Source organism: Myxocyprinus asiaticus, chromosome 35, assembly GCF_019703515.2.
Source record: "Myxocyprinus asiaticus isolate MX2 ecotype Aquarium Trade chromosome 35, UBuf_Myxa_2, whole genome shotgun sequence".
Taxonomy (NCBI): Eukaryota; Metazoa; Chordata; class Actinopteri; order Cypriniformes; family Catostomidae; genus Myxocyprinus; species Myxocyprinus asiaticus.
In genome coordinates, this window is record NC_059378.1 from 15,025,915 (window position 1) to 15,098,003 (window position 72,089).

Genomic DNA, 72,089 nt, shown 5'->3' on the forward strand with positions numbered 1-72,089 from the left:
GGTCGCTGATGCTTTCACTATATCCATTTTAGTGCTTAATAACGCAGTTATTGTTATGTTAGTTATGTGAACTTGAACGTGTTGACGCGAAACAAAAATGGAGCCTATCAGATTACGTGACTGAAGGAAGGGGCTTCTGATTAACCTACTCATTTTAGTAAGCACGCTTACCTTGGCCATTTGTATTAGCGGGAGTGATTCAGTTTGAATGAATGTACAGTGTTGAATGAAAGAGCGGTAAACAATGCTTTGAATCACCTAAGGGTGGCGCCAAAGAGAATAAATAAATAATTGTCTGCGCTACTCAACCAAGATGAAAGATGAGGAATTTGAACAAAAACAGTAGTTTATATTAACAATTATATTTAAATATTTCATAGTGTCATTTTTCTTTTCACTCTACTGTTAGGTAAGCACCACTTACCTTGCTTATATGGACAGCACGTACCTGCCACACGCTACATCTGAGGCAAGTAAACCTGCAAAAAAAAAAAAAAAAAAAAACTCAACTCCAACACTTAGGAACACTATCTGCACATTCAAAACTAGTCAATCCCAACTGAAATTTCTTTTTATAATCACTTGATCAACAAAGTTCAGGAAGTGTGTTTCAGTGCATTTTCCAGAGCATGCTCTAAATTTACAATAATGCATAAGGAAAATTGTGTATTTTAGGTTATGTGACTGTCATCATTTCTTTCAAGTTTATCACAACTTTAATTATTCTTTTTGACTTAAGTGTTCTTATTTCTTCTTTTTGACAAATTATTATTATTATTATTATTATTATTATTATTATTATTATTATTTTTTTACATTTAAAAATGGTCCCTCTTTTGACATACAATTTATAAAAGTACAACTATTCCATGTGGTCTATTAATATGAGGTCAAAGAACAACATTTAACACTGTTTAAAATAGTTTTAGATGGGTATAGCATATTCCACACGGCAGGACATGTCAACTTTCCCAAAGTATTTCATGTCAACTACACACATACAGATTACACTACAGATGAGCCCTTGCTCCGCAGTCCATGGTCTGTTTGCAGTTCCAGGGGTTTATCGTTGACCGATAGGGACTACGGTAAAGCAAGTGAGTGTGAGGCACATGGAGACTTCATTATGCCTCCAGCTACTTAGCCTCGGAAAACGTTCCGTAATTTGTCTATAGAGTCAAATCCTCATGCGGGCGTGCACCGCAACTCAGAGTGGGGCAACTTGATTCACAGCAGTAAGTAACCGTGACCGTGACCAATTACTGCCTTTCTCTCCCTTCCCAAGCTTACCAAGCAGCACCTTAAAATCTCACTTGCCCACCATAATCCAATTCTGCTCAAATTTCTAACAATAATGACACCCTGGAAAGCACTACAGTTATACCTCTGTGTACTCGCATTAGGCAAGTAGATTACAGAGACAGAATAACACTGTTTGGCTTTGATTTTGTTTGTTTTTCCTTGTTTCAACTACTTTGTAAACCTCAAGTGTGACCTTTTCCTTTGAGTAAAAAGTGAGAAAAAGAGAAGAACTCTAAAGCCATGTCAAATTTCATTGTCCCGGTATCCCCAACACAAGCATTTAATACCGAGACAGAGGGATATTTTGGTTGACTCAGATGAAGAAAGCTTTCTGGGATAAAAAAAAAAAAAGTGGAAAAACAAAGGCTTATACAACTTTAACATTGACTCCCTTTACTACCCATGGTAGTCCGTCAATCATGTTTCTAAACAGTACAGAATAAGATTTAGTAACACAACAATTCATTCCATAAATCTAATCTGATTAGACAAGCGGTATTCTACACTGGACGAGAAGCATCATGCCACGGGTGGGACAAGGCACAGGTATCAAACACAGTCACACCGATGCGGTTCAGGTGGCAGACAGTGCATGCAAAAGTTTGCAAGGTTTTTCCTTTCTTCAGGACAAAGTGACGTTGATGAGTTTGCAGGTTAGTGTATGAAACGGGCGTAACTGCGCAAACTAAACAATTAGAAATTACTATGTTAATTAGGCAATTTCTCTAACTGTAGCATCAAATGGGCTTCATTCAAGCTGTCAAACCACAAAAGACATACTTGTAACTAAAAACACATTGAGTAGGCTATATGAAAGAAACAGATACACAATATATCTTCCAGTGATGGCTAGAGTAAATAATCTATGTCCCTTGATAAAGATTTGGGTCGAATTTAATGGAAAACTGTGCGAGTTGCACTCCGTGGCGTGGCAGAAATTTGAGCAGCCTCCAAAGTCGTATCTGGGGGCTGGCGACAGACAGCGGTGTGCATACATACATATAAATTAATATGCCATGTTGTCCGCCAGATGTTTCCAGTTGTCGACCCCCTTAAAGAGTATAAAAGCACTGGGATGCTTCACTGTTTGTATCACTCTGCTTGTCTGTGTTCATGGTGTTTCAGGTATCAACATGATCACACGGGAAATCGACATGCTGCTTCCGAATGTTCATGTACCCTGAAATCTATCCATTCTGCCGAATGACAGACAAGTGTCTTCCCCATCAGAAGTGTTTGCATCAATTCAAGTACGTTCACCTTTCCCTTCACCGTTCCATCTCCAAGATACAGGTTCTGGTCCCATGGAAATCAGGAAATAGTTATATTCACATAAACAATGGTGAGCATGCTCAAGGCATGTTGGTTTTCAAATCAGGATCCATTTGGTGCTGACCAATCCACCAGTTCCAGGCCTGGCAAACATGTTCACCTTGGGAACAATAGCTAGATGGATACTGGAGTTTACATTGATTTAAAAGTGTTTGGTTTATGGATCACAGTGGATGCTGAGCACATGTCCAATTACCTGAATTAGGAAAAAACCCTATGTTTGCAAGCCTGCACCTTCTAAAACTGCACCTGTCCTTCTCAAAATTGTTCCTTTGTGCTCTGTCTTGATTGTCATATTCTTTTTGGAGTGCCTGCACTAAGCTGTTTGGACTCCTCTGAAATCTAAAACTGAACTTAAAAGAAAGTCATATGACATTGATAACGCAATCTGAAAAGCCATATTCAATGAATTTATTTTTACTTTTGTGTGTCGTAATGTGCAAACAGTCTGTCTTTTCGAAAGGAAAAATGCAATTTTAGTTCTTCAAACTTAAGGATTGTTGTATTCAGTTAAAAAAAGATTCCACTATGTTTATCTATTTGTTGTGATAAAAATGAATCCTGAACCAAAAATGAACCATTACTCTACGTACCTTACTCAGCCATTATACTTACGGAAACCTCCAAAATGCATTTTGAAGTAACTGTGTTGTCAGGGTTGGGAGGGTTACCACTACAGATTACAGAATACATGCTGTAAAATGTAATTTGTAACATATTCCATTAGATTACTCAAGGTCAGTGACGTATTCTAAATACTTTGGATTACTTCTTCAGCACTGGTACATTTGTTCACTTGTTTTCACTATTAAAAACTCTGCCAGTACAGTAAGACAAAATACACATGTTAAAAATACATTCTCTGAAAAACATAAATATCTTATGCAGTGTTGTTTCTAAAAGATAAATCAAATTGATCTTGTTTTAAGGATTTTTAGATATTTTTACAGGAAAACAATAAAAAACATTATTATCAAGAATATGATTTTTGCCCTAATATCAAAGGTCTTACTAGAAAAAAGAAATTATGATCCAACATGAATTTTCCTGATAAAAAATATGATCATGCCTGGTAACGTGCATGTAAAATGGCTAGAAATAGCATTTTAGCTTAGCGTAAAGCTGACAATTTACACAAGGTTTATTTCTATTTCTTCTGCTCCAAACTTACTTCAAACGTATTTCTCTGTCTGCTTGTATGAATGTAACACATCATAAGAAAGTGTTTCACCGCTGTTCAAATGCACTTTGGATCGCATCATTTATATGTCTACATTTTTCCATCTGAATGGACTAAATATTAAATGAAAAAAATGACAATAAAATGCAAAGTAATCTGTTCAGTAATCTAAATACTTTTTGAATGTAACTGTATTCTAAATACCAATGATTTAAATTGTAACTGTAGTGGAATACAGTTACTTATATTTTGTATTTTAAATACGTAATCCTGTTACATGTATTTCGTTACTCCCCAGCCCTGTGTGTTGTTGACCCAAGATAAAGAAAATCCCCTTGAGACAAACTGGTTAAACAGGAACTGGTTTAGAGGAGCCAACGAACATGGAAGATTGGAATTTCTGCCATGGACAGACCATGTGCTAGGGTCCTCCCAGCTTGGAAATACTTCCCAATTATAGTCAGGGAACTGTGAAGGTCAAAGGAGATCCCAAAGCCTGTGAAAAATAAAGATTGAAGTAAAATGAGTTCAATTTACAAAGCTAGTTGGCCATTCCTACGTGTGGTGTGGTCTGATTAAATTAAGACCAATTCGGCTCTGTGCACATTACTCTGTGTACGTTCCATCCCATTTCACATTGGCAACAAAAACTCATTAATGGAAGCTGAAGTAATTTCAGAAATGATTCCTGCATTTAAATGGTAATAAATGAGAGACTCTGGACAATTCATTGAGTGGTGCCTCCTTCACTAAAAAAATCCAATTTAATGCTGCCTTACCTTCCAAATAAGCATCATATTCATCATCATCATCAAATATACATTGTGATCAGTGGAATGCCACTTTGGTGAATTAAAGTACAAATTTTCATCCGAAACAGCAAAATCAGTACATTATTCCAAATTTTCAGCCACCAGTATATATATATATATATATATATATATATATATATATATATATATATATATACTGTATATAGATTATATATATGTAGATATATATATATAGATCAGGACACATACTGACACCCAGGGACAGACTGGCCATCGGGAGAACCGGGACTTTTCCCAAAGGGCTGGCCGTCACCGATGTGTATGCAGGATCATTCAAAAGCAATAGTTTTCGGTTGCTGTTGTAAACATGTAATATTGATTAATCTTAATTAATTTAAAAAGCACCTATTATGGTTTTTAAACGTGCCTAATTTTGTTTTAAAAGTCTCATACAATAGATTTACATGCATCCAAGGTCAAAAAACACTTTAATTTGCTCATAATTTAAATTGCAGCATTACCTTTTTTTCCCAGTGTCAAAAATGACTCGTTCAATGATACGTTCTAAAGGATTCATTCTAAATGCCTCCTTTCAGACAGCCTACTCTGTTCTGACTGGTCAGATGTCCCAGTCTGTTGTGATTGGTCTACCGCTTAGTGTAGTGTTTGAGGGCAGGTCAAAGCTGCTCGTGAGCAGCCAATGAAGACCAGAGGCGGTTTTTTGTTACCAAATTACATAGGTTAGTACAGGAAGTAAGTCTGGAATTACTAACGACTCGTTTCAGGTGTTCTTTCTTTTGGGAGTCAATAACTCCATTTGTCATGCACTTTGATTTTTGAAACTTTGCAGACTTTTTTACATTCACAAACAGATATATAACACACTACATGAAAGGTAATATTTGAAAACCCATAATAGGTGCTCTTTAATCAGCTGGTCATGTGATCTCAACATGGCGGCCCTGATAAAGCATCTTTGCTCCATGTAAAATTAATCAACTTTTATTAGGCAACTAATAAGACTGGAGTCTTCGTCTCATGTGAATATACATGATTTAAAAAAAAAAAAAAAAAAAAAAAAATCTGTTACTATTCATTTAATTAGAGGTAAAACCTGTTTAACTAAAAAAATTACTGAGTGCATCTTTAAAATGTTAAATTTGCCTTTGAATTTATACGTTTTGCGTAGTCGGTAGTTTAGGAATTCAGGGATAATTGAACACACATAACATCACATCCCATGCTGTTAAAGTTGGTGATGGTGCAAGGATTTAGGGCATTACCAACATCTAAAGACATCTGAGGCAGACTATCTTTTACTGGTGTCAGCAGGTCGATATAGGTGTAAAAATGTTGAGAATTTTAGGAAGTCACAACTTTCCTGTCAAATGGTGGCAGTCAGCATTTCTCCAGTTCTATGGCTTAGCTCCTTAAGATGTTAAAGAAAATGGGTGACACTTTTGGTAGAAATCATTCTTTGGAATATAATATTTACAAGTCTAGTTTGGATTTTAAATTTGATAATAACCCTCCTATTCTCTTAAGAAACTGTACCCTCCTTTTGTCCTTCGGGTCATTTTTGACACAAATTGAAATCCATTCGAAATGCATAAATTCTTGATTACTGTACAATGTCAGTAAAGACACCCCTTTACGTAGTTTTGTTGTAGTTCCAAGGTGTATAATGATTGGGAAAAAAGGACTACATTATAAATATTAATGAATAAACATAATTTTTAAAGAATTTAAAAATAAAAATGAAAAAACTTGGCATACATTGGCAAAGGATGTCTCAATTTATGTTTATTTATTTTAGATTATCTCAACTATATTACAACAATTTCTGAATTATTCTGCTTGTAGAAAATCATCATGTACATTTTAGAGTCACAATTTTAGTACATTAAAAAATCATGTTAGTAATCGTATTTACTACGTATTACCTGTTCAAAACTGTTAAAATATTCTCACTGTGTGCGTTTGTGTGTGTGGACATGTGCATGTGTGCACATACTCCATTTTAGAAAAAGAATGCAATTTATGGCAAAGATGCAGTACCTAGTGAAACAGGTGGGGAAGCTAAAGAACATTATGGGGCAAGGGGCTAAATTTGAAAAAATGTGAAATATTTCTGGGTCAAATTTGATTGATATATGGACAAAAAACTATTTAAAGCGGGATAATATCCAGAAAGTCAGAAGGTGAAAGGTCACAACTGGTTTTTCCCATACGGGTCAAAATTGGCCCGTTAAGACAATGGAAGAAACAATTGGTTTTAAATAGTTTTTTCACTTAAACAATTATGAACAAACAAAATAAAAAATATTTTATTTTGTATTTTTGTTTGTTTTGATGGTCTTGACAAAGCCGCAACATTTGGTTCCAGTTCCAACAACTATGTATAAGTATTTATAACGTATTCTTTACCTGTGCCAGTTCAAAAATGATCCTAAGACAATAGAAGGGTTAAACAGGAGACACACTAAATGAGTTTATTATGTAATGATGTAATGCTAGGGTATTTTGGGTGGTTTCCAGGGGTTTGCTAACCTGCTGTGTGGGTGTTCTAGGTAGGTGGTTGATAGGTTGTCACTAGCATGCCCAAGTTAATACTTGTACACCCTGTCTACACCAGAAGTGGTGCAATGTGTCGTGTCAAAAGCAAATCACTCCCATTGTGATCAGTGATACTGTTTACACTGGACGGAACCGCCACGTCGGGCCGACTGTTTACAGACACCCTGTTCTATTTCTGACATGCTATATGTGGCGCTACTGCTGACAGCTGACTGTCCACATGTCATCTTTTTTGAACGTTCGTTTAAGCCGTTGCCATGTGACGCAACACACCGGGATTTGTTACATTGCTCTTCAACAAGGTACTAATTCATGAGTGTTTGTAAGTGACATTTCACCCTTTACCTGTGTGTCATTTCATGTTTGGACTGAAACTTCGAAAATTACAGAACTTATGGAAAACGTTTACTGCTATCACTGATGTAAATGACCTGGCACAAAAACAGAAGACCAGCACTCTTTGGGAACAACGTGTGGCCACAGAGACCATTAATACCTTCTTTATCTATACATGTGTCCTCTGAGCCAGGATGGGTTCGTGTAATGAGGCTCACTGGGCAGTCTTTCAGGGCTTGAACATGCACCACACTCCCCTCCCGAGGCAATGGGACGGGACAGACGTAATTACACTTAGTTATAGAGAGTGAAATTGCGAACAGGACAGTGGCCCTCAGGCAATGATCCTTTCCCAAAGCATGTATACTCAGGGCTCCGGGGAGAGAGGATGGGAGCATTGAACCTGTGGAGAGATGGTTTAGCTGTTCACAAAAACCCAAAGGTCTGACTAATGAGAAAAAAAAAACTGGAGATGTAGCTTTCTCTAAATAAAGTGCAATGACAGATACTCCAGAGTGCTCACAAACTGCATGTGTCTTACCCTCTGGCAATATCAACCAAAACATGTTTGGCAGTAAGCTACATATACTAAGAGGGTTTTTATTTTTTTATTTTTTTACATTAAGAGTTCTGTAATTTAGCATAAATTATTGGATTATAAACTAACATGAACAAACCATGAACAATAGTATTTTGTGAAATTAAAATTAACCAAGATTAATAAATGCAATAAAAAATAGTTGTTCTTTGTTAATAATATCTAATAGCCTACATTAACTATTTAACAAATAGAACCTTATTATGAAGTGTTACCAATATTAATATGAATATTAACAAACAAACAAAAAATTATAAAATGAAGTATTTATCTTTTTTATTTATTTTTTCCAAGTAAACTCAGTAAAGCCACTAAAACCAGTGACCATTTTGGTAGGATTTTTTTCTTTTTGCTTAATATTTTTGAAAGTAATTGTTCATTTAATGTCAGCAATTTTATTTACTTATTTATTTATTGCACACACACACACACACACACACACAAAACACTATTGCACCATTTATTTTTTTTACATCGTATTTTCTTTTTTTTTTTGCACACAATATTTTTTTAATGCACACAGTATTTTATTATTGCACAGGTGCATCTGAGATACAGCAAATTTACTATGCACAAAATACATTTTTCTAATGCACTACTGCAGAGGATACAGCCAATTTTTTTTTTTTTTTACCATCACATCTTCAGAGTTGTCAGGTCCCAGAGACTGAGGATGGATCAGGTTATGGGGCTCCTCACTACAGATCTCACTGTGTCTCTGAGCCTGGGTGCCCACATTGATGACTGGAGTCATCTAACCGCTGAGGGGCTTCATCCACACAAGCTGACTGATTGCCGTAACTGTCATAGACGAGCAGGCTCTGAGATGCTTGGTGCAACGATGTGCCCTACACTTGTTCTGCTGGCAGGCACTCAACTAATTCCTCAATGAGACTCTGACAGTGAAGAGGAACAACAGCCTAATGATGGTTGGGACGTACCTGAGTTGCTATGAGTTGTGTCGTAGTGTTGTCAATGGCTTAATGGGACTCAAGCATCATCACAGCTGCATCTATCTGACCAAGAACCACAGGAGACAAGAGCATCTGTGCAATTGCAGTCTTCAGAGTGTCCAGCAAGGATAACAAGTGGAAACTGTCACCCTGCTGAAAAACACTCACTGCATCCCAACAAGTGCTGCGTGCATAATCACAAAACACAATTAGGGTGATTCACATGATACTAAAACAAAACCATAAACATCAAATCAGCAACACCAATTTTGATTCCTATAAAAAATAATTTGCTATTGAACACACTTTATTTTATTTTAAAAGTTAAATATAATTACAAAAAAAGTTAAACAATTACATATATAATTTATGTAACAACAGTCATTGGTAAAATGAAGAACAAAGAAAGAAATAATAATTGTCAGTATTGTTGAGCATGATTTAGTAACGACATAACTATAGGTTTATTGTCCATTAAACTGCCTTCACACTGTAAAGCTTATTAAGGATTCAGTAAATTATCTTTTTGCACTGGAGTGGAGTTCTGGAACATAAAGTATGTTTTTATAGTACCATGAGTCATTGTGTTTAACAGCATGGTGTTTCACAATAAGTTGCAAAAATAAATTATTGGATATTGGATGAAACTAGAGACTCTAATCTTTTTGACTCACAGGTTTCAATATAAAAACTTAATTAAGTTTCCAAATGTAGTTTTGTTGGCGTTTCTCCCAAAGACAAATTCTGCTGTGATCGACAGCATGTTGTTTTGTCACATGACTCAGTTCGTCGAAAGTTTAACCCTTTACTGACAGCACAGAGTCTCCTGAACTGAGATCTGTCGGTTTAAATTACATTAAATTATGAGTTGCGTATAGCGAAGCCAAAATACTACGTCCACACATGTGGACGAGAGGTCACACGAGGTTAAAGGAATAGTTCACCCAAAAATTAAAATTCAGCATTGTCCTGAGAACAAGTTTGACCCTTGCCTGAATGTATGCCATAGTGGTTTTATTGTGTTGTTTACTACACCAGTAAACCACTGCTCAAGAAAACACGCATTTGTTTAATTGGACTTTTGACTCCAAATTTTATAGTCACGGAGATATAGCCCTTGTGACAACTTCCCAGTGTGACAACTAGCCCCGGTCTCCCTATATCAAAATAATGTCACTCTAATAAATATATTCTTATCTTTAACAAAAATAATAAAAATCTTTCACATGTGGAACTGGCAACCAAAAATCAATGGATAAAGCACACTTATTAAGCCTCATTGGGGTAGAGGAACTGGGAAAGGCAAAACATGGAGAAAAAAAAGGAGAAACAAATTAATAATGACATTATAGCAGGGGTTTAAAACTCCTTTTAAATCGTGGTTTAAATTGGACTAAACATCACCACAAACCCATGAAGAGAGAGTGAACAGAACAAGTTCCTCTAGATATATTAATATATATCTAATATATTCCTGAATCAACTGTATACTGCTGTATAATATACACTCATTGAGCACTTTATAAGGAACACTATGGTCCCGACGTGGTCTTCTGCTGTTGTAGCCCATACACCTCCAGATTCGACATGTTGTGCATTCTGAGATGCTATTCTGCTCACTACAATTGTACAGAGGGGTTTTCTGAGTTACTGTAGCCTTGATGTCAGCTCGAACCAGTCTGGCCATTCTCCGTTGACCCCTCTCATTAACAAGCCATTTCCATACGCAGAACTGCCGCTCACTGGATGTTTCTGGCACCATTCTGACTCTGAGTAAACTCTAGAGACTGTAGTGGATGAAAATCCCAGGAGATCAGCAGTTACAGAAATACTCAAACCAGCCTGGCACCAACAATCGTGCCACAATCGAAATCACTGAGATCAAATTTTTTTCTCCATTCTGATGGTTGATTTGAACATTACCTGAAGCTCCTGACCCGTATCTGCATTATTTTATGCACTGCACTGCTGCCACATGATTGGCTGATTAGATAATCACATGAATAATTAGGTGTACAGGTGAACCTAATAAAGTGCTTAGTGAGTATATCAGAGTTTCCGCTAAGAAATTTTGGTACCGGCCAACATATCTGGGAAAGATAAAGTTTGCCAGACAAATTGGAAAGAAATCTGGTCATCTCGTTTCGGAGTTTATTTTGCACTGTAAACACGATGGAATGTACATAATAATGTGATATAGGCTAATAATGGCACAATCAAGTCAAATGAACGATAAACATTTGTTTATTATAGGTGCTCTTTCATTAAAAAAAAAACAAAAAAAAACTATTATTTATATATATATATATATATATATATAAATGGCCGTCATGAATTAGCGTCTAATTAAAAAAAAGAAATTCAGCAATGGGGCAAAACAAAACAACTAAACTGCAATTTGCCACATATATTTTCATTTATAAATAAATAAGTACCAAATCGTTAAGTTGTCATATAATTTCTCACCTTGGCTCTTTATTTTTCATAGCACAAAATTGTTTTGCTGCCAAAGTCAAATAAGTCCAGTGTTTCTCTACAACTTGTCTGGTGTCCTTTTCTCCTGAAGACGGCAACTCAAGGCTGTTTTAACGTGATTCTGAAGTGAGAAGCTTCTCACTGCGGGCACGCAAAACGGAAATAACGCAGGCTGCTTTTGCCAGTGTGGGGGATACAATGCACTGTATTCGCGGATTAGGACCCCGCAAGCTTCGGGAAAGTTTAAACCTCAGTGGCAGCGAAGCACTGTTATCATTGGCATCAGACAGCGTCAGACCTTACACTTGGGGCATCAACTAAGGGGTTGCTAACACATCATGTTCATATTTTCAAATTAGAACATTTTAATGGTCAAATACCAATAATTACTAGCTAATGGAAACCCTGGAGTGTATACTGCTGTCCACTGGCCGTGACTGTGTGCAAATATGCATATGTCCCTACTATATAGTAAGCCAAAAACAATATGCAAATGGGGTAGGATATCCAGGGAAGGGAGGGAGGGAGCATGCACCAGCCAAGCAACTGCCATTGAGATAAAGGTGAATGCTAACTTATAGCTCTCTCCAAATTTTATAGACCTCTTTAATGAGCACCTGCTTGCACACACAGCAACAATTCACCAAAATACTGTTCACATGACCTGAGGGAAAGAGATCCGTGAGAGAGAAAGAAAAGCATTCTGATGAGAAATACTCGTTCAGTAATATATTGCCTATAAACTCTCAGAAATGAGTCACCTACAAGATTACTTGTATTCATCTCATCTCCTCTCCAACTGTAATAAAAACCCACTTCTGATGACACCTATTAAATCACAGTCACATTTCATATTGAGGAAAACAACCTCAAGCAAGGAGGAAAACAGCTAAATGATGCGCATTCATCAGCGTTTTGTTCTTTTATCCTTTTCTGTCTCCGGGATAACTGTCAGCTTCTAGTTTATATTACAAAAGGTACTTTTGTAAAGGTAAGTTTGAATGCTGATTTAGGTGATTAATTAATTAATGTTAATTTTTTTTTTAGGCTAGGGCATTTTTAATATAAAGATGAGCTTTTTTTCTTTTCCTATGTAATGTAAGTGTTTTGTGGACAGTGTTGGTAATGAATTGAAAAACAAACAATTTAATGCAGATTTTATCAAATGTAATTGATTTTAGTAATCAAAATATTTTGAATTCCTATTTCAAAACTTGGACAGTAGATCAATCATATTTCATATACACCTACAATGTCGCATTGAAGGAACAATAGAAAGCATCAATCAAAGATGCTTCAATGCAACAGTGATTACTGCCTTCGCTTCTTTCCAGGCTTAGAAAATCAGGCAATATACAACCTCTCATAATTCAACATCCCTCATAAACATAAAGCAGATTACATGTTTAGTAGACATGTATCATTTTCAAAGATTACGGTTATCAAATGACGACAGTGCAGTTATCCTTCTTTCCAGATGCTTACAACCTTGAAAAGCTTTTGTGATTGTGTTTATGTTACAAATTATGTAAGGCATTGCATGTCCTCATGAATAAGCACTAGACATGAATACTTAAAGGAATGGCCTAAAAAATCACAACATGAAAACAAAAGCACACAAAAAAAGATGTTAGCATTTCACATGAGTCTGATTTTCCCTATCATAAAGGGATATTTTACCCAAAAATAGGAACTATCCCTTTAATAGATTTCTTTTGTGTGTGTGTGTGTGTGTGTGTGTGTTTGCTTTCTAAATAAAAGAACTACGAGTTTTGAACTTGTCTTGTTTCGGTGGGGTGGGCTCTCTGGTGGTATAAAAGGTCTCTGGTCCATTACACTTTCAACAGCCTGACTGCTAAAGTCAAAGCTGCTCAGGTCAGGTTAGCTTATGATGGAGCTCCAGCTGGGAGCATTTGTTTTTGTGTGTGTGGCAGAGAAGCAATGGAACCGTGTCTGATGTATTCCTGCTGTCTTTCTTCCACTACATATAGGGTGACATTGGGGAAAGTGAAGCCAAGGGCAATATGATGAAGCCCTCTGCCTTCACTATTACACATGGGACTGCTGGGTCTCACACTCATTTTCTCTCTTCCTTTCTATCTTTCACTTGCAGTCTCTTTACTTTATATATATATATATATATATATATATATATATATATATATATATATATATATATACACTGTATATATAAAATAAAGAGACCACTGTTAATGCCACTGTAAAATGCAAAAACCAAGGACTGTAAAGAATAACTCTTGTAGATGTACCTATTTTTAAACCACAAATGTGAGACCAACGGTCTGTTAGAGAAGTTTTCTCAATTGTCTTAGTTTGTGGAGCAAATGCATATTCAGTATTCAGTTATCTTCCTAATTTCATTATAAATAGCTTTCCGTTGAATAATTAAATAGCACATAACCCAGGTAGTATGAGGAAGGATTGCCAAGCTATTTCTCTGCAGGAGGCAATCTGAAACTCTTTAAAGAAGATAATAAAAGGATTTTGGAAATGCATAAGTGAAGCTGTGACTTAAAAGCAGCTGCAGCCAAATTAGTTTTTTCCTTGCCACTTTTGCCTTTGGCTTGCTCACTGGGGTTTGTAAGGCGCTATTTTTCTATTTTCTGTAAATCTGCTTTGCAACGATATGTATTGTAAAAAGCGCTATACACTGAATTGAATTCAACTCATGGTGAGGATTGGAATGCAGTACCTGTACACCATGATTGATGAAGCAGTACAGAAACATCTTTGAAAGCCATTCTTTAAAAATTTGGTCAGGGATTTTAGGAATTTGGGATTTTAGTTTAACCTCATTTGCCTTCATATTTTAAATCACTATGAACTTTAGGGGTGTAGGAACCATTATAACTGAGGGTGACATGTCCCCCTGACTTTTAGAAATAACTAAATTCGAAATAGCTAATTCCTTTAAGACCCAGCAGAAGCCTCTGCCAGTTGGTTGCTTCAGCAGTGGGCGGAACTACCTCAAAAGCGCTAACCCCACTGGTTATCACTCACACGTTACAGTCCAGACGACGTGATTAATATTAATGAGCCCAGCCTGCCAGGCAATCTACCTGAGACAAGACACGAGCAAACAGAGAAATCATCTTTGACTTTTGTAAGTTAATATTTATAAACAGATGAAACCATTTAACATTTTGGTAACTTTTAGCAAGTTTCAAATCTCTGACCTGTTTTTTTTTTTAGTCTTTTTCACTGAAACACTGAACGACCAGTAATGTCTCATGTACAACCCCCAGCCAATAAACTGAAGGGGTCAGACATTGGGGATTTCTTTCATAGAGTCATGTGTGTGACAACATTACTCTCATGTTGTGTCATAGTATTCATCTAAACAATGATGTTGTTCTTTGACTTTTCCATGTTTTTTGTTTGGCTATTATATTGAATTTAGATGAATGGTAAAAAAATAGAAAAAAAGATTAATGACCAGGGCTGTGTTTCCCAAAAGCATTGTAAGCCTAAGTAGATTTTAGAAACCACTGGCTCCAATGGCCTCTACGATCAACTTAGGCTTACGATACTTTTGGGAAATGCAGCCCAGGTCAACATTGCAGGCAGAGAGGTGACACAAACTTTTTAAACTGTTCAGGTAAGATCATATTTGACACAGACATTATTTATTATTTAAATTTTTTTGTGCTTTAATTCTTTGGTTCTGGCTGAGTGGACCAATGGTTGAAATGTTTGACGGTCATTAAATTATTTGTTCATTTTTTGTTTAATATGAAAATTTTCATTCATACATTGTTTTTTAAATTGTAATTATTAAAGTTCCACATAAAAAAAAAATCTGATGTTTCTTAAAAGTTCAGTTGATATGCTTTTTTTCAAATGTTCTCACATATTAAAATCTTTAAAACTGCCATATTGTGAAGAGAGGCTGATTCAGATCGTTCCTACACCCCTGGTGAATTCAGAAAGTAAATTTCCCCTCATCTATACATTTTCCAAAACAATACGATGACTTTGCTAGTGGTAACTTGGACAAAAAAGGGAATCTCCCCTAAAGGATGTTTTAGCCAGGACATGTAAACAGGGCCATAAATAAAATAAAAAGAACGAAAGCTTACATTGTTATAATTACCTGCATTCAAGAATATCATTTATATCATCCTTAACTTGTAAATATGAACAATTATGCCAGAAAGGGGCAACTTTTTTACATTACCGTAAAACTGTCGCAAAAAGTTGGAGATGAGAAATACATTTCTGTGGATTCCACCATATTTACTGCATCCATCTCATGAATTCAATTATATCTTCTAAATTTGCTGGATTATATGATAACATTCTTCCCTAATAGTAAAATTACAACACAAGTCTTCTAACTTTTTGTTTAATTTTCAAATTATGTGCAAGGTGAATTTCACAGTAGAGATCAATGAATATTTACTAAACTCTCACACCATACATACAAGCAAACCAAAGAAACAATGAAAACAATAATGCAAAGAAAATTAAAACACTGTTTTGTCTAACTTTTGTAGATAAATTAACTGCAAGCTGGAAGATTAAAGAAGTGGCTGTATAGCGTTCACACTTGCAGCATCAAACGACACAAAATGTATAATTTATAAATTCTATCAACGCTTTTTTTTCTTTTTCCTTTTTTTTTTTTACATCTAGACAGACTGGTGTTTTGGAAAGTAGCACTGTGTTAACTCATTTTCAGTAATGCTTTGTGTTCTTTAATACTGATGCAATCACAAAGAAACCAAAGAACACAATGAAAAAAAATATTCTTGTGTTGATGTCCATATTTGTGATGAACAATTTGTTTAACAGAGCAAAATTATAAATCCTAACAAACCTAAGAGTACATATTAAAAATAGAGAAAAAAAAAAACAAAAAAAAACACCCATCTCAAAGAAAGAAAACAAACATACCAAAAAAATCTATTATTCAAGTTGGGAAAAAGGACAAAGAAATCCTTAAAAAAACTGTGCAAGTACAGCAAACATATAGTACAGTATATTACACGTAACAAACCATTTAAATACAGTACTGTGTATCAATATTAATCCTGAGAAGAGTCCGTTTCTGGTTCCCGTGCTACTGAGCATTTGAGTGTGAACGAACATGCAGGCAACTGCACTAAAGCCAATCCAATTTCTCATCCCTTCACCAAAGCCACAGATGAGGCTCCGTTTGCAGGTGCCAAAGAGTACAACCCAAAACGCGAGTGCATCAGCAGTCCCATTTAAAGGTGGCGTTTACTATGTCCTCAGTCGCCATGTCTGAAAACAGAATGCTGTATTCTGAGATTTACAATGGAAAATTATTCATGGGAGGAGATAATGTAGTGCAAAATCGGTGTGCCAGATGGAACCTCCATATAACAAAATACACGAGTCCAGAAATATAACAAAACAGATCTTGTTAGACAATAACTTATAAGACTGACTTTTGGAGGTAAAGAGCAATGACAAATCCTTTAACAAATGGCTGTAAAATCGATGTATATTCTGTACAAGATTGTCAAAAAAGCAGCACCAAAAACAATTCTCTATAGTATGAGACTGAAAGATGGGGGTGGATAGAAAAAGTCTGTTCTTTTACAGGGATTGTTGAGTACTCCATGGAAACTTATTTAACAGGACTGGATTAGTTTGTAAAATAGGCCTTTTCTAAAGTCAAAAGCACCTTAGTGCAAAACCATTTGTAACTTAAGACATATGCTTTACTCTCTCCATCACTAAGCCAAGGACTGATGTCTGATGCCTGGATTTTTCTTAACAGGCAGTCAGGCACTGTGACATCTCTGCAAACTTCTCTAGCAAAACTTCAAAACAGCTTATTGACTCCCAACTTTAACTCTAACCACAAAAGCAAAACAAAGGCCATGTTTCTGGAATTATTACTGAAAACTTAATTGCAGGTACACTTAAGTTTCTAATGCACTTTATCTAAGGAACATCGACAGACACACCCATTATTGCTGCCATGGGATTCAGGTTAGAACACCTTGAACATATTTTGGCATTTTGTAGGCATTTTAATCAAACTGCACCCGCAATGAGGAGTCTTTCAATAAATGGTAGTGGAACATTTAGAATCCACATTTTGGCCAACTATCACCATCTCCACCTAATCTATGTTCTCTCCTGTCCTTATCTAATTTCTTTTGTTGTGTTTTGGCTGTCAACAAATTGCCTGCTTTTGATTTCAGCTACACAAAGCTTGTATCCTTTCTCTTCTCCAATATGGAGACTGAGTATTATTTTGTAACCTCACTAAAGATCTGGCTGGTGATGCGAGATTGCAAAGATATAGATTTCAACAAGGGAGCTGGACTCATCTAAGCACCATAAAAATAGAATCCAAATGAAAATTAAAAACTGCTGTAATGTCATATAGCACAATAGTTGACTCTTAAAAGGGGGGGGGGGGGGGGGTGAATAATTTAAAATAACAGCCACCTACATGTAGATCTTGGCAACCAAATTAATTTGCTAAGCAAAATCCTCTACTCACTAAATTCTCAAGCAAACCACACAGTCTCTTAGTAGGCCGCATGGAGGACCTATTTATAATCCAGGAAACCTGACATTTCTGAAAATAAAAATTCAGTATTCACACTAACAGTGAGCAAAATAGCTCATCATACCCGTATGAATATTTATAGCTTTATATATTTATTCTCACCTATTTTAATTTTTTATCTATCTGCTGTTGACATACTGCTTGTCCTTAACTGTTCCTGTCCCTCAACACTGCATGCCAAAACAACAAAAACCTTACTCAACTTACAATTTAAAGATATGAGCAGAAATTACTCAACATCAGCAAAAAATATTATAATTGCACTTATGACATTTTATCTAACTGTAAAGCAAGCAACAGTGTGGGTGCTTTGTTCACAAGTGTCGAATGTAATGTTTTTTTTGTTTTTTTTTACTTTTTCGAACAGCACCCTCAAGTTTATTGACTGAAACCATTAACGCTTTTAAGACTTCCCCTCCAGTTCTTGAGTTGGGGACACAGACAGCACCATGTATGGAACAGCATCACCATTCCCTTCTTCAAAAATATTTTTCAGCCATTTCAAACAGCACGTCGTGTCACAATCTTCTTTTCGCCGCTCACAGCACTTTCTGAAGACACTGAGGGTATAGTTTGGCCACCACACATTCAAAATGGCGGCCAAGGTCCCAGAGGCGATCCGGCGTCTCGTAGACTTTTGTCCAATGGTCTGCTTCATCGTCATACTGGTAAAGAGAGTTCTTGCGGCTGGTGCGAAACACGTGCTCTTCTACCATGACTTGTGTAGCTCGAACAAACAGATGCAAACGACCCTGGAGGAGGAGGATCTTGATGTAGGGGCTGGTTGCTTGGTCAAAGGGGAGGTCTCTCTTTCGGCACCAGGTGTTCTGCTCGATGTCGTACACCTCCACAGTGAACGTACGCTGGTGATTCCTGCAGATGCCTGCTATGTAGTAGATGCAGTGTTTATGCAAGGCAGCCAGACCTTGAGTACGGGGGACATTCATGGCCGGCAAATGCCCCCAGTAGTCTTTGCGAGGGTCAAAACAGAAGAAGTACTCTCCTAAGAAATAGTCATAATAAAAAAAATTGTATTCAGATATGCATGTGCTAAAATCAAGGACTACAAACAAACTAGTTGACAAAATTTCTAAAATCTTAGCTTGAACAAATACGTATTGGGCACCCAAATTAAATGTGATGCAGGTCATTTTTGGTAATTTTATGTTCCTATTAGAGGTCGACTGACAGTGGATTTTGCCGGTACCGATAACTAAGGTGGTGGGAAAGGAAGATAACTGATTAATCGACCGATAGTTTTTAAAAACGATTCATAGAATGTCAAAAATAAGTCTTATTCTTTCAGATATTTTAAGTATTCTGAAATATTTTGATATTTAAAATATTAATTTTAATATTTTTATTTTTTATTAAGTTTTTAAAGCATTAAAGGAAATAATGTAAAAGTTAAATATGAATAAATTACTTCTTAAGATTTATGAAGCACACATAAACCAATGAGAAAAGCATAATTAATCGCCATAATCATGAAAGCTCTAAAACGGACAATTGATCATCATAATTGTCAATTGTGAGAGCCCTTAGACAATTAATCATCATAATCGCAATTATTTGTTTGAAAATTAATCGTCAGCCAAATTTAATAATCGTGACAGCCCTCGTTGTATTCTATTCATGAACGTTAATGACTGTTGATCAAGAATATTTCTGAACTTTGCAGACCTATTTGCTAGCACTAAATGTCTGGTTCACTGACTGAGTATTTTTATGAGGGGTGCAGCAAAATGTCATTTTGTGGGGATGTAAGGAGTTACGTGTGATGGCGGTCTTAGAGTATTTATGGTGGGCAGAATATTTAAACTGGTTACATAAAATACTTTGTATTGGCAAAATACTCTAAATAAGCTACTTAAAAACGCTACTACCGGTTCTGTGACTGATGTTTTAATCTGTTTGCATGCAAACGTGTTTTCATGTGCAATGTGTTTGACTGGCCGACATCAATTACGTATAACAATTATAGGCTATAAAAAGTCACGGGACCTTTTGGAAGACAAAAAAAAGTGACATACTCCAGAAAATAGTAATACAGTATAAGCCATTCATAGGTTGACATCTGTAAAAACTCTAAACACTAAAGCACTATAAAAATATATTACAGGGCATGAAATTCAGCGAGGGATTGTGCGCACAATTTTAATTATTCCTACATGTTCCACTTTCATAACACTGGGAATCCCTGCACACAATTATTCAGGTTAGCATGTACAGTAGAATTTTTAAATGAAACCACACAGATATACAAATCAAATAAATAATTTGTCTATCATAATATTAAAATCAGCTCGAGTAAACAGTGGTACTGAGTCTCTCTCTCCATCTCTCTTGTTCACAGCATTCTGCAGCTCATTGGACACGTGTTGAGTTTAGTGTCCTGAACTTATGTATAACTTGTTAATCTGACATGCACACGATGTTATACAAGCGATGCAATTATACTATCGCTTCTGTTAATTAACAATGAAGCTGACTATATGGGGCAAGCGCTGGACATTAGAGCAGTCTAGTTTTGCTTTATCACATCGTGCAGCTCATATTACAGCATCTTTGACAAGAATAGGCAGAATAGCATAAATGCTTTGTGTAAAATGCTACCAGAACTACTGCTGGGTGAAGAGAAATGCTTAAAACAGACAGCTTTATTATCCTTATAAACACCTGTTACATCTCTCATCTCCATCTCTCTGTCGCTCCATCTGATGTATACAGGTATTTTCTTTGCCTTGTAAATTAGTCAATTTTAATAATTTAAGTGGGCCTATGTACTGTTTCAGTGTCCTGACCAGCTTGACAGAGCAACAATGGCTCAACTAATGAGTTAGAGGCAGTTTGGGAAACCTGTTTGAAAACATTATTTTCAAATGTTATAATTCATTATTTTTGCAATTCCGTTTGGTGGTGCTAGTGGTGCAGACATTACACTTTAATATAGCATACTTTTTTATGATGTATTACTCTAGCTCTTTTGTCCTCTCAGTTGTGCTGATTTTGCTGAGTGAGGTTAACCCACCTGACCTTATCTAAGCGGAGCTAGAAAACAGGACAGGGCATAAATTACATGGATGTACAGTTGTGCTCAAAAGTTTGCATACCCTGGCAGAAATTGTGAAATTTTGGTATTGATTTTGAAAATATGACTGATCATGCAAAAAAAAAACAAAAAAAAAAAACTGTCTTTTATTTAAGGATAGTGATCATATGAAGCCATTAATCATCACATAGTTGTTTGGCTCCTTTTTAAATCATAATGGTAACAGAAATCACCCAAATGGCCCTGATCAAAAGTTTACATACCCTTGAATGTTTGGCCTTGTTACAGACACACACAGGTTTAAATGGCAATCCAGTGTTTATTTCCCACACCTGTGGCTTTTTACATTGCAATTAGTGCCTGTGTATAAATAGTCAATGAGTTTGTTAGCTCTCATGTGGATGCACTGAGCAGGCTAGATACTGAGCCATGGGGAGCAGAAAAGAACTGTCAAAAGACCTGCGTATCAAGGTAATGGAACTTTATAAAGATGGAAAAGGATATAAAAAGATATCCAAAGCCTTGAAAATACCAGTCAATACTGTTCAATCACTTATTAAGATGTGGAAAATTCGGGGATCTCTTGATACCAAGCCAAGGTGAGGTAGACCAAGAAAGATTTCAGCCACAACTGCCAGAAGAATTGTTCGGGATACAAAGAAAAACCCACAAGCACAGGCTGCTCTGGAAAAAGACGGTGTGGTTGTTTCAAGGAGCACAATATGACGATACTTTAACAAAAATGAGCTGCATGGTCAAGTTGCCAGAAAGAAGCTTTTACTGCGCCAATGCCACAAAAAAGCCCAGTTACAATATGCCCGACAACACCTTGACACGTCTCACAGCTTCTGGCACACTGTAATTTGGAGTGACAAGACCAAAATAGAGCTTTATGGTCACAACCATAAGTGCTATGTTTGGAGAGGCCTATAGTGAAAAGAATACCATCCCCACTGTGAAGCATGTGGTGGCTCACTGATGTTTTGGGGGTCTGTGAGCTCTAAAGGCACGGGGAATCTTGTGAAAATTGATGGCAAGATGAATGCAGCATGTTATCAGAAAATACTGGCAGACAATTTGCATTCTTCTGCACGAAAGCTGCGCATGGGACGCTCTTGAACTTTCCAGCACGACAATAACCCTAAGCACAAGGCCAAGTTGACCCTCCAGTGGTTAAAGCAGAAAAAGGTGAAGGTTCTGAAGTGGGCATCACAGTCTCCTGACCTTAATATCATCAAGCCAATCAAGAGTGCGGTTCATGCAAGACGACCAAAGACTTTGCATGACCTGGAGGCATTTGCCAAGACGAATGGGCAGCTATACCACCATCAAGAATTTGGGGCCTCATAAACAACTATTACAAAAGACTGCACACTGTCATTGATGCTAAAGAGGGCAATACACAGTATTAAGCACTAAGAGTACGCAGACTTTTGAACAGGGGTCATTTCATTTTCTTCATTGTTGCCATGTTTTGTTTTATGATTGTGCCATTCTGTTAAAACCTACAGCTGAATATGAATCCCATAAGAAATAAAAGAAATGTGTTTTGCCTGCTCACTCATGTTTTCTTTAAAAATGGTACATATATTACCAATTCTCCAAGGGTATGCAAACTTTTGCACACTTTGACATCTTGTCATATTAGGTAACTTTACAATAATAAACCTTCTCACCTTGCAGTACATAGATGCGGTCCTTATATTCTACTGCACTGTGGAACTCCATGGCCACAGGCATGGGACTCACTGCTGTCCAGCAGTTGTCTCTAGCATCATAGCACTCCACAGATTTTAAAGCATTTCGTCCGTCCCCTTCATAAACTCGACCACCAAGAGCAAAGAGTTTCCCACAGCAGTGCACTAGCCTGCAGCCGATGCGTGCCCGCAGCATGGGTGAACGTGGGAGCCACCTGTTCCCAGCATGTTCGTACTGCCAAAAGTCGCTCTCTGCACGGTGGTCAATGCACACCTCGCTACTGCTTGGCCGATAGCCTCCAGCGATGAAGATATCGTTCTCGGATGAGACCAAGATGCCGACCTCTCTGAGGTCATTGGGTGGCTTGCAGAGCTTGAACACCTTCCCAGCAGCAATGTCCAGGCAAGGCACGGTCTGCTTCTTCCCTGAGTGCTTGTGAGCTGCGTCGAAGCATATCACCATTTCGGATGCAGTCATACCCAGACGCTGTGAGCAGCCATTGGTGCCATTGAGTCGGCTCTTATCAGAGGAATCCTTGGACAACGCCAGGGCAAAGGCTGGGGGTATACGGCTCAGAAAGGCTTCATCCAAGAGGGGCAAGCGGATGCATTTAGCAAAAACCTCAGATAAATCTGCCTCCCGGCGCGGGCAGTCATATTCCAACCAATGTACTATGCTTTCGTACACGTGCTCTTCTTTTTCCACGTTCAAATCATCACTGTTTAGAATGCTGACCAGCTGCTCTTTGGTCAGATGAAGGAACTCCTGCTCTCCCATCACACATAGGAACTTTTTGCGGATGTAGTCCTGCGAGCGCTCCCGCAACTCCTGGTGGCCATAGGCATCTGCAAACATAAAGACCCCAATGCAGTTCTGAGGGTCCAAACGGCTGATCATGAACTGGGCACATTGGTCTTGGAGTGCTGGGATCTGGAAGATACTGGCGGCAGTGAACAGGGCCTGCACGTTAGACTCAGTGAGGGTGACCCGTGAGGTGTAAGCATAGTCCAGAACAAGATGCATTGACTCCGACTCCACTCCAACAATTCGCACCTCCCGCTGACTGCTCTCTGTAAGGCCACTTGTGAACATGGATCTGACAAAAGACGAAACACATCATTCGAAAGGCTGTTTGAAAACAATGTATATTTTTGCAATTAGGTTTGGTGGTATAGAAATTACTAGGGATGCACAATATATCGGCAGCCGATATATTATTGGGCAATAACCGTGAAAATCAAAATATTATTATCGCGCCGCTAATGGAATTGCTGCCGATATTTTAGCAGATAATTTGTTACGATCTATTTGCTTACGGGCTGAACATCTCTGCCTGCCTGCGGCTTCTTTCTTTCAGGCAGGGACTCGGGCAGTCTCAAGCGACAGTGCACATGCACACACACAACATGTCTGTGTGAATGTATGACAAACTCATGTCGCTCCGTGAGGATTATTTCAACATCTCTGCACCTTGTTGCGTTGTTTTGGGGCTGATTTTAGTAATCTGCTGTAAGTAACGATATGCCATATTCTGTTTGTTTCATAAGGCAATAAACAAGAAAACGTGACAAAAACATGTATGCATGTTAATTGGGGCAATCTTTTTCGCTTATTACTTATGAAACAAACAAAATGTGGGAAATAGCATATTGTTACTTACAGAACAGCACTGCAATTAAAACAAGACCAAATACAATCTAACATAGTGCATAGGTACAGAAATAATTCTCACAGAGTGACGTGAGATGGCTAAACACATTAGTTTGAGAGTGAAATGAATGTGCTTGTTGTATTTTGCAAGTTGAGACTTTCTAACGTTGTGACTCATGACTCTTAGATCTTTATGTTTCCTATTCCCATTATGATTGTTGTGTTCACATTTCATAAGTTATACAATGGAACTGTCACATATGAGCGCTGCAACACGCGTCTGTGAATGAGATGCGCATATGCACAATGCAAACACACACACATAATCACACAAACCACCGCTACACTCGCAGTTTAGCTGCTGAAATAAATATTACACCACGTATAGAGATTACGGCTTGTATTGTGTGTTGTTGTTGTTTAATGTCCGTTACATGTAGTTTATGCCTGATTTTGGCTTAATGCATTATTACAGCTGTTTAAAGTTAATTATTCTCTCTCTATTAGCTAGTCATCAGGAATACCATAAACACTCATATAAATGGGTACCATACATTTTATGCAAGCTTACTGTCATTTATTTGTCTTTCAAATTGTAATGAATTATTTAGCAGTTTCAGGTTAAAAATTATAACTATTTTTTTAAATCTCAGTTATTGTATCGGCCACATTGAGCTGTGAATTATCGATATAGGCCCAGAAATTCCCTAGAATTTACACACTTTAGCTTTAAATTGACTAAATTCCAGCTTGGTCATTTTTTTAGGACATGTATACTTATACACTTATAGTCAATTGTAATATTATGTAAACTTGATCAAATACAGGCAGACTGAGACTTTCGTCAAGTATGCTGATTCTAATTATCGGTACTTCAATGCTTTTTAATTCAGTATGAAGCACTTACAGGGTGGCCAAAAAAATAAATAAAAAAAATAGTGCCCCCGTGTTAACAGGCCTGGCCCCCCCAGTGGCCCCCCTAAACTGGAGTGGTAAAATGGTAAGAGTGGTATTCTCATTTTCCATCCCACTGAGTTCAGTGACTCCACATCATAGTAAATAGACCAAACAAATTATATTTAAACAAAACATCAATGCATTATGACTGCATAATAATATTTAGCAGGGTAGAGTTTAATTTAATTTCAAAATGTATTTATTAATCGCTTATGGTGCAAAAGAGACCCTCTGAAAAGTCCACACAGTGCTAAAACGTCACTGTTATCCAAGTGTTCAATACAACTGCCTTGCATGTTCTGTAATTATTATATATATAAAAAAACTAAAAAACTTTAACACATTCTAAAGATTGTAAATTGTATGTATAACTTACATTTAAATTGAATGAATTAATAAATGAATACTTGGGCAACTCTGATGTTTTAGTGCTCTGGGTGGAATTTTCAGACGGTCCCTTACAAGCACTAGTCCGTCAAAGCCCATATGAGCATTTTTAGGCATAATTCTCCAGCTTCAACAAGTGTTGACCGTTTGAGTTCAATGTTTTATGCCTGTATGATATAGTCATATATTATTTAACCTAATAGTGCTAATGATATCGTTGCAAAATTGTCTGCTCCAGAGAGCACGGGTAGGAGAAACCGAATGTCAAACGAATAACCATAACTTCTGGAGATACGGTAAAAGTTCAGCGTTAATTTCGCATCTTTGGACGTGCCAGCTGCAGTTTCAGTTCTATTTAATGTGGATTATACGTGCTGGTGTAAATGTAAGTTAATTTTACAGTGCAACTTTCCACTTTATTATCCCGAAACACGACCTGGATCTGATTTTCTGCCTTATTGAACGCACCTGAGCCCAACTCGTTAGAGTTTTTTTTTTGCTCTTATTTTGCTCATATTTTGCAAGCATTCATTAGAAACTATTTTTTTTATGTATACATCTATCTGGTTTTTATTTCTTGAACAACAGACAGTACACCCTTATGTTATTTATAATGAGGTAATTTTTTTCCACTGTCTTTAAATGTTTTGCTCTGCACAATGCAGAAACAAGACAAATGTAGTGCAACAAGTTAGGCAAAACAAACAAACAACTATGATGAAACAGCATGCTGGAACAGATGTGAAGAGGTATGAAGAAACAGCAGCTAGCATTATACAGGGCCACACTACACCTGCAATGGCAAATTTATTATGAATACACTTAAAACATAAAATTGGAACCCTTTATAAACCACCCCAATAAAGCCCAAATAAATAACTTGCCTTCAGTGATAAAGGCTCTTACCATACAGTAAGATCACTACATCAATGCACTTCAACCTAATAATCTATACACAGATTAATATTGGTACTGTGGGGGTATAGGTGCAGGAATAAAAAGCAAACGTGCAAATCACCAGGAGAGAGAGAACAAAGCTGCAGAATTGATCCTGCTGCCTCTCTTGCAAACGAAATGCAAGAGAAGCACTACAAAGTTTACAGGAAAGATAACAAATGCAACATCCTCTTTATGAACACCATTTATCAATCAAACACTTAACACGAGGTGCACCAATCACAAGGAAGAGGCACACACGTGCTCAATAATAGAGAATTGAGCTTCATATTAGCAACCGCAATCCAACCGCAATGAGGCGCACACCAAGAGTGCTCAATAAGGAATGCGCAGAGACACTGACAGACATAATAATGATACAAAAACACATTAAAGCCATCTTAATGGTCACATATAATTATTACGCATGCAACTTTTTTAAACTCATAGTAACTGAGATGGATACATTTAAAAATTCACTTGTTACACTGGACCATTTAAAATGAACTAGTGAATTTTAAAATGTGCTTAAACTCTTAAAATAATCTTAAAAGTAAATAGTGACCATTTACAAGACCTGTACATCCTGATTATAGCCTACAGCTTAAATTCTAACCTAAAATCTTGATGTCTAGCCTATCATTCATTTTACCAAAGAATTTTACTGCATTAGTCTTTCTAAAGAACAGCATGGCAACATGGCGGGTAAAACCAGAATGTTCGTGTGTACTGACTTAAAACATTTTTCATGAGCCTATTTGTTTATATTTTACTCAAATTTGGTGAATCTTTGGTTGTCTTTAAAAAATTGCATGTCTGCAAATATTAAAACAGCACATTATGTTTTGTGTGTGTACAGGGGACATTTATGTTATTATACAGTTACCCCCCTACAAGCACACCCAGCCCCCCGCCCCAGACAAAATGGTTTGAAACGCCCCTGCTTCTTAAACATTTTGTAAAAAACAAAATGACATAACTGTGACGTCATCGTAGGAAACAACTTGCTACAAATAAATAAATCATTTAGCTATGTTTTCAATAACAGCAAACTTAGGTGCTTCTTTTTCACCATGTTGCCCCATTTTTGGTTTTTTGTGGTGGGGGGGGTGGGTCAAATGATTTACTTATTTATAACAAGTTGTTGCTCACGATGATGTCACAGTAAGGTAATTTTACAATGTTTACAAAAAGTCATAGATGTACGCCAAAAAACCTGCAAATGCCTTTATGCATTTTAAGATATGAGAAATCAAACATAGTTGTCCCTTTTTTTTTTTGGGTGCTTCTTTTTCACCATGTTGCCCCATTTTTTATTATTATTTTTTTTTGGGGGGGGGGGGGGTCACAATGTATATGTAATTATTAGAGTATGTTAAAGGATTGTTCCAGGTTCAATAAAAATGTACACCTATCGAAAGCATTTGTGCAATAAGGTAGATTGACAGAACATATTTTGAACTAGTTTCTCTGTTTATTCCTTTGTTTTTTTTTTTTAGGGCTGTCGATTTAACACGTTAATTCATTGTGATTAATTATATACAAAATAACACATTAAAAAAAATAAACGCAAGTAATCATGTCCCTGGTCTGTGATAAGGAATATTCCTTCCATCTGAGCAATTCAAGCTTGAAGTACAATCTGTTTTCTCCAGGGGGGCAGTAAGCGAAACTTCAGCTGCTTGGGCAACGTGGTTATACAGACAAAAACCACACTCACCAACAGCAGACAACACAAGATTAGAACACGTTCTTGCATTCAAACACAGCTTGATGGAGCGCAAATACTAACGCAAGGATCTCAAGATGCGTTTTTCCAAGTTTCAAACTATGTTTAACTTAACACAGCGACGTAAGAACGGTATGTTTATGACGTGACGCAAACGAGACTCTCCAAAAGCTTCTGACACAGGTGTGCATTGACACGTGTGCATAAACGCATCCTTAGAAAAGCCCTCATAATAAATATATCTCGGACTGACTGATGAATTCAATTACAAAATGGATTGTGTGAACTGTAGGCCAATGATAGGCAGATGACATAAGTTTAATAATATGGAAATAAAAATACATTGCATATTAAAGCCACTTTTTGAATTGTCTTTTTGTTAACACTTTACAATAACTTTCTATTCGTTAATAATAGGTAATGCATTAGGTATCATGAACAAACAGTTAACAATATTGTTTACAGCATTTACTAATCTTTGTTAATATTCATTAATAAAATACAATTGTTGATTGTAAGTTCATAATGCATATACTAATGTTAACAAACACAGCTTTTTATTTGAGAAATGTATTAGTATATGTTGAAATTAACATGAACTAAGATTAATAAAAGCTGTAAAAGTATTGTGCATTGTTAGTTCATGTTAACTAATGTTATTAACTAATGTTAACAAATGGAACCTTATTGTAAAGTGTTACCATCTTTTTTAATGCTTTACTCGTGTGCCACAATGATGTAATGCATTTTAATTATCTATATTTTTTTATAATATATATTTTATTTATAATGATTTAAATTTAACTATTTATAAGTATTTAATCATTATTTATTGAATTATTATTATTTGAGGGGTTAAGCAAATATTTATATATGCAATCAATTGTGATTAATTCGATTAATTAATCGGCATTCCATGTAATTAATTTGATTAAAAATGTAATCGATTGACAGCCCTAGTTTTTTCTTCAGGCAGAATTTTCATTTTTCGGGCTTGCAGTTATACTTTTGAAACTTGAAACTGTATATTTTTTGTTAATTGATAAGGCACATGTCTTTTATCTTTAATGATTGTATTGTTTCATGATGCTTTGTAATGCATTTTAGTTATTTACATTGTGAGATGGTTTAGGTGGTATTTAAATTACCTGTTCAATTATTTATTGGGTCTTATTTATGACTGGATTTAAATGACGGGTCATTGTGTATGTGTACGCATCATGAGTCCAAGACAAATGCCCCTTAGGGGACAATAAAGCCTATTTTATACATTCATTCATTTCATGTACTTCTATTGTAAGTGCCTAACTGTTATCACACTTGTTTGTAAGTGCCTAACTGTTATCATGATTGTAAGTGCCTAACTGTTATCACGATTGTAAGTGCTTAACTGTTATCACGATTGTTTGAAAGTGCCTAACTGTTATCACGATTGTTGCTTAGATGAAGAAAAAAAACCTGAGGGAAGAAAAATTACTTTGTGGCAATATGACACAAATGTGGTTGTTTTCAACCCAGAACATGTCCTTTTTCGCCCAGAATTAAATGTTGATGAAGTATTGGTATCACCCAAAATAGATATGAAAACACTGATCTTCAAATCACACCTTAATTAAAATGTAAAACTTTAATATATGTAATTTTAAAGTAATATTTGTAACGAATGGAAGGTAGCCTTCCTCTGTGCTGTAGTATACATTTATTTCCAAGGTGATTTCAGTTTGCAATTCTTTTAACAAATGTTAGAAAAATGTCTGATACTCAATTTAGAAGACTTGTGGTACTGTAGATTTGTGCAGCTGCTACCTGAAGTAAGGGCTGATGGCAGCCAGGACATTTCTGTGACAAGAGAATGTCTTGCCATGGTCCACTTCCACGACAATGTCAGTCAGCTGAGCTTCGTCGTACAAGGCTTTAAGCTGCTGGAGGATGTTACAGGCATGTAGGGCATCTACCCCATTGTAGCTTGTGCTTGCTGGAGTCCCATTCTGTACTTGTAACAGCTTTCCAACGTCTGCAAGACAAGTATTATTAGGTGGAGATGATTTCAGAGAGCTACACAATCTTATGGAGTGACTATTTTTACTATAAGGTTGGTGGATCAGGAAACAATAAATCCTCATATAAATGGTATAAAATGTATGCAAATACTTAACCAAGTATGAGCCTTTTAAACTCCACTATACATAATTTGTTTAGTGGAAACTGAGCCTGCTCCGAGCATTTTTTAAACTTAATTAGCCCTTGATTTCTTCAATTTAAAGACAGAGCGCACTTTCACAGTGCTGCTCTTAATAAAACACCACTTTAACAGGACCTGGCAAAACAAAGAATCTTGAGTCAAGACCTCACTGAGCCAGGCAAATAAACCATATGGTCTAAAGAGCTATTTTTCTTTCGACAACCACAGACATTTAATAGGTTCTTATTTATCTCAACATGAAATTTTGTCTATTACTATCATCACTCTAGTTTCAGTGCTTAATTTATTAACTGTGCTGATCCAGGTGCTGTTTTACCGGCTAGCACAACATCGGGGTAGTCCGGTCTCGAGACACTTTTCCAGCCCATTTATAGCGCAAAATAGACCGTGACCGAAACTTTAAGCTCAACGAATTAATTGTATTGTAAAGCAGCGAGCAGACACGAGATTAAACGTTGAGTTTTCCACAGTCTCGCGCTGAGCTAGTATCGCTAGCTGCTACCTCGTCGTACTTTTCTGCCTACATCCAAACAATCACTGAGTTCACCGTATAACCGAACAAACCGTCAAACCCTATCCCATTCTGTCAAAATAAAATAATATCACTGATATACAGCGTATAAATATGCAGGAAAACTTCTGGTAATAATATTGGATTTGGAAGAGAAGATCGAACCTCCACTGGCAGCCATTCTCCCCAATCTGTCTCGCGGCGACTGGGAAATCGTCACTAATAGATTGGAGCCCCGGAAACAGGAAGCAGCCAATCAGCGTCGCTGAGCGTGCGGGACAGCCAATGGGCTTTCGAGGCAGTCTGTTTTTGCAAAACAGTTCAAAGCAAGATCAAGGAAGTTTATATTCTACTAGTTGCCACTATGGTTGTGCTTATAATATGGGTAAATGATATAAGAGAAACTTGAGGTGGTTTTATGGTTATATAACCATCAACCATTTTTAAGGGCTTTAACAATGTGTGTATATTTCTAACGTTTAAACTCTGAATTAATTTCAAGTTTTGACTGATAATGGCTTATACTTGCTTTTTTACTAGATCACCTAAAGGCTTCTAAGTCAGAAATTAAAAGTGGCTTGCGCCTACAGCTGATAATGTCATGTACTCAAGTCTGTCATCTTTTCTCTCTTGGTTTCTCTTAATATATTAGTCCCAACTACCAAACTCAGGCTTTGCCCACTCAGGTTTTTGTCCTTAGTTTACGGATAAACTAACTACTAGTTTTCTTTTCATAGCCTCATCCTTAGGCTCTTTATCTTGCGTTTCTGTTGACCTACTATAGGCATTTATGCAATAGCAAGTCCCACCACTTCCACAACTTTAAGCTTAAAGCTAAAAACTAACTCACTATACATAGACTCCCCACTCCCCCTCTTTCTTTTCTTATTCAGTTCAGTCAGGATTTATTTGTCTAGCACTTTTAACAATAGTAATTGTGGCAAAGTAGCTTTACATAAATTTAGGCCCAAACCCCCATTGAGCAAGAACAATGCCACCGTGGCAAGAAAAAGCTTTTTGAGAACTAAAGAAGAAATATTGGGAGTAATCGGGGTAAACAGGAACACTTGTGGTCAGTATGAAAGAATTAGGCATGGCTAACAGAAAGAGCTACATTTTTAATTACTGTACATTGATTTCTGCAGCTTTCAGGGCAGAAGTAAACTTTGTAGCCTCAGACATATTTGTGATAACAATCATTTAAATGTAAGTAGATTAACCCAACAGCAGATTTTATCCACCTATCCACCCTTTATTCATCCTTTCTTTCATAGGTTTAGGCTTTGTGTAAACTAATTTCAACCTCTAGAACTATAAATCTAATCTCACTTGGCAAATAACCACTGCTTAATCTTAATGGTTGAGCGACATGGATTTTTAAAAATGACTGATACCGATAACTAGAAAGCAGGGTGGTCGATGGCCGATAAAATGGCAATATAAATATAAGCAAACAGAATTTAATCATAGCCACGGGTGGGCTGAGGCCACCCATTGGGCATTCAGGCCCACCCTATCATTGTCTTATGCCCCTGTTCCACCCTTCCACCAACAGCCAAAAGCTTACTGGCCTCGAAGCATGAACCGCTAACGGCAGAGGCTCCCTTACAAAAAGTCTAAGTTTAATGCTTGTTATTTTCAAATGCAAATGAGCTTGTGATTCGCAGGAAATGTTTGACAGAAGTTTGCAGCTCTTCACTGGTAGTGATGAACCTTCGGCAAACCTTTGACAACAATGGACAAAACTCATTTGCATGTGAAAATCATCAGTGGTGAATTTGTGGCAAGTTTGCGGTTTTTCTGAGGGCTGTCTGGTGGGATAACGTCAGCACCAAAACTTTCAAAATAACAGCAGCTCAAAAACTTCTATCCATTGCATCAAAAGCAGCTTGTGATGGCATAAATAAGCTACACTGAAATAAATTATTTTGGATGATAAAATATTTTCTCAAAACTTCTAAGGCCTTAAAACTCCAGCCTCCTTATTTTCCTTATCCGTCTAAAATAAAATTATGTTATTTCTAAATATCATATGCAAGAATTTATTGCTAGGAATTTTATTTGTCATAATTTAGGGAAACTGAATATTTTTCTCTACCTCTGAACCTGAGGCCAGATTCACAAAACTTTCTTAAGAAGAAAATTCTTCTTAACTACCATTTTCTTCTTAATTTATAACATAAGAAAAAAGTTGAGAATATTTTGTTTTCCCGAAGAAAACATTTTTCTTAAGAAAGTTATTATCTTTTTTTCTTAAGAAAAAACTTAATGGTATTGTTCACCCAAAAATGAAAATTCTCTCATCATTTACTCACCCTCATGCCATCCCAGATGTGAATGACTTTCTTTCTTCTGCTGAACACAAACAAAGATTTCTAGAAGAATATTTCAGCTCTGTAGGTCCATATAATGCAAGTGAATGGGTACCAAAAATTTTAAGCTTCAAAAAGCACATAAAGGCAGCATAAAATTAATCCACGAGACTCCAGTGGTTAAATCCATATCTTCAGAAACAATATTATAGGTGTGGGTGAGAAACAGATCAATATTTAAGTCCTTTATTACTCACTGCCCAGTAGGTGTCAATATGCACAAAGAATGCGAATAGCCAAAAACAAAAGAAGAAGAGTACGAAAGTGAAAGTGGAGAATGATAGGAAAAGGTCATACTTCTATGTTGCTTTTATGTGCTTTTGGAGCTTCAAAATTTTGGTCACCATTCACTTGCATTATGAGGACCTACAGGGCTGAAATCTTCATTTGTGTTCTGCAGAAGAACGAGTCATACACATCTGGGATGGCATGAGGATGAGTAAATGATGAGTGAATTTGAATTTTTGGGTGAACTATCCATTTAAGAAGAACTATTTTCAAATGTTTGAGGATTTTTTATTTATTTATTTATTTATTTATTTATTTATTATTTATTTTTTGCAAAAAAAAAAAAAAAAAAAAAAAGGAAATAGCATTTTAAAGTTATGATAATCTCACAGTTGTGTTAAATCCCAACAGGTAAGATGTTTAATGAATTTACTAGGTTGTTTCAAATGTGATGTGCTTTATAATGTTGAGCCAGAAGTCTCAATGGACTTTTTATGTAGAAATGTGATTTTAGACCAAATGTTTTTGACTATTTTGTCTTTTGTTAATATATTTTATTTTTCAGCTTTCAAACAATGTGAATGTTATCATGAAATTCAAACAATAAATGTTGTTTTGAAGCTTCTTAATGTGGTGGTGACTAATCATGCAAGTCAATTCAAATGGATGCACTGCATAGCACTCTCTCTCTCCATAGAAACACCCAGCATTTTTACATTCAAAAAATGATCACGAGGTTCTGGCTCGGTTAAAAGATTAAAGGTTAAAAGACAGTTACATTTATCGTTACGATTTACCTGTGTTGAAATTTTGAATTTGTTAGACAAGACAACAGTTAGAATGACCTGACAATTTCATTTTATTAAGATGCTCTAAAGAAAATATTTGAGAACTTCTTAAGAATTGTTTAAGAATTGCACTTCTAATGAACTTCTTATTTATCTAACTTATCCTAAGAACTTTCTATTCTTTTTTTCTGAAGAACATTTAATTAAAACATTTCTAAATGGGATTGCACAATTTCTTTTTCTTTGAATCCAAATGGACAAAAATGTACCTTAAAATTTGAAATGCCAAAATTGAAACACTATTGTCGATCAGTATAAGGAATGTTTAGGATTGTTTCAAAGGCTCCCCTTCAATTATGCAGACCATTAATATTTGCAGTATACAAATACCAACACACTATTTCACACATTGTAACTCTTCAAGGTAATTTATTACCTAAAATCAATATTGGTTGCTGTTATAATCATACAGTTAACTTGCATATGAATCATTTATTCATAATAATACATTGCACATACTTGTATCACATTCTGATACACAACAATGGAGTTTTAGGGTACATTGTGCTGTAATAATTCAGCATAAGCCATCCATTACCTGTTTTGCTTCCTGATCCACAGGCCAGAGAATGAAAGCGCATGTTTTGGCACAGCTCAAACCTTTTTTCTTTTATCCTGTAGAGACTAGAGATCCATTCTGACACTGTCCAGCATGCACAAAAAGGTGGTTCAATAAGGTAGAACTGCATTCCAAGCAATCGATTTAACTTTTCCCAATTTGTTTCCTGCACAGCTGCTAGAACAGGCCATGAAATTGGAACCATCCACTCTGAAAAAAGGGCTTCCTGTTGCTTTGGCATATAATCTCTTTTTGCTTATGTTTACATTCCTATAGTCTGCTACTTTTATATATAGCGACGGATTTCCTGATATCAGTACATCAGATCATCATATGTCCCTGGGACTGCACACTTTGTACAAACATCAGTGAAAAGCGGATTTACTAATTCAAGCCTTGGTAAAATGCGAACAGGTCAAACTTGAAAAGCTGTATTTCTTGCAGAGTTTCGAATTCATTCAAAAATGCCCAGGATAGCTGAAAGCAACAATAAAATAAGGTTTTAACCTTATTCAGTATACCCTAAGGACAGTCTCCCTGTTCAAGGAAGACAGCATTGGTTGATAAGCCGCTGTACTTTTTATCTAGAATTGCTTTAGGCTTTTATGGTATTTCCATTTCAGCTGTTGACAGTAAAGACATTTGTTTTGTTTGCTGGTTACATTTTTCAAGATAGGCATTCACACCTTAGGCAGGGACATGACAACACCAGTGACAACAAATACGATGGAAATGTCTGTCTTCCAACTGGTGTTCTGTTATTACCCTTGTTTTCTTCCATGAAATGAACATTGCATCTCAGTGTAATTTATGGCATCACTGGGATAAGATATGACATATTGGTTGTGTCGCAACTTGCAATCCACTCGCTAGGTCAGTAGTAAGTGCAATGCTGAGGGAGTTGGCCATTTCTAGGGCTGTCCACTTGTAAAAATCGGTCCAGTGCACTGAAACGTTCGCTCCCAACAAGTTCCCAGAATGCAGCATAAAATCCAGTGAGCACCAGCTGCTCATTCTAGGTGTGTCTGAATCACCTCACTATGTCATGAATCAATGTATCCTGAACATCAATTCGGGGACTGGCAAGGGTGTTGATTTACTGAGCATTGAGACGCTTATAAATCAATTACCTGTGACACGGTTACGAGGTCGCACTTTTAAACGCAGCTGGGATAAATCAGCAACATCGCTGTATAAATGACACTATTGTGCATTTTTGTTAAAATTATTAAAACTTACAGCGTTGTTTTGAAAGATAAATGACATAAGTGAAGAAATACATTTTTAATGTTTTAATGTATCATGTACTATGATTAATTACAGAAAACTTTGCGATTAATTAGTTAATTTTTTAATCGATTCACAGCCCTAAAATAATTAAACAAAGGAGGGTATTTCTGGCCTTCTTCTAACAACTCTAATATTATAAAAAAAATTGTTTCCCTTTCATGAACATTATGGATGAAAGATTCTCTTTTAAAGAGAAAATAAGGCTTTGACATCATATATTTGCACTTGCGCTTGTCCTCTAACAATTAGAGAGACTTTAGAAGACTTGATGACATTTCCGGTAAGGGAACATAGTGAGCAACAATGCTCCCTGGTTTTTACGATGCATTCTGGGAATATTAAGGGAGCGAACGTTTCAGTGCATTGGAATGATTTTGCAATTGGGACAACTCTAGTATTGACTGACTCCCTGACCAGTGCCCTGACTACTTCACTAGGGAGCTGACTGAGACGCACCCTATATTTACTTACTGCAAATGTCGTTATATCTCTCATGTGTCTCAAATCATCAGAGTATGCGATGAAGTGTAAATGTATAAAGGGGAGCCCTATTTTTGATGTCTAAAGTGCATTAAAAGGGAAATAATCCTGCAAATATTTATTACACAGGAATTAGATTAATATGTATTTGTTTATGTATGTTCTAAATACTAATATTCATACTGTAAGCATTTTGTGCCTTGATTTACAGTAGTATATTTGTATAATGATTGAATGCCATTATGTATGTGCATTACCTGTTTTGCTTGATAAAATACATGCAGGACTGTACGTTTTAACAGCTTCAATGATGATGCAAAATGGCATGTTATATAGTTTGTAATCGTGTAATCTGTGTCCCAATGAATCAAGGCTCTTGCTGGTGCCTGAAATCATCTTTACAATATACTAATTCATGTCATAACTTGAAAGTGTAATGAGACAACCATTAAAAGACTAGTTTGTTTTGTTTTTATGTGAGGCTTGGAAAAAAATGAATTTAAATAATGGCACAGCAGTCTCTGTGAATGATTGAGCAGAAAACATATGGACAAGACTGATAAAAAACATTAAAAATGTGTAAAGTCAACCAATCAGATTAGAGCTTACCAGATCAAGAAAGTGCTTTCCAGTTCATTGAAAGGACTGTGGGTGGTTTATGGGCATGCAGTCTGAGGCTGAGACTATTGAAACATCAAATTTAACATTATTGTCCCATTATGAGCTAACGGGACAGACTGGAAAAAAAATGCAGATATTAAAGTAAACCTCTTGCATATGTGTGCATGTTAAGGGTAGGAAATGTGTGTAGAGAGCAACTGCACTGGGTAATAAATTGACCCACCAAATTCCTCTCAGGCTGTGCACCATCTGAAGAGAGAAAGAGGGGGAAAGAGACAGGCAGAAAGAGAGAGAGGTGTATGGGGAACACAGCTGCTGGAGCTGCAGAACTGAATTGCAGAGGAGACGCTGTAGGGGAATGAAATGAAGAGAAAGCAGGGGGTGTAATTGTAGTTTAAATGTGTGTTTTAGTCAGAGATGGAGGTAATAGGTTATTATATGCCTCCGGGGACCCATGTTAGAGCATCTGCAGAAGCTCAGAAGAACCGTTCAGTCTCCTGCTTCTTCTCTCACCACCCGTGACGAGGCAAATAGGAGCGCGATGGGAAGCAGCAGTAAATACCTGCTCGAGCTTCCCGCCTCATGTTTAAAAAGTGCCTCTCTACCCCCCGTTTGTGAAATGAATATGCGAGCATCTGCGAGAAGCATATCCATCACTCATGGCTGTGTCCCATGGAATGAACAATCTTGCTCCCGACATGGAAATGGAGCTGTTTTTGTACTTAAAATAGTTATCGTACCTTCCGGGAAGCCACTTATTTAAATGAGTCAACAATTATTTCTGAATTTGGTTGCAGGCGAATGTTGAGGATAAGAGGATAGCGTAGTAAGCTAATGTGTCACAGGTGGTCTCTGCAATGACAGAGGAGCTTGTCAATTAAAGGGAGAGTTCACTCAAAAAAGAAAATTCTCTCATCATTTACTCACCCTCATGCCATCCCAGATGTGTATGACTTTCTTTCTTTTGCTGAACACAAACAAAGATTTTTAGAAGAATATTTCAGCTCTGTAGGTCCTCACAATGCAAGTGAATGGGTACCAAAGTTCTGAAACTTCAAAATGCACATTAACGCAGCATAAAAGTAATCCATAAGACTCCAGTGGTTAAATCTATATCTCATCTGATAGGTGTGGATGAGAAACAGATTAATATTTGAGTCTTTAAATTTTTACCATAAATTCTCCTCCCTGCCCAGTAGGTGGTGATATGCATGAAGAATGCGAATTGCCAAAAACAAAAGAAGAAGAATATGAAAGTGAAAGTGGAGATTGATAGTAAAAAAAATCTTAGTTTATGTTCAGCAGAAGAAAGAAAATCATACAAATCTGGGATGGCATGAGGGTGAGTAAATGATGAGATAATTTTTGGGTGAACTATCCCTTTAAGTTGCCAGGCATTCTTAAGTTGTACCATTATCTGACATGCTTTTGCATTGGGAAAATTAGATAGTTTACGAATGTAATCTAAACAAGATGTAAAATTAGCCATGGATGCGATCAAGGGCGTAGATTTGACTTGAATATTGGGGTGTTGCAGCGTGAAGCATTTAAACATTTTTCCATTGATTTAGGGTGACCATATTCTGTTTTTTTTTTTTTTGGGGGGGGGGGGGGTTGGGGGTGGAATAATAGGGTTCAAAACAGTGTTACTATGAATGCAAACTTTATTACAGTGAAAAAGACTCTCTATTAGCATAACATAAATATATATAAATAAATAAAGATTTCCAACATTCTTTTGAATGTCCATGTACTAAAATAAAATATTTGATGCCATGAGTGTACCTTCATTTACTATTACTAATATTTTGAATGGCCATGGAAAATGAAGCAATGTGATAACAATTTTACCTGGTCACAAAAAGTAGTCCGTTAATTTACCTGATGAACTTTCACCTTTTGCTGACCCTTTATGCTTCGCAGAGCTAATGTGTGCTTCTAAATCACTTGCACCTTTATTAGCAACTGACACATAAGTGCCAGCTTTACATGTCATACATTCTACTTCCCACGGATCTTGACCTGGATGAAAGCATGGGAATTTTTTGTGCAAATCTTCTGTTAATTTGCACTTTCGTTTGGGCATTGTTTCCACTCAGCTGTCATTTGCTGCTATTGTCAAGCAACTGTTTGATGCCGAACACAACAGCGCTTCGCGTGTTTGCGGAGAAACTGACAGGCAGGAATTTGGTCAATAGTTGCTGCAAGCCTCTTATAATCGACCAATTGGTGTGCGAAAAGGCGGGACTTACAAAGAGGGGTTAAAGCAGTGCAAATATGCGCACACACACAATAAAGTATTAGACCAGATGCACATCATAATGCAACTAAAGCTGAATCCCGGACCTTTTCGCAAATTTTGAAATCCCAGCCGGACGCTTTTTTAAGGTCCGAAAAAGAGGACATGTCCGGGAAAAAGAGGACGTATGGTCACCCTAATTGTTCATGATATAAATAATGGTGGGGTTGAACTTGCTTGTTTTGATTATTGTGGGGAGGGGTACCTCCCCCCATCATGGAATCTACACCCCTGGACGCAAAACATAGAGGCCTATCTGGTGGTGATCTAGTATTTCATGTAGTGCTTTTTGGTATTTTACAAATTATGTTGTTGATTAGTGTAACTGAAAAAATACAATCTTGGTTGGTTTATCATATTTCAGGAGTAACTTGGTTTGTTGGTAAGCAACAGAGAGAAGGGCATCCCTTTTTATATAAATTAGGGTGAAAACTTTGCAATGATAAGCTCTGGCCCAAAACAATGACTACACGCAGATTTAATAAGACTACATAACACTTCCAGCTAATTAGACCAGTCATATTTATGTATATAAGGGATGATGTTTAGACAGGCAGTCATAGACCTAATTCACAGTAGCTCCATATTTTTTGACATGAATGAAAACGAGCTGTGAAGGATAGACATACAGTCTCTTCAATGGCATCCATTGTTTTTTGTTGACTAAACTATCATGGAAAGCTGTTTTTTTATGTTTCATCAGCAGAACTATCCAAAATAATTTAAACAACAGTACAACCCATTGAAGAGACTGTAAGTCTATCCCTCACAGCCTCATTGTCATTCCCGCCAACATTTAAAGATGGCACTACTATGTCTGTGACTATGGTCCATTATCAAAAAACAATCCCCGACAGAAGCAGTGATGGCTAAGTTATTTAAAAATAGTAATCCACTACAAATGACTAATTATTTCTCTAAAAATTGTAATCAGATTACCTTACAATTACTTTTAAGTTACTTTCTAAAACACTTTTCTGCTCAACAAATTAAAAGCAATGTCTATATCTCTTTCTTGTTCATTGTTACACACAAGTCTTTAGCGCCTCACATTTCTCCTTCACAATGACTCGTTATAGGGCCATAATTCATGTATTCTACATAACTAATATATTCGAAATAAGCATAACCCTATAATGCACTTAAATGTAATTAAATTAATTGAATGTCAGTAACTGTAATCTGATTACAAGAATTTAAAATGCATTACACTACTTTTTTGACTAAAAGTAATTAGATTAAAGTAACTATATACTTTGGAATTGGATTACACCCAACGCTGGACAGAAGTGATCAAGAAATCAAATGCTGGTCAGTGGCAATGGTCAATTCTACAGTTTAGTGATCATTATTATACAAATTATGTATGTAACATAACCATCAAAATATTATATTATATTATATTATATTATATATTATGGTTATGTAACATGCTTGTTATATCCAGTGTATGGTTTAAATATTTAGGATATGCAACTGTCTTTCCAAAGAGCAATAATCTGCTATCTGTAACATCATGCCACATTAAACATTTATAATAGTGAGTTTTTCACACTTTCTCTCTCTTCCTCTCTTTCTGACTCTCTTTGGTAACACTTCATTAGGTTTAGTGACCGCACTGCATCTGTCCTTCAGGTTATTAATGCCAATAAATAAGGCACAACGGAACCTGCTGGAAGGGAGCTCATTTGTCCTACCTGTCAAGCTGATGGATACAGTTTTGTACAATCATGCTTTATTTAGTGTCCTTCTAATTGTATCTCTCTCTCTCTCTCTCTCTCTCTCTCTCTCTCTCTCTCTCTCTCTCTCTCACACTCTCTCTCTCTCTGCCCTCTTAACAGCAGTGAGTCCCATGAAGCTAAGTTTGGTTGCTTAGCTCTAGGAACAGAGAGGGAGGCAGAGGGCAGAAGACCCCCGGCTGAGAGGTCTACGGCTCTAATAGCGGATTCAGATTAGAGAGAGTCCCTCAGCACGAGCAGTGAGCGACCGCGTGTGAAAGCTCTGGCTGTCATCAATATCGCTGCAGCCACACGGAAAGATCCTTCAGAAAATCCAATTGCATGGCATGAATTCTGAGGTCCCAGCAGAAACGTGAATGCCCTTTTTTCATTTTTTATCCCATTCCTCAGGAGAATATCCAGCAATCATGTCAATGTAATGTATCACACTGAGGCAATTACACAGTCCTTGAGCTCAGGACTGGAAGCAGAAAATGCAGCTTTAGAACTTGATCTTCATGCCCATACTATGACGGGACTGTACCAGTCAATCCAATAGTGCATCTCTTATATGTTGCTTCATCAGATTTTCCTACTGATGGCAATACCTTTCATATTCCAGATCTGGTCTGGATTTTACCTCGCCACCCCATAATTTAGCCCCATATCTGAGGGGCAGTAACTTCGACTTGGCTACTATGGTAGTTATTGGTTTTTATTTTTGAAAATTTTACTGTCTCAAGGCTTAGCTAAAGTTATAACACATGACAATACTGCTTGCAGTTTTCCAACTACAGTGGCCACAACAAGTATTTGGACACTTTAGCCACACTTACAATGTAGAAATGTCCTTATGTACACTTAACAAAATGTTAACTTAAATGGATATTTCACCCAAAAATGAATATTTCAGCTCTGTAGGTCCATAAAATACAAGTGAATGGTGGCCAGAACTTTTTATCTTCAAAAATCACGTAAAGGCAGAATAAAAGTAATCCGCACGATTTCAGTGGTTAAATCCATATCTTTTGAAGCAATATGATAGGTGTGGGTTAGAAACAGATCAATGTTTAAGTCAACTTTTTCTTTAAATCGCCACCTTTGACCATCCAAAAAACAAAAGAAGACTGTAAAAGTGAAAGTGGATATTTATTGTAAAAAAGGACTTAAACATTGATCTGTTTTTCACTCACACCTATCATATCACTTTTAAACAGTGGCGAATTCTCAGGGCCAGCAAAGCCTTCTCTGCTGGCCTAACATGCCAAGTAAATGTGTATTTTTAACTGCTTTCCACTCAAAAATAATCTACAAACAAACAGAGAAAAACGAAAAGTTTATCCAGTCAGAATTTATTTATTGACGCTTACAAGCGAAGCGTGACAACTGTTTCACAAATGGCATGCCCGAAGCAGCACATGAGTTTGAGCTCCACCCCCTCAGGCCTTCAGAATTCCTACAGAATCCCTCAACAGTGCAAATGAATGGGCAACTAAAGTCAGATTGTGAGATTCATCAGCCAATCAGACTGATTGATTTGTTCTTGGTGGGTGTGATCTTTAGGATATGTCCCTGTCGAGGCCTTCTAGCTGGCCTTGAGTGACGCAATCATGCTTTAAGTGATGTAATTTGAAAACGAAAAGCGCGAGATCTTGCTGACGAGTCGGCTGTCACTGCTACATCACCATTGAGAAAGAGATCTTTATGGATTTAAAAACAGGAGATGTTCAGCATGACCTTGTGATTGCTTCATTTATTAAACAGGAAAGGGGGACCGATTTTCACATCAAGTAAATTGGTAAGTGCTTTTTACATTGTTATAGCAACATCAGGAGTTTTCTACTTGCTTGAGTATTCAGTGTTGGATCCAGTTTTGAAAAGTAGTGCTGCATTCCATTCAACTCGGAAAGTCGGATTTTACAACTTCCTACCAGGAAAAGTGCAATGGAATGCATCTTGAAGTCAGAATTACAACTTGTAGGCTCGTGCAGAAATTCTCAACTCCGATTTCGACGAGTTGCAGGGGCACGATGTCACACAAACATGTCGACACTCAGGGAGATATACAAAGTAAGTGATAAACATTCACTTTATTAAGTAATATTGATAAATGAGTTAGTTTCCACATTACATGATAGTAAAGCTTGTTTAACAAAGGCCTGCAGAAACAGGTGTATAAAACATTATAATCTCTTTTGATAATCGTACACCTGAAGCACAAATGCTAGCGCTGCAGCCTTGTTTAACAGTTGGGTTGCTAGGAGACATCTCTAAAGAGAGTCAAACCCCTGCTAAGCGAATGGGAGCGTTGCAGTTTTGTTTCTTAAACGTCATCTTCCAAATATCGGGGAATGGAATACATTTATGGTTGGAGATATCAAGTATGAATATCCCACATCCAACTTGAATGGAACGCAGCATTTTTTTTTTTTTTTTTTTTTTTTTCACATTTTAGAATAATAGTAAAGTCATTAAAACTATGGAAGAACATAAATGGAACTATGGGAATTATGTTGTGACTAAACAAATCCAGAATAAATCAAAACTGTGTTATATTTTAGCATCTTCAAAGTAGTCACCCTTTACCTAGAATTGGCAGAAATATACTCTTGACATTTTCTCAACCAACTTCTTGAGGTATCACCCTGGGATGCTTTTTAAACAGTATTGAAGTAGTTCCCATCTATATGTTGGGCACTTATTGGCTGCTTTTCTTTATAATTTGGTCCAAATCATCAATTTAAAAAAAAAAAAAAATTTTTTTTATTACATTTTAGTTTTATAATGAAATAAATTAATATGTTGGCACAATTATATTTTTGTCTACAAATCTAATTTCAAACATTTCAATCATACGCCTTCAAATCAAAAGATTTTTAAGATCATGAGAAACATTTCAGTCAAGTGTTTCAAAACTTTTGACCGGTAGTGTATATATTATAATTTTCTTGTGATGTGGATGTGATGATTTACACTGAAAAGAGTTTGGAGTGGGGTTTGCTTAAATTAAACAACCTAGGACACAATTTCCACGCAGAAATCGCAAATACATTTAACAGCCCATATTTTTAAGTAAAGGCTACACACAATTCTTGGTGGCTTTAACTAGAAATTCTCAAGTAAAGTTTACTTTGCAATAGTCTTTTTCATGTAAATTTGATTCTTTATTGGTACTTTTTACTTAAGCAATGTAACACTGAATTAAGTCATGCTTTTGAAAGGGTGTTAGCACTGTATTTAGTCATTCATTCCATGGCACATGAAATAGCTTACACAGAGAAGATTCATGTATGCTACAGTATGTAGCCTATTAGACAACATCACCTTGCTGTAATGGTGATAGAATCAAGATCCAGAGCTGTATTCATAGACCTGAACACTGAACACGATGATGGTGGCAATCAACAGATAATTTTTTTGAACAGGTAATTGAACAGTATAAAATGAACTTCAGACTTCACAAAATAAGAGATTACCAAACCTAACAACAAACTGAACAATAAAAATGGTGTACATAAACTTGCAGTGAACAGTGAAACCATGCTAGCTCATTAATTATTCAAGCCCAATGCATACTGGGAACACCAACTTCGAAAAGTTAAGTAAAATGTACTTATTTCATTTACTTGTTTTCATTGTACTTATTTTTATTTACAAACTGAAATTTACTCAAATTAGCAAATAAATATGAAATGGTTTTCTACTTTAAGACTGATACAAGATTACACACTGTAAAGATAGCAAACAATCATAAATAATATTTACTTTTAAGCTAGAACATTAATTTGTACATGCTTGAATTGAGTACAAATGTAGAATTTACTTAATATTTTCAAGTTCACGCTTTAAATTATTCAATGTAGAAAGTGCTTAATATTTTCTGCTCAGTCATTTTTTTCAGTAACTGCAACGACACTGTGTCATATTATTGGCTTTTAGGGCACTGAATTACTGCAGTTTTTTATGTTAATTGAGAATTTTGCATCAAAAGAAGTTGAGTTTAAATGAGTTGCAATTAGTTAAGCTAAGAACAATTGAGCTTAGGAAATTCTCAGTAAACGATTGCACAGAATTAAGTTGCACAGAATTGAGCTGATTGAATAATATTGAGTTGAGTTAGCTGCTTGAGTTGTACTTGAGTTAATCAAACAGATTTGAAGTGACTGGATTGGCTTCAGTAAAAAGAGCAGGCCACATAGGGATCAGAGGATCAATGATGATATTTTCATATAATCATGGATAATAGCTTTAGTTTTTTTGCAAAGAATTATTGGAGATGTAAATACCATTCAGGGCCATGTGATTTAAAACTAAAATAAATATGAAAATGAAAGACATTGTTTGTTCCATTTAAAAAAATTATATCCTTTCAAATTCCAGATAAATATGGTATATTTCATAAGTAGCCCATGGAATATACAGTATTAACTGTAGTGCATTAAAAAACAGATGCTGAATAGAATTTCATAAAACATCAATCTGATATTCCATTTCTTAATTTCTTTTAAATTCATTTTATTTTGACAGGCAGGTACACACATACTCATGATGGTGTCCAACAGAGGCCTGTCTGCTAATGCAAAGCCACTCAATGTGGCGTGAAGAACAGACACGTGCAGTCATTTAGGTAAAGGTCATTTCATCTTACAATATGACAACTGTTAGCAGGGCTGCTGTTCTGTATTTATGAGCAGGCGTGTGCATTTATGCATGTTTGTGTGTGAAAAAAAAAAGGGAAGATATTTCTGAAAGGAAAGATATTTTGACTCCCTTTACATATCCCATTTGAATCAGACCTAAACAAAAAATGAAACGATTGAGTCAGGATAATTTCTGTGTTGCTGGATACAGGTTTTCGCCTTTCTCTTTCCATTTATACACCTATATCTCATGCTTAAATAAGCCCATCACTATGTGTATGGGTGGCATCTCTCTGTGATAGAGAGAGGCTTTTTATAAGCAGGGCTGGTTGTCTGGTGCAAAGTCGTATAAGGAATACTAATACAGGTCTTTGTGTGGCACAGGCTTTGACCTGGGGAGAGAAAGAGAGCGCAAACATTGTGAATTTAATGGCAAAAATACAAAGACTAAGATAAATACGTCCTATTTACTGCACCTGGGGAGCTGCGCCAAACTAGCTTGGCATTTTGATGGTCCTTAAAAATAATTGTGTATAAACCTTGAATAACTTTCCCTAATCTCTCTCTCTCTCCTCTCTCTCTCTCTCTCTCTCTATCAGAGTTGTGGTAAAAGTCTTAATCCCCTATCCCCCACAATGGACATTGAGGCTTGACTTTAATATGCTGCTGGGAGAGAATAAATTGCCCATTGGAATGAATCTATCTATCTCCCATTGACTCATTTTGGACATGTTATGACAAGGCAATCTGTTACTGAGATGAGTTTTGTGTTTCTCTAACACTGATGGTCTTTCAGACATCACATTCTCATATTAGAAAACCTGTGTGGCATATAAATCAGCTTCTTTAATGGTGTACTCTGTAATTTTTTTCCTCATTAAAAAAGTTTAACTCCTTAAAACATTAATTGTAATTTTGCAATATATGTAGGAAATCATGACCACTCACATTAAAATAAAGACTCCACTCACATCAGAAACCATATAAAAGCTGTTTTATTCATGGAGATGGTCCGCACATGGGGGCTGCCATGTTAGAATCATATGACCAGCCGAATACTAATCGCTCAATCGCAGTGACCGCCCTGTTATTTGACACTTTCACTCATTGATTAAAGTAATCATGGCTGACTGTGAATACTAAATTTCTACAATGGCATCCGAAACTGAAAAGTATTGATTTTAAATGATGCTGCACCCATGCCGCTAGGTGTCAATGTAAGTCTAAGATGACACAAAGATAAAAGTTACTGAGTACACCTTTACATCACAGTTTTCTAAAGTGAGGGAGAACAATACCAGGTGAAACAAGCTGCAGGTTTTCAAAGAGCATTATTCAGTCCATTTGTGAACAGGAACCTTAATGGAAAAAGTTCTCGGAAATACTCTGTTGGAAAAAAGAACCACTTTTGGTCATTTCACTGTACATACACAATAGTTCAATTACATATAGCTGCATCTCATTATTGACTTTGCAAATAATCAGAAAAAGAAATACCTAACACATTCATTTAGGGAACTATGTCGCAATATAGGGCCTTTTAGTGTAGCACTTTCCCAGAAAAATTAAGGTGTTAAACCAAAACACACCTATGCTCATATTCACAAAAGGGTGACTATATGGATGTTAGAGAATGCAAATGCTCTAAAACCAACTTCCTCTGAGTGGAAGTGCAACATTGCCATCTATCGGGCTCAAAAAGAACACCAAGCCTGCGTGTCCCTGCACAGTAGATCCATCTCTATTCTAAGACACTTAGCGAGTCAACCATGCGATATAAAAAACATGCAAATGTCTCATTTTGTTAGCGCAAGACACGGATCATGAACGTGCATTCGTCCCTGCTATCACAGTATTAGCGTTTCTGACATGCAACTTCTCTGTGTGAAACAAGGATTGACACATACCAATACTCCAAGCTTGCAGAGTGATGTTAAAAATAATGGATTTTTTCCTATTCATATATCAACAATAACACCTTACCCACAGGGGATGTTTTTCAGCTGCAAATGGACTGGGCAGTTTTGCCTATTAATCACACATTTGGCCCAAAGTCACTTCCAACCCAGCCTAATTTGCATGCCGTGTCCCTCTCCATGCACTTTCTAATAACTGCATTTCTTGGTTATGCATTATGAGCCGTGAAATCTATTCCACTGGCTTGCATTTGAAAAACCACTCTCCACAGGTATTGCATTTGCATGGGAACTGGCAGAGGCCAGCAGAAAATGCAGTAATCATAATACAGTGCTATAGGCACTCACGTCTGGTGCTGCCTGTTTAATTTCACCACCTTATTCCTGTGGAACTAGTGAATGCTGGAATGGGATTCTTGTATGTGCGAGATAGGATTGGGGATAGTGTATTGTACAGCAGAGATGCTGGGAGTTATAACAAGAATGCAGATTTGGGTCTTGTCACTCATACTGCAAACACCCACACAAATATAGATTTGCATATCTGTAAACAGTGGGTTAAAAAAAGTCTGAGACCAAATTGAAATCTGTCCGTTTTTATTTTCATTTAAATCTGGGGGAAAAAAAACAAAACAGAAAGTTTGCAAAGGGTTACAAATCTATTTCAAAGGCTCTGGGGCTCCAAAGAACCACAGCGAGAGGCATTATCTCCAAATGGAGAAAACTTGGCACAGTAGTGAACCTTCCCAGAAGTGCCGACCTTCCAAAATTCCTCCAAGAGCATAGCGATGACTCATCCAGAAAGTCACAAAAAAGCCAAGGACAACATCCAAGGAACTGCGGGCCTCTCTCACCTCAATAAAGGTCACTGTTCATGACTCCACTATCAGAAAGACACTGGCCAAAATGCCATCCATGGAAGAGTGGCGAGGCGAAAACCACTGCTAACCCAGAAGAACATTAAGGCTCGTCTGAATTTTGTCAAAACACACCTTGATGATCCACAAACCTTTTGGGAGAATGTTCTGTGGACTGATGAGTCAAAAGTGGATCTGTTTGGAAGACAGGGGTCCCATTACATCTGGTGTAAATTTAACACAGAATTCCACAAAAAGAACATCATACCTACGGTCAAGCATGGTGGTGGTAGTGTGATGGTGTGGGGATGCTTTGCTGCTTTAGGACCAGGGCGACTTGCAATAATTGAGGGAAACATTAATTCTGCTCTCTACCAGAAAATCCTATAGGAGAACGTCCGGTCATCTGTCCGTGAGTTGAAGCTCAAGCGAAATGCAGAAAGACAATGATCCAGAGCATAGGAGTAAGTCCGCCTCTTAATGGCTCAAAATAAGCTAAATTAAAGTTTTGGAGTGGCCTAGTCAAAGTCCTGACTTGAACCTGATTGAGATGCTGTGGCAGGACCTTAAACAGGCAGTTCATGCTCAAAAACCCTCCAGTGTGGCTGAACTAAAGCAGTTCTGCAAAGAAGAGTGGGCCAAAATTCCACCACAGCGTTGTGAAAGACTGATCTCCAGTTATCGGAAGCATTTGGTTGCAGTTGTTGCTGCTAAAGGTGGTTCAAACAGCTATTAAGTTTAAGGGGGCAGTTAGTTTTTCACATGGGTGATACAGGTGCTGGATAACTTTTTTGCTTCAATAAAAAAAAAAGAATATATATATATATATATATATAGTATATTTCAAAACTATATTTAGTGTTTACTCAGGTTGCCTTTGTTTTTTGGTTTGTTTGTTTTTTGTCATATCTTGTTTGAAGATCTAAAACAATTTAGAATGAAAAATACACAAAAATAGAAGAAATCATCAAATACTTTTTCACGGCACTGTATTTAAGATTCGGTAGTATTCAGTGTACACTTTTTGTGAGGTAACCTAGAGGAGCTTCATGTGGTAATATCTTAATTAACTGGTTTTGCTCAATTCAAAAATGTTATCTGACTAAATTTACCTGACAAATTAGGTTATTACCACAAGTAATTTTTATGGGTTAAAGGGATAGTTCATACAAAAACGTAATTAGTAATATAAATACAAGTTGCAATATAAAGTAATATAAAGACAAGTAGTAGCCTAATGTAAAGCACTAATTCTCCAAACTTGCACTATAACACCCTGTAATGCTATAAAACCACTATAACAATGTGACAGTAAAATATACGAACTTTAACCAATTATTTATACATTTCAAAAAATGCATAAACATACACTATATTGCCAAAAGTATTCGCTCATCTGCCTTTAGACGCATATGAACTTAAGTGACATCCCATTCTTAATCCATAGGGTTTAATATGACGTCAGCCCATCCTTTGCAGCTATAACAGCTTCAACTCTTCTGGGAAGGCTTTCCACAAGGTTTAGGAGTGTGTTTATGGGAATTTCTGACCATTCTTCCAGAAGCGCATTTGTGAGGTCAGACACTGATGTTGGATGAGAAGGCCTGGCTCGCAGTCTTCGGTCTAATTCATCCCAAAGGTGCTCTATCGGGTTGAGGTCAGGACTCTGTGCAGGCCAGTCAAGTTCTTCCACACCAGACTCGCTCATCCATGTCTTTATGGACCTTGCTTTGTGCACTAGTGCGCAGTCATGTTGGAACAGGAAGGGGCCATCCCCAAACTGTTCCCACAAAGTTGGGAGCATGGAATTGTCCAAAATCTCTTGGTATGCTGAAGCATACAGAGTTCCTTTCACTGGAACTAAGGGGCCAAGCCCAGCTCCTGAAAAACAACCCCACACCATAATCCCCCCGCCACCAAACTTCACAGTTGGCACAATGCAGTCAGACAAGTACCGTTCTCCTGGCAACCGCCAAACCCAGACTCATCCATCAGATTGCCAGACGGAGAAGCGTGATTCGTCACTCCAGAGAACGCGTCTCCACTGCTCTAGAGTCCAGTGGTGGCGTGCTTTACACCACTGCATCCGACGCTTTGCATTGCACTTGGTGATGTATGGCTTGGATGCAGCTGCTCGGCCATGGAAACCCATTCCATGAAGCTCTCTACGCACTGTTCTTGAGCTAATCTGAAGGCCACATGAACTTTGGAGGTCTGTAGCGATTGACTCTGCAGAAAGTTGGCGACCTCTGCGCACTATGCGCCTCAGCATCCACTGACCCCGCTCTGTCATTTTACGTGGCCTACCACTTCGTGGCTGAGTTGCTGTCAATCCTATCGCTTCCACTTTGTTATAATACCACTGACAGTTGACTGTGGAATATTTAGTAGCGAGGAAATTTCACGACTGGACTTGTTGCACAGGTGGCATCCTATCACAGTACCACGCTGGAATTCACTGAGCTCCTGAGAGCGGCCCATTCTTTCATAAATGTTTGTAGAAGCAGTCTGCATGCCTAGGTGCTTCATTTTATACACCTGTTGCCATGGAAGTGATTGGAACACCTGAATTCAATTATTTGGATGGGTGAGCGAATACTTTTGGCAATATAGTGTATATTAAAACACTGACAGCACTTCACAGGGTGGGCTTGAGTGCAGACTGGGGTGCTGCAGCACCCTTAGCACCCCTACTTCCCGCAGCTATGTGTGAGTGAGAAACGGATCAATATTTAAGTCAATTTTTACAATAAATTCTCTTCCTTGCCGAGTAGGTGGCAATATGCACAAAAAACCACCAACCACAAAAGAAGAAGAATGTGAATTTGAAAGTGGAGAGTGATGGTAAAAATGGCATAAATGTTGATCTGTTTCTTACCCACACCTACAATATATCTTCTGAAGACATGGATTAAAACACTGGAGTCTTATGGATCACTGCCTTTATGTCCTTTTGCATCTTCAAAATGTTGGTACCCAGTCACTTGCATTGTGAGGAGAAATATTGTTTGAGAGCTGAAATATTGTTTTTTATTGTAAGCACTAATCAAATGTAAGCAAATTGTGGCACTGACCATGAATACTCCTTTCTACAAAAGATCATATTTCCTCAATCCCATTGATGCACACAAGATTTCAAATTGTTAATCTTATAATATCATTTGTAAGGAACAATTTTGTATTACAGTAAATTAGAACTTTTGGACCCCACTCTATGTGTGTGTACATATACATGTACTTGCAACAGTAAAATTGGTTGAGTTTCTCTCCACACACACACACACACACACACACACACACACACACACACATGTTGGTGCAGCTATCATTACGAGGGCTCTCCATAGACATAATGATTTTTATACTGTACAAACTATAGATTCTATCCCCTAACCCTAACCCTACCCCTAAATCTAACCCTCACAAAAAACATTCTGCATTTTTACATTTATAATAAAACTTCGTTTAGTATGTTTTTTAAGCGATTTGAATTATGGGGACACTAGAAATGTCCTCATAAACCACATTTATAGCATAATACCCTTGTAATTACCAGTTTATAATCTAAAATAAGTCCTCGTAAACCACTTAAACCTGCCCACACACACACACACACACACACACACACACACACACACACACATCTATAAGACGTTTTATTGCAAATACTATATTACTACAGCAAAAGAGCCTGCACAGGAATTTACAGAGATATTGCTTCTGAGTTATTATACCTTTGCTGCCCTGACATATAAAGTCCATTATCTGGAAAAGCAGACAAACTTCAAAATATAAAATTTTCATAATCACTTCAATTAGAAACCAATTTCTCTTTCCTCTCAACTTGCGCTCAACGCACTCCGAGCAAAGAGCCTCCCTTGTCTCATCTTGCACTCTTACGCACTATGACAGCAGGAGATGAAATAGAAATTGTGCTATCAAACACCTACACAAAGGGGAGATGACCTTTGGTCAGATGCGTGTTTGATCATTTGACATGAAATTTGCATAAGAGGGGCTGGAGCGGCGGCCAACCCTTCATGTAGTTAATAATTTCTCCTGTCAGAGAGACATAGAGGTCAAAACACTTTTAGGAAATAAGCACACCTTTAATCCAAACTTCCAAGCCAATGCTCAACAAATCTAACTGCTCTAACTCTACAGAATCACTTATTATGAACACCGCATGTCCTATTTTTTCTCACGCAGCAGTATGCAGTGTATTAAAACTGAGCTTATTTGTTTATTTGGATTGCCCGCAATGCGTAGTCGGCAAATTAGATTTTGCAGTTGAATTTAAACTTGAAAGATCTGAAGACCTTGTATGTCAAATGAAGAACCTGAAAGTCATCGATTGATCTCTGTAAAAGGTAGAGGGTGTTTAATTATTCAAGCAAGCAAAACATTTTTCACCATGAAAAATTCAATTCTGGCACCATCATTCTTATGACACATTTTTATAACAACTATTCTGACCAATGTAATTTTTGTCTTTGTTGATGTCTCTATGAGGTCAAGGTTATGAATACAAATGTAGTATTCAATATAATGAACAGAATACAGAATATGCCTATTAATTTTGTTTTTGAAACATCCACAGGAGTGTTTAATAAAAAATAGTATATGCAACTGCATTTAATGTTATGTGTAAGGCCTTGAAAACCTTTGAAAATGTAGTAATTTTTTATTTAGTGAGTTGAAAACTAGCTAGAACAAGTAACATCAGAAATACACAAGCAATAATTTTCCATCAGAAAGTCATTATCTTACAATAAGGAGTTTATTTATTTATTTTGCAATAATGACAGGCTGATTGTACATTAACCTGCTTATTTTATGCTTACCGAATAAAAAGATAAATGGACATGAACTATTGATTCGAGGTGAAATTATCTTATTATATGAGAAGAAAGAGACCACGGAAAGATAGTTGTACAGTTGTAAAACTTTTTGCTTTTTGCTGTACTGAAAAATACTGACCAGAATAAACATGCCATTTTATCACATGAGATACCTTAATCTATACTAACAAAATAAATGTCAATATCTGCATACATTGTTCCTATTTGCCACAATTAGTTTTTAAAGACAAAGAGAGCATTTGTTACAACTGTCCCCATACCTTGTACTGTTGTAACACTACCCTGGGACAATTGTAACACTCAATTGTGATGTGCTAAATAAGGCATTATGCCTAACTTAAGTTAAATATATTGAAACATATTATACTCTGTGATTGTTTTCAGATATTTCGAATGGCTGCATATGTATACATTTTAAATGGGTCATGAAATAGAGAATCACATTTTCCTTTATATTTAGACATATAAGAGGTAACTGTACTATAAAAACATACTGTACATTTCAGATCTTAAAACTTCCTTCCCAGTCTAAAAAGAGCATTTATAGTTGCCACCCTGCTGAAACATCTCGTTTTGAAATCTGTCTGTTAGTGACATCACGAGACATTGATCATTTGTATTTACCAGCCTGATCTCACAGTGAAATTGGAAAGAGTATACCGACTTTTCTTTCGTCAAAATCGGTATACGTTGACTGAAATTTCGAAACACTGCCCCCAGTGGCCAAAGCGGTAAGTGTTGTAGGGCATATGGGCATGTGTGAGCTGTCCAGGAGAGGTCGCCAAATGCTAGTAGTGAAGCAAGTTATTTTCAGCTTTACAGGACTTTGTACAATAAAGAGAAAAGCATACAGTATATTTATAGATTCTATCCCCCAACCCAAACACAAACCTTACCTTAACCATTAGTGGAGTTCATTTGAAAAAAGTAATGTTAGAGGGAAAAGTGAAACCTCCAAATCATGCTCGTCATTGATTATTCAAACGAGGTTACTACCTGGCTTTGAACCCTAGTCTCCCACGCAGCTGATGCAACGCTGCCAATCGCACCAGGTGGAAAGGTAAACACATTGAAACCACTGCAAACATGTCTGATAAGAATGGTGCATGTCAGCACATCGGCATACAGTCGATCCTAGGGTACCGAAACTATCGGAAACATCATGCCTACTTCACGTGTGATCATGTTGGTATTTACATATCCCACAACATGCGTCATCGAACCCTTGGCCCCTCCCACTGTTGCTTAGATTGAGAGAGCATGCCTTGCTAACTATTCCTGAACACCTAAGGGGACCCATCTGGAATGTTTTGAATTATTTTGTATATAAACATGAACTACATAGACTCTTTGACTGCTGTCATGTATTTTGCCGCTTTTAAAAGACACGGTGTCAAGTTAAAACTCTGAAGAGGAGACAGCATTCTCTTTAATCCAGCTGCTGTTTTGAGCACAAACGCATCATGGATGCATTTTTCACACGTCTGTGCTATTTTTAATTATTGGTGTATGTAAACTTGATCTAGATGGACATCTTTGACCGTTTCAATGTGTTTCTGACGATGTGCGCATCAGTGCACCTACAGTATGTGTGTGCATCATTTCACCGTGCTTTGGACTATGTGTGTGTGTTTATTTTTTCGACCTATGTCAGCATGGATTGCTTGTGAACCAGTCATAATACAATTCAAGCTTTGCAAAGGAACTGTTATTGAAGAATGGGGCAGTTAAAAACACTTGGACCCGATCAGAAATGTAAGTAAACCGTTTCATTCATGAATATTTCAAATATCATGACTTCTTGATAGTTTATGGTGATGAGTGATAACAGTTGTGCTTAAGAAGAACAGTTTAAAATATTTGGATGTAATGTGTTGGATGTGCTATATGTCTAAACACTTAATTTTTGTTTTATTATGTTGAGGGGCTTGTTCATTCTCTTCCGATTTAGTTTTCTGAATTTTAAATGCTGCATATAAGTAACTGTATTCCACTACAGTTACAATTTAAATAATTGGTATTTAGAATACAGTTACATTCAAAAAGTATTTTGATTACTGAACAGATTACTTTGCATTTTATTGTCATTTGTTTAATTTAATATTTAGTCCTTTCAGATGGAAAACATTTATACATATAAATGATGCGATCCAAAGTGCATTTGAACAGCGGTGAAACACTTTCTTATGATGTGTTACATTCATACGAGCAGACAGAGAAGTAAGTTTGAAGTAAATTAGAAATAAACCTTGTGTAAATTGTCAGCTTTACGCTAAGCTAAAATGCTATTTCTAGCCATTTTACATGCACATTACCAGGCACGATCATATTTATTATCAAGAAAATTCACGTTAGATCATAATTTATTTTTTCTAGTAAGACCTTTGATATTAGGGCAAAAATCGTATTCTTGATAATAATATTTGTATTGTTTTCCTGTAAAAATATCTAAAAATCCTTAAAAGAAGATCAATTTGATTAATTTTCTTTTAGAAACAACACTGCATAAGATATTTAGGTTTTTCAGAGAATGTGTTTTTAATGTGTATTTTGAGTTTTTAAAGTCAAAACAAGTGAAAAAAATCTATCAGTGCTGAAGAAGTAATCCAAAGTGTTTAGAATACGTTACTGACCTTGAGTAATCTAACGGAATACGTTACAAATTAAATTTTACAGCATGTATTCTGTAATCTGTAGTGGAATACATTTCAAAAGTAACCCTCCCAACCCTGCTTACATCTACTAAAATGAAGAGAAAGTTTTCTTTTGCTTTGAAGTATTTCATTGTCAGTAGGATGGCTAATATGGCAGTCTTGTTATTAGTTGCTGGTGTGGCTTCAATTTCTTTTAGGAGAGCCTGGACCTTTGCATCACATTTTAATGTCTGTTTTTGAAAGTAGTTCACAATCCTATTGCTTTTGCCAATAAGGCATTCACTGAGGCGACTGCTTATGTCAATCCCTGTAAGGGTTTCAAAATGATTGCATAAGCCTCTTTTAGTGAATAAGTATGGCCACTCAAGTTCTATGTCAATAATGGCTGGAGGGGGGCATGAATTAATCATTTGGCACTGATAAATGTAAGTCTCTTGCATTAGGTTGTCCACATCAGACAATTCAGTAGACCTTGGGCCCCCAGATTGAAACATTTCTAATACAACCTTTCTCTTCATTTCAAGAGATTCTGTGGTCTCTCCATCCGGCATGGAGTTAGGTCACCAATTCATCCGTAACTGTCAACTTTACATCAAACTTTTTTGACTGTCAGTTCTTGTTCTGCTGTTTTTTGTTTTTTTGTTTTGTTTTTGGTTTTTTTTCAGTTGTTCCCCTTCCTCCGAAAAGTCTCCAAATGTTAAGTGATGTTTAGAAAAAAATTTCTTGCCACTTCCCCACAGTCAGCTAAGTTTGGGTTTGGGCAAAGTTCCCTCATGGCTGCCACAACAGTTCTTACAAATTCTCTCCTCGGTCCAAGTGGAGCCTTCTCCTTATTGGATGCTGCATGAAGAAGGGCTACAGGCATGCGGTCCCAAGGAATCTGGAACATACTGAGCCAAACAGAATTTGCAGGAGTGTAAGAAGTAGGTGGCTGTTCAGATAGGGAGTCGGGTGGTGGTAATGGGGTGACTGTGATCTCAACTGGCGTTTCATCTGCTATGAGTGTTCTACAAAAAACGGCATGCAAATTTAAAGGAATACGATGGTGAAAATAATGAGCAAAAACATGGTTTAGGAATTTTTGTTTGAACTTTGTTTGAATTCCATTATTAGTTTTCGACATTGTATAGGGAATAAGAAGTCCTGAAGATCTGTCACCTCTACTTGCACAAGGTCCTGTGTCTTCTGAACACCCACCACAAAACAAAGATGATTGACCACATCTTGAAGTTTGTTAACATCTAATTCTGGAAGAATTATTTCTTGTTGAATCAGCTCTGTGTCTGAAGTTAAAAAGAACACACTGAGTGATGAAGTTAGCTGTCCTTAATGCATTTTGTATTTTTGTATTGTATAACTGGCCATTGTGTTCATGTGCTTCACTGATGGATTGAATGTTAGCAGGAAACAATTGGCCACAAGCTAGATAGGACTGGAGCAACTGGTGCCTTTCTGCCAAAGTTTTACAAAGATGCACAAAATTGTGCCGTTTTCTTGCACAGTTCTTAAAATATGAATGTTTACTTTCAAACCTGAGGGTCCACAAGTGAATCAATGGTCCAAATTGTAGTATAAGGTCTGCATAGTGCAACAAGTAATGATGCTTTGCTTTCAGACTCTCATCAGGAAACAAGATACTTCTTACAGAGACATATTCATATGTTAAAAACTTGAGGTAGCTAATCTCATTATGACTTATTTTGGGAACACAAATCAGCTCAACCATTTCCTTCAGTTTAAGGCACAATTGCCAAACCTCACTATCCATGGGGTTTTTAATTTTACTTCCTACATAAATTGGTAAGAGCCTCAAGAGACACCAATTCTGTGCAGCAGAACCACCAAGTTGTCGGCCATCTGCTTTAACCGCATATGGTGCATTGTGAGAGTCACTTCCTAAATGCCTGAATTGTGCAATGGCTCTATTCAGCTCATTGTAAGTGAAGTGCTTTTCAACTGTAATCAAAGATTTAATGTAAACTGCCAAGTCATTAGCCACAATACCTTCAAATAAATCATGGCCTAAGCATGGAGGGAGTCCACCACACACATGAAAAAATTTAAGAGAATTGAAAACAGAATTGAATTTCATGCCATCTAGTATACGTTGATCAGTAGTTATGAGCTGATCAACACTATGTGCATCATTTCTGTTTGTTCTTTATAGGCTAAGATTTAAAGGTTGTTGACAAAATGTGTCTCTGTCAATTAGACAGTACTGACAGAAATACTTGTTGGTACTGACATTTTCAGAAAAACTACCTATACAATGAGACCCAAGATTATCCCCACAAATGCCAATAAGCCCTGATCTAAGAATAGTGCCATCTACAGACTGAAATCCAGAATCCTCAAAATATTTCAGATCAGCAACAAGGCTGGAAAAGACCTTCTCCTGACCAAACTTTTTAAAGTCCTCATCTCTACACAGTAAAACAAGCTGCATTGGGTCAACTAAGCAGCGGCTGTGTGGCAGAATCTCAACTAGGGTCATGTACACTGCCAGGATTTTATGTTTCTTTTTACCTGAGCCAAGTGGATTTACAACTTCAAATGCATCCTGGTACAAGATAATTGATAATGATGATGGATGCTCATGAAAGATGGCATTTTGCTTGATGCATGTGCCATCCTTTATATCCTCCATCACTTTGTCACCAGAATGAAGCATTTTTGACTGGTTGTACTGTTCCCTCACTGATGTCTGCCTAAACAGAGATGCAAGGGTTTCTTCAATTGGCACATACTGACAAAAGCGTTCTTTACCAGCTGTGTTAGTGCCCAGATATATCTGTTTTGGGTCAACAAAGTTGAACTTTTTTTTGAAGAAGGTTTTTCTGGTTTTGTCGGAACTTAACTGACCTTCATTGTACAAAGTTAATAGATATTGTGTAACCAGTTCATCAATAAGTTTGTCTATGTCACATGATGGTATATCTGATGATGATAACAGCTTTTCTTTTAGTCTAACAAGCATGGCCTGCATTCCATCAACATGAACTGCTTGAAATTCCTCGATGATTGATTGAATTGTGCTGGTAGGTAACAACATTTTGCCCTGCCAAGTTATGTAAAAAAGCCTCTTCATCTATTGTATTTCTATGACTTTCAAAAGATGATGTAGATGGTACCTCACTATTAAGAGACAGTGAGGTTTGTTCAGATACACCTGTATACCAGCAGATTATTCTCCAGCAAGCTGTGAGATTATCAGGGTTAAATTCAGATGTGTTCACAAAGAAGGTCTGGATATTACGTCTCTCTCTCCCGACACTGGCACGTGTAACCCCAAAAGGAGGAGACTTTACCGTTACACTAAATAACAATAAATGATCCCAATCATTAGTTTATATCACTCTTTATTGTTTATTATTGTTCATTGGTAGTATTCTTCACCTATAAGAACCTATAAGAATATACTGCATTTTATCAACTCAACTGAGGTTAGGATGACTTTGCTCTAACCTCACTTACTTGTACCACAAGTACTTGACTATATGTAGAATATTTAATATTGGCTGTATATTTTCCATTCTATTAAAAAGTGGTGGACAGTAAACATGGTCAAATCATATAATTATTGTATGACTAAGGTGTAAGGAGTCACACAGCTAATCTCAAACCTATACACTGTGGAAACTTCCTCCAACATTATTTTAAGAATATTTTAAGAAGAAGAGAACTATTTAATAAGATGTTGGTGGTGACAGGGCTTTAGTCTGGAGTTTGAGGACTCATTAATAAGATATCTGTCATAGGACGGCTGTCACAGTGAATGTGAGAGGAGGGGAACCCTACAGTATGTCTTCTAAAAGCAACATGTCCTATCGGCAGATACCCAGCAGTGCGTCAGACAAATGAGTCCCTGTTTGGACCCTCCAAAGCATTATACAAACATCAAGATCAGTAACTGCAGAAAGTGTCAATTCACACTGCATGTAAGTATTTGAATATGTAAGCAAATTCTTTGTCAGTGCACTGAAAAGCTACATAAAAAGCAGCTAAGATTAAGACTAAGATGGTTTGCTGGTCTTAGGTTGTGTAAGATGGTCTAACTACTCAGAACCAGCTAAAACCAGTTTAAGTTTGGCTTAAGCATAAGGCTTTGGGTGGTTTAAGCTGTTTTGTGTGTGTGTGTGCGTGCGGGCGGGCGTGCGTGTGTTTCCAGCAGGGGTGAAAACCAGACCAAAACCTCTCTGAAACCTTCAAAAGAGATCAGCCTTTCCAGCTTGGCCATTAAAAACACCACAGCAGCCCATTGCCACAGGAACAAATCCTGGCACTGAAACAGCAGTAACCTCATTACTATGTGACAAGCACATCATGTGGCTTGATAAGCTTTCATATTTTAGGCCTTGAGTCTTGTAGTTTTGATGCTGCAAATAACAGCACTACAGTGTATGGATATCCTTGAAAATTTGTGTCGATTTTGACAATATTGCTTATCTTGATTGTTGTTACCTTCTAAAAGTAGTTTGCTTGGGAACTTTGGCACATGTGTGTGCTTTTAAAATGATGTGTGGTGCTTTTCAGATAAATAGAGCTTGTCTGAGTGCTGTCAAATAGGCATTTACATTGTCTCAAGTGGCCACTCTAACTCTAGTAGTGAAGGACATTATTGTGACATAATCATTCTGCTACTATAATGCAAGTGCTGTCTTTGACAGCATGCAGCAAAAGGCATTAAAAACGTTTGCTGCATCTTAAGTTAATATATAAACAAACAAACAATGTAATATTCTAACTAATTAACAATAAATCCACACTATGGGAAGGAGAGGTATGAATCATGGAACACTACTGCCATCTGGTGGGCACTGCCTTTATTATTGTTTTTTTATTATGTCTTCCAATTCATGTTTTTGTTGCCTGCCGTTAAAGTAATTTGCCCAAAAATGAAAATTCTGCCTTCATTTGCTTACCCTCATATAGACCAACCTCATTGTTTACCAACATTGCAGCGCATGTGCAGTAAGTGGTGGCAGAAATCCGGTGCTGTGCCGAAATCTGACTCCCTGCCAGATTCCTACTCCCCGCTACCTGACTGGTCTTTATCCCTAAAGCCCACCCATACACCCACCCCTAACCCTAACCATAGTAGGGAGTCATTGGTCACTATCCCAAACTGTTGTGTTAGACTGGACAGATTAGACAGCTAGCGCTAGCTAGCTCTTCTAAATTTAGCTAAGAGATAATATACATAGAATAAAAATAGCCTTCAAGTTCAAAGCTAGCTAGGTTTGGGTACACTATTGCTAGTAACAGCTAGTTCAAATCATCAATTAAACAAAAGTATGACACAAAGTCATAATCAATACATAAATATTCTTAGCTGTACTATTATTATAATGATATGAGTAAATAATGTACCTGTAATAAAATGTTCGCTGCAAAGCTGTGAATTGGAAATTATTTCCTCAGTCCAGTCAGCTCTGTTGAACAAATCCGATAAAAGTGAAGCCCTCGGTTTTTGCCATTGCGATCAGCAGCGCAGATAGACGTTTCATTTAGCTTAATCAGACAATTTAAAGGTAACAGCTAACTTTTTGAGGACTCGCTGTTTTCAGCGTCTCGTACAAGAGCGCCACATTTTATTGATTTATTTATTTTATTTTTTACACCCTGTCAAGTTAAAAATAACTTTTAAAAACAAATCAAGACAATTCCTTTTTGTTCGTTGAGCTGCATCTAGCTTTTTAGCGCAAGAACGCATTCGGTCTAACAGCCGCTAAACCAATCAGCAGTGCTTTCCCTCAGTCCCACTACCTGTTGGTTGGGTTATAATGTCTCTGACCAATCAGGTAGCGCATTCCTGATGAATATTACTGATTCATCCAATCAGGTATGACTTTCCATCCTACGTTTTAGACATTCGTCGCTGGATAAAATTTGTTCGCACGGTGGCTGAAAATTTGAGTTAATATAACGTATAATTTCCCAAAACATTTGTGGGTGTGTGTATTAAAAACCTTTGATGCTTGCCCACTCTCTAAGCTTATGACATGTCCCAGCTGCATTCATATGGATGTAGTCTAGTTACCATTAAAGTAAGACAAAACAATAAGTTCTTTGTATGTGTGTGTGTGTGTGTGTGTGTGTGTGTGTGTGTTTGAGAGAAAGAGAGAGAGAGAGAGAGAGAGAGAGAGAGAGAGAGAGCATTTCAAGGCACCACCCTGCGGCTTAGCCCAACAACTTTCACGTTTCAGCTGCTGAGGAATAAAGTGAGGAACAAGGCCCAGAAACAAAATGAAGGGCAATTGATTTTTCTTTAAAACAGAGCATCTCTAACTCCAACCTGCCTTCAAGGTGTATACAAACTACAATGTGACACTTAACACCATATGTTCAAGGGTCATGACATATGGAATCAAGTTTTCCTTGATCATTTGGCATATAAGAGGTCATTGTATTATAATAACATACAGTACTGTAAGTTTCAGAACTCAAAACTTCCTCCTCACTGCAAAAAGAGCATTTGTTAAAACCAAGTTGCCAAAACATCTCAGTCTCTGCTTACTCCACATTGTGATGTCACACTGTGGTAGTCATTTGCATCTGACTGCCTCCACAACAACACATCAACGGCTACTTTACCTCATCACTTCGATAGCCACCTAGTAGCCGTGAGCAGTGAGAGAGAAGAGCAAGGAGAGAGCAGATCAGTCAAGAGCAGAGAGCCAATCATGACGGGCCGTTTACTGTTTTGTCTTAAAGGAGAAGCAGCACCAAAATCAAGCGTTTCTGACAGAGGGTGAGAATGAGGGTCATGTTTTACAAATATATGACTGTTTTATATGCAAAAAACCTTTTCTAATATTATAAGTGAACCTCAAGGAACATATAAATATATATTTTTTAAAATGCATATCATGACCCCTTTAAATCCAACAGTCAACCAAAGCTCCATAGACAACAGAATCATTCAAAGATTCTGAACTTTTTTCTTTTTTTTACTGTAATTATAATGTAATTTGGTTTCCATTAATATGTGACTAAAACAGACTGTAAAAATTTGGAAATGTATATAGAAATTCAGATATGATTGGGTCAACAGATCAGGACCTCAAAAAATGAACTGAATGATGTTGTGCATGTCAATGCATCTCCCGTCCACCAGGGAGCAAACTCTCTCTACACAATTGTCAATCACGCTTCTCATATGAATCTCAACTGCATGAGGATTAGGAGACACGTTCCATTATGTGCATAAATACTTGAAGTTTTGCTTCCTTTGAGAGCTTGTCCATATTAACCTCTGCATGAAGAATAATTATTTTTAATGAGTATAATTAAAAATCTAGTTAAAGTAAATCCACATTTTCTTTCTGCTTCCTCTTCTAGTGTTTTGCAGGGTTAAAGGAGCCTGAGAAAAATGAGGATCTTACTAAAAGCTTGACAGCACAATTAGAACAGGTGTCTTTTCAAAGTCCAAAAACTGCCTTGGCCGCTTGCTGCACTCACTGGAAATAAGTAGACTTTAATTTCCTTCATTTAAAACAATAGAAGTGTGTCTGTTTTTAAAGCCATCTCAAAATTATTGAATTTCTAAGATATTTGTTTCTCATTACTGTGGCTCCCTGGGCTGGATCAGAAATATGTTGCTAAAAAATTTCAAAGTACCAAAGTTTCCAAATCGATAGGCATTTAAAGGGATAGTTCACCCAAAGATGAAAATTCTCTCATAATTTACTTACCCTCATGCCATCCCAGATGTGTATGACTTTCTTTCATCTGCTGAACACAAATTAAAATTTGTAGAAGAATATATCAGCTGTAGGTCCTTATATTGCAAGTGAATCTTTGTTTGTGTTCTGCTGAAGAAAGAAAGTCATACACATCTGGGATAGCATGAGGGTGAGTAAATAACGAGAGAATTAAAATTTTTGGGTGAACTATCCCTTTATTGAATGAATTTGAGAGTGTATATTTTAGACAGATTTTTTTTTTTTTTTTTTGCCTTCACAAGTTCATTTTACATGGTCCTGCAATGGAGCAATTGCATTTTTTAAAGTACAAATATTAACACTTAAAAAATATGAAAATATTAGCAAAATACAGTTTAAAATATTTTTAGATGGAGTATAGCATGTCATGCTGCAAAACGCATCAGATTTCCAAAAGCATTTCATGTCAACTATACCCAAATGCAGATCTTGTTATGTGGCATGTGACATCTATCATATATATGAAAAAATGTGGTAAAACATTTCATGTACAGTTAGTGGCTCAGTCCAGATTTCCTACAAACAGTCCCTTAACCATAAACATGCCTCTAACCTCAAATCCAGTTATTTGTGAAGGCGTTGAAATGACAGGGATTGGATTGTGGTGGAAAAGCAGAAGCTGTGTGGTTACAGTCAGCGGGACGTTCATGGTCAAAACCATGACAAGTGGAAGCAAAATACGATTTATTGCTCTTTTTCCTAAGTACGGTATGTTCCTCTCATTATGGATCTGATTCCTTTAAGTATTTCAGCTCCAGGCTGGACACAGCATGTCTAATGAACTTATACAGAGTAAACTACCAGTGTTCCACAGAAGAAAGAAAGAGTTTGGAACAACATGAGGGCCAATAAATGATGACAGAATTTTCATTTTTGGGTGAACTATACCTATAACTTTTTGTTTATAGAAATGTTATAGAAAGGCGGCAGAATATTCGCATATGCAGTACAACAGCGCTCTTGCTCACGACATATTGCTGAAATTATAAGTATTTAAATAATTATGATTTGCTAGCCATAAGTTGACTAGTGATTGTTGCCATTTATGTCTTAATCCATCATGTGCAGGTGTTTATAAATGGCATGCTGCAATCTCAAGCTAACTTTGTTTTGTGTGTGTGTGTGTGTGTGTGTGTGTGTGTGTGTGTGTGTGTGTGTGTGTGTGTGTGTGTGTGTGTGTGTGTGTGTGTGTGTTTTATATTATACGCTCTCATATTTCCATGCTATGTGCTGACACAGCACAAGGGCTACAGGCTGCACCTGGTGTGTGAGAAGAGTTCACCAGATGCTGATGCCTGGCATTAGAAACAGGACACACAAACACATCCGTTAATTTCTGAATAACAGTATGTCTGTATGCAAATGTTCATATTCAAATATTAATGCATGCAGAGACATTTTTCTACAGTCCTTCATGCACATGACATTAAATACTTTTGGAAAGTTGTGACACGCTATACTCCATCTAGAACTATTTTAAACATAATTTTGCTGATTCTTTTATAATTATTATGCATGCAGCTTTTGTGACCTATTAATTGGAATTTGTGTACTTTTAAAAATACATTTGTGTCACATTGCAGGACCATTTCAAATGAACTTGTGAAGGCAAAATGCTGTTTTAAAACACTGACAAAAAACTTAAAAGAAATGGTGACCAGTTACAGGACCTAAGATAAACACTTTCCCTTATACAATTATTTTAACTATAATATGTTTATATTAAGTTAACTTTGCACCTATTATCCACGTCAAGACACAGTTCCAAACTAGCTATCTCATTTTTTTAAGTTTGTTCATTGCTGCAGGCATCCATATCGAATGTCTGTCTGAATGCAGCTGCACATTTTTCAAAACTCTCCCAAATTGTGAATTTTGGAATGCTTTGAGTGTGACCTGTTTGCTCATATTCCAGACAAGTGTAATTCCCATCTGTGGGCGTAAAGAGAGTTGATTGCCAAAACAAAAAATTTAAGGAATTTGTGGTTGAGTGAAATCAAGCACTTTGTTTTTCCATCAGCTGCACCGTCAGTCTTGATGAGTGCTTTCTTATTGTGTCCATGGTCACCACTGTAGTACCACAACTAGGTTACATCATGGTCAAGATACGAGAGCCTCAGTAAAGAAGTAAAAGAAGTTTACAATATCCAAAAGAGAAACTTGTCCTTGTTTGTGTTTATATTTGAAGTATTGGCATTGTCATCATTGTTGATAAGATAATATTGCCGTCTGACACGACATCTTGTCCAGAAGTTATTTAAAGGTAAGTGGTAACTCTGAAATGTCGCAAACTAAAAAATTAAGTCTCTCTTGTCAGCCCTGTTGAAGTTAAAGGGATAGTTCACCCCAAAATAAAAATTCATATAATTTACTCACTTTCATGCCATCCCAGCTGTGTATGACTTTCTTCTACCAGACCTTTCAAGCTCCAAAAAGCACACAGGCAGCATAAAAGTAATCCATACAACTCCAGGGGTTTAATAAATGTCTTCTGAAGAGATGCAATCATTTTAGGTGAGAAACAGATCAAAATGTAAATTATTTTTTTACTATAAATCTCCTCTTTCACTTTCACATTCTGAAAGTGAAAGTGAAGTTGGAGATTTATGGTAAAAAATGATTGAAATATTGATCTGTTTCTCACCTAAATTGATCTACAGAGCTAAGATATTCTTCTTAAAATCTTAGTTTGTGTTCAGCAGAAAAAAGAAATTCATGCATCTGGGATGGTATGAAAGTAAGTAAATGATGAAAGAATTGTAATTTTAGGGTGAACTATCCCTTTAAGATGACAAAGCTTTGGTTTTAAAGGTGATGTGTGTAATTTTTGCATCACTAGCATCACCAAACAGAATTGATAAAATAATGTATGCTATAATAATTGCTTCCAAACTGGTTTCTCCCCTGTTCGCTATTGGTCAGCCAAATGCCATTGACTAAGCCAATGTTGAATGTCAGGCTGGTTAATTAAAATGTAATACTTATCTGAGATATGCTTTGTCATTACCATCTTGCATTCTATTTTTTAGAATTAACTACAAAATCCATTATAGTTACATGGAAAGTGTAATGGGTCCCTAAATAAGTTACATGTTTTTTTGTTTGTTTTTTACACACAACATTTACTTCATCAAACTAATTCAATATGGGACAACTGAATGCAATCTTGTGGTTGTGGATATGTATTCATTCAGGCTGCTTAATAGGCACACTGACTACTTGTCTTGGACATGGGAAGAAGAGGGTGACACTCAAGGAGAACATCTCTGTCCCATACGGGTTAGACAAGCCCCTATTATATCCTGCTTGCTCGATCCAGTGTTGACCCATAATTGGCTCTTTGTGTCGTGTGTGAATTCTTCAGCTTCACTCTGCTTCCCAGACCACAGCGTGCCATCAAACAGATGGAGTCTGTGTTTATGTTTGTGTGTGGGGGACGCACATCACTTCACATCTCCACGCCAGTTAGCCAGCCTCATTTATAACTCATTCATAGAATCCTCACAATCTCTTAAAGAGTGCCAAAAGCTAAGGGAATGGTCATCACTGCATCACATGTTAGGTGTTAATTTGTTTAAATCATCCAATGTGTTTTCAAAGCTGCTGCACAGCACTCGGTTGAGCTGGATTCTAAATAATGTCCAAAGACTTAATTTTTAAAAGAACCAAGAGATTCATCTTTCCTTTGTAATCTTTTTTCTTCGGTCAGTGCATCCTGTAGGTTTAATTCAATTCTTGGCCTTTAAATTCAAACTGTCTGCATCATATTGCCAGTTATAATGCATTTCTAAAGTTAATTATCTGAAAATTTAACCCAATACAATTTTCGAGGTTAATTGGTCCAGCTCTAATAATTTATTTAAAAAATAATAATATTAAAGTAAAAATTCATTTACACCTCTTATATGATCACAATGAAGAAAAAATTATATCACATGTATCAAATTTATATTCTTTAAGAAAAAAAAAAAAAAAATATATATATATATATATATATATATATATATATATATATATATATATATATATATATATATATATATATAAAAGTGGTTTGGCATAATCTTTTATTTTTATTATTATCTCTTAAAATTAATTTTAAAAGAAGGATTTTAAAAGTTTGTGAATAAACTTGATGTTTCCTAAACCCTTTGTTACACCACACACTGACTTTTTGGAAGAAAAAAAAGATTTTAAAAATGTTCAAAAACATAAAAACTATATATATATATAGTTTTTATGTATTTGAAAATTTTAAAATCTTTTTTTCTTCCAAAATAAATATAATTATACATATATATAATTAATTATTATTTTTTATTTATAATGAGTATAGTTTGAAAAAAAAAAAAAACATTATATATTTGATAATGTTTTAAATATTTTTTTCTCCCAGAAAGTCTGTGTGTGGTGTAACAAAGGGTTTAGGAAACATCACCTCGTTACCCTCGGCTGGTGAGTGCCAGAACTTTACCATATTGTGCCAAAAAGCATGTCTTCCTCTTGACAACCATTCAAAAACAACTATATTTTGCCAGAAGTTTTTTTTTTTTTTTTTCCAACATTTAAATCACAAATATTTCATTATATTATTGTATGTTTTACCAGTAACAGATTATTTATGAACGGCTCTTAAAAGCATATAATTGATTTATATTTTTCTTATCTTCTGTCAAGTGATATTGTGTGACACCAGAAATGAGCACAACAGATAGCAGCCTTCAGATCACATTCTTCTGGGAGGTCCTGCTCCAGTACTGCCATAGAGATGAATAGCAATGCCAAAAGAATGCTCTCTCCAGGTATATTAGAATTTATATTATAATATAATTTTATAAAGTGGCTGAAGAGTAGTAACTAAATAGCAGTTGTAATATTTACATGTCTATTTTTTTTTTTTTTCTTTAAAACAAGTTGCAAATTTAATAAAATTTATATAAAATAATGGAATAATATGATTTGGAATGATTAGTGAAACCCATTCTTACTGTATGTCATTCATTCCAGCATATATGGTTGAATGCACATGTGTTGCCTGGTAACTAACAGGTGCTTTGCAATGGCATGATGTCGTGAGAACTTGTAGACTGCCAGGGCTTGCTTAGCCAGGTGCACCCTGCAGACAAGCCCAGCTGAACAGACAGAATCCATGTGTCAAACCAACCAGAACCAACCGGAAACTTCTATAAAGGGCATGGGTCAGGATCAACTGGACCACATGGGTTGAAACCAGCTGTGAGAAATTGTAAATTAGGGCTAAAGTGGAAAGAGTCATTTCACAGCCAAACAATCAAATTATTCAAATATATCAATCAAAAGAGATTTTATTATTATTATTATTACTATTATTTGCATATGCCACTCAGCTTAATATGCAAATTGCTAAATGATTTGGGATATTTTTACATTTGCCTGACACAGAGTTGCTTGCAAAAGTCATCAGTAAAACAAAAATATAAAAAGAAACCTTTTGCTTTCAAGTAATTTTTTGCCAGTTGTCTTGGACTTCGACTGGCAACAAGCATCATGTAAAAGCAAAAGTTTCTGTTATCGATGACATTACAAAAAATACTCTATGCCCTATAAATTGAGTAGTATTTGGCTGGTTATGTGATGAGGGCCCTTATGTTGTAACCACCGAAAACACCCAGAGACTAAATAAATATAAACAAATAACATAAAAATGTAATACATGTATTTATTCATCGTTGTAGAGATTCCAAAGGCATTTTGACCAAATACAAAATTCAAATGAGTTTTTCATTTTTTTTTTACTCTTAAAGGAATATTCCAGGTTCAATACAAGTTAAGCTCAATCGACAGCATTTAAGGCATAATATTTTTCACCACCAAAATTTATTTTGACTTGCTCCTTGTTTTCTTAAAAAAAAAAAAGCAAAAATCTGGGTTCCAGTGAGGCACTTATAATGGAAGTTAATGGGGCCAATCTGTAAACATTAAAATACTCACTGTTTCAAAAGTATAGCCACAAGACAATCAATATGCTTGTAAACATGATTTTAGTGTAATACAATCAATTAATAACCTTTTCTGTGTAAAGTTAGAGCCAGTTTTACCCTAAAACCCTAAAACAACTGTAAAAATTAGGGTTCTTTACAAAAAACTTTACAGCTCAAATAATACACTACTTTTAACTGAAGAATTAATGTAAGTGATTTTATATGATTAAAAGCTTCACATTTCTGTCTTTAAACCCTCCAAAAATTGGCCCCATTCGCTTCCATTGTAAGTACATCACTGTAACCTTGATTTTTGCTTTTTTAAAGAAAAGGAGGGACGAGTCGAAATAATTTTTTGTGGTAATCAACATTATGCCACAAATGCTGTCGACTGAGCTTAACTTGTACTGAACGTGGAATATTCCTTTAAACTGGTCAAAAATGACCCAGACATAGCAGGAGGTTTAAAAAACATATTTTTCAAGTACTTTTTATGTCTTTAGGTATAAAGTTTGTTAACGCTTTTGGGATAAAGACTGGAACTAAGCAACTGGAAGGAAAACTATACAGGTAACTATACTTTTTTATTCTTGTATTCGAAGTGTTGACATAGCTGCTCCCTTGTTCCACTCTGCTCGTCCTTCATACACACCCAGGTGCACTGTAAGAGTCCTGCAGAGCCATGTTTCTGTAACTGCTCACCACTGAGATCATTTATCATCTGACAGGACTGATGAGTTTCACCTCACCTTTTGTGCACTAACTCGGCTCGTTGATTTAAGACCAGCGTTTTCTTGAGTTCCTTAGATGTTTCAACAAGAGCAATGGAATACTGGTCCTAAATGTTGTAAAATAGGTCCCGCTACACCCAGTGCTCTAAGATTAGTGTTGATAGCAGGAAGAGCAGAGGTTTGTTTCAAGTAAAGAGTAATTTGTTTTCAACATTAAAGCGCTTAACGGCCCAGTTAGATTCATTGTCAAACAGAGAAACCAGAATGACGGAGAAATTAGAAAGATGGGCCGCAGATGCTGTGTTTTTATTTATTTATTTATTTATTTATTTATTTTTACATTCAGTGGATGTGATTGGTTCTCAAAAGGGGAAGCTTTCCATGCTGAGCAAATGTCTTAGTTAATTTAGAGATTTGGGCAAAGAAATTTGCTGTGACATTTCACTGCAAGCTGAGAACGGGATGCACAGCTGTTGTTCCCAGTCTCAGCGGTCTGGCTGACCAGCTTGTGAGACTCCCTCTTTCCTTCTTTCTCTCTTTCTTTTTTTTTCAAATGTTTGTTTCCAATCTGTCCCCAAACAGCAAAATGCCACAATAAGCCTCAAAACTAAACTGAACAGGGACGGTCTGGCTCACAAAGGTATGTGATACAATGAGAGACAGTTTGGAAGGAAATTTTATTGCTCAGAATATGCTTTTTCATAGAGCAACTTACATACAAGTTACTAACAAAAATATGTAAGAAAATAATTTTAAATACATAAAGAAGTTCTGATTACAGAATTCAATACAGTAATATTGTACATAAAGTAGTTATATAGTTTAAACCATATAAATATGTTGCATGAACTATAAATATAGTTTTATTTGTAATACCATTTTAAATATAGTTATATATTTAAAAGAAATGTAGTGATTCAGAACAGTATTGCGTTGCACAAAAATAATGTATATCAATTAGAGTGACAACATTAAATTTAACATATAAATGTACACTAAATACAACAAATAAAACCAGAAAACATCCTATTTTATATAACTGAATCAAAAACATAGTTATAAACAACAACAATTAACTAAATATTTTGTTCAAAATAGAAGCAAAGT

At 36.5% G+C, this 72,089-nt stretch overlaps 1 protein-coding gene across 1 annotated transcript; it reads right to left on the bottom strand.

The window, feature by feature from the left end:
• Nucleotides 1-15,876: 15,876 nt before the first annotated feature.
• On the bottom strand, nucleotides 15,877-31,423 carry LOC127426275 (kelch repeat and BTB domain-containing protein 8). Its single transcript, XM_051672969.1, has 4 exons — nucleotides 31,389-31,423; nucleotides 30,316-30,523; nucleotides 22,829-23,946; nucleotides 15,877-19,103 (listed from the first exon to the last, which is right to left on the bottom strand). The coding sequence occupies exons 1-4, from the start codon at nucleotides 31,402-31,404 to the stop codon at nucleotides 18,640-18,642; spliced, it is 1,806 nt and encodes a 601-aa protein (XP_051528929.1). The 5' UTR covers nucleotides 31,405-31,423; the 3' UTR covers nucleotides 15,877-18,639.
• Nucleotides 31,424-72,089: the final 40,666 nt, after the last annotated feature.

Bases quoted from the DNA above. Each gene is read 5' to 3' on its own strand.
- LOC127426275 (XM_051672969.1), bottom strand. The intron at 23,947-30,315 runs GTAGCAGCTGCA...GTCTTTTGTCAG, and splicing joins GCCATCAGCCCTTACTTCAG to ATCCATGTTCACAAGTGGCC. The intron at 19,104-22,828 runs GTGAGAAGGTTT...ACTATTTCTTAG, and splicing joins CCGCATCTATGTACTGCAAG to GAGAGTACTTCTTCTGTTTT.